At 46.1% G+C, this 71,798-nt stretch overlaps 2 protein-coding genes, 1 long non-coding RNA gene and 1 pseudogene across 4 annotated transcripts; all 4 read right to left on the bottom strand.

Annotated features, from left to right (window-relative positions):
• Nucleotides 1-16,135: 16,135 nt before the first annotated feature.
• On the bottom strand, nucleotides 16,136-40,073 carry LOC124697703 (annotated as a pseudogene).
• Nucleotides 40,074-40,771: 698 nt separating this feature from the next.
• Nucleotides 40,772-42,958, bottom strand: LOC124704557. The gene is made up of 3 exons (XR_007003595.1): nucleotides 42,594-42,958; nucleotides 42,069-42,260; nucleotides 40,772-41,174 (listed from the first exon to the last, which is right to left on the bottom strand). It is a non-coding gene; the product is annotated as an uncharacterized LOC124704557 (long non-coding RNA).
• A 5,113-nt stretch (nucleotides 42,959-48,071) lies between these two features.
• LOC124704556 (thioredoxin H2-2-like) lies at nucleotides 48,072-49,705 on the bottom strand. 2 transcript variants are annotated; one of them, XM_047236826.1, is made up of 3 exons: nucleotides 49,417-49,705; nucleotides 49,107-49,229; nucleotides 48,072-48,440 (listed from the first exon to the last, which is right to left on the bottom strand). In XM_047236826.1, exons 1-3 carry the CDS (start codon nucleotides 49,549-49,551, stop codon nucleotides 48,294-48,296), a joined length of 405 nt encoding a protein of 134 aa, XP_047092782.1. In that variant the 5' UTR covers nucleotides 49,552-49,705; the 3' UTR covers nucleotides 48,072-48,293. The 2 variants fall into 2 exon arrangements, with proteins under 2 accessions (XP_047092782.1, XP_047092783.1); XM_047236827.1 differs by lacking the exon at nucleotides 49,417-49,705 and adding an exon at nucleotides 49,300-49,408 and having other exon boundaries at nucleotides 49,107-49,260.
• A 13,438-nt stretch (nucleotides 49,706-63,143) lies between these two features.
• On the bottom strand, nucleotides 63,144-66,553 carry LOC124697702. The gene is made up of 6 exons (XM_047230247.1): nucleotides 65,232-66,553; nucleotides 64,751-64,851; nucleotides 64,513-64,647; nucleotides 64,319-64,428; nucleotides 63,932-64,016; nucleotides 63,144-63,637 (listed from the first exon to the last, which is right to left on the bottom strand). The coding sequence occupies exons 1-5, from the start codon at nucleotides 66,551-66,553 to the stop codon at nucleotides 63,942-63,944; spliced, it is 1,743 nt and encodes a 580-aa protein (XP_047086203.1). The 3' UTR covers nucleotides 63,144-63,637; nucleotides 63,932-63,941.
• Between the last annotated feature and the right edge of the window lie 5,245 nt (nucleotides 66,554-71,798).

Here is a 71,798-nt window from a genome sequence, read left to right as displayed (position 1 = left end):
AAAAATTAGAAACCCAAATAAATTAAAAAAAAATAACGAAATAGCCTTTAGTCCCAGTTGGGGACACCAACCGCGACTAAAGGTCCTTCGCCCAGGCGCACGCTAGCCGCCCACGTGGACGGGCCTTTAGTCGCGGTTCGTAAGCCACCGCGACTAAAGGGGGACCTTTAGTCGCGCTTAATTGGTCGCGGTTGCGCAACCACGACTAATGGCAGTTGCGAACCGCGACTAAAGGCCATTTTTCTACCAGTGTATCTATCCTACAAACGCCCTACAAGCGAAACTAAAGCCTATATTAGTTGGAGAGATGATAATTTGGTATTATAGAGAAAATACACATCATCAGCAGTTATTGAACTCACATAGAACCGGAAGCGCTAGCTCCTTGTTTCAAAGAGCTAGCATTGTTATAAGGCACATTTTTGTCGGAAAAGCAGCATACCAATGATTGGTGCCACGATCACCTTAATCACCATATATACTCTAGATTTTTCTACCTAAGTATATCAAATCGTAAACTAGAAACCTCCAACAAAATACTCTTAGAACATATACAATTCAGAGATCTCTATAAACATTGCTAAGTATGCACTAATGTTGCTACTCATTATCCATCTAGATCATGTGAACCTTTTAGTGTCGTGCCACCCGGTGTTGCCCTACCGAGTGCATTCAGGATCCTATTTGTAATGATATTTTGACTATGCGATCAATAAAGCACACACGTTCCTTCAAAAAAATATAAACTATATTCATGCGAGTTATGCAAATTGATCTGTAAATAATTAAAAAATTCTCACATTTCATATGATTTAAGTATCTTTGTAAAAGTTAATGCAATTAATTTAAATTTACTATAAATTATTAACTATGAAACAAATAATTAAAGTGTAAATTTTAGTATAAGTTTATATCTAATTAATGGTATTCAATTCATAAATCCATCTAACCCTTTTGGGCATGAGAGAAGCTTTGCTAGAAGCTCTGAACTAGACCAGAATGTAATTTCACAGAAATGGAAATGAATTTTTTTTACCTAGATAGGTCGGGCACCAGATCGTCGCGTTCGAGTAAACAAGTCAAATCGACTAGTTCATGGAACCTTTGTTGATCCATTTTATTTTCATTTTTCTGTAATGCCTTCAGAGTTTTTATCCATAAAACTCGTGTAACTTTGTTACAAATTTCAAAGAAACGTGTACATCTCATCATTTTTTAATAGAAACTTGCATGTCTACTCGCTAGTAGAAGCTAGGCTCAAACATCCGTGATTGGTCACCAGATCATAAGCGTATTCCATCTTATTTTGCTGATGATTTGTCCGCGATCACCTGATTTTTGTTACGCTTACATTAAATTCTATTCCGCTTGTTATTTCTTCATGAAATTCATGCATGCTAAGTTCAATGAAATATGCATACAATGATATAGTTTTGAATGACATGTAACTAATATTTGAATGACCCAATTATTAGTTAAACTTTGCCCCAAAAAACAAAATGACCTTGTGTTCTAGGACGGAGGGAGTAACGCAAAATCTGGTGAAGTTAGGGATGCAGGTTAGATAGAAAAGGAGAAATTATTTGAGCGAGTTATTTGGTAGGTCTATTATCAGCCGTAGAGCATGGATGAAAATAGAGCGGCAAGTTTCTGAATTTTTCGCGGAAATATGAAAACGAAATAAAAAATACGAAAATAGAAATTTTATTTCCCCCCTAATACTGTGGAAATTCTGTTTTTAGTGCTTGATGCGCATGAACCAATCCAGTAGGCACAGCATGTGACCTTGTGAAGCTGAACCGCCAAAGTGGCCCATCCCAAAACAGGTGAACAGGTAATCATTCCATGAGTTCGATGATGCTTCGATGGTTGTTCGGTCCGCATATACTACCAATGGTATCTGTTTTCGAGGGTTTCCATACTCGTTTCTGCTTTCACAAAACAAATACGAAAACAAACGTCGCACCACTCAAGTTCTCGTATTTCCGCCACGTTTTCTCGTCCTGATTAGCACGGAGGACTTCATTTGTAATGCAATTTTTTTTTGTTAGGATCGAGGGTAACCCAAATGCAGATGTGCGCTCTTATTTTTAGTAATAATAATCTGTAATAACTTGTGGTTATTCACGGTACTGAGTATGCAGCGTTTTTCTGCAGTTGTCCCGTTGGTTCAAGGCTTGAAGCAATACCGAGCGGAGCCAAAATGTTGTTGTATCAAATGGTGGACACAGAGCAGACGGAGTGCAGGTAAATTTGAAACTGATCGAGCCACATAGGCGCAGACGCACATGCTCCGGCGAAGTTGGTGTTGTGGTGTTGTTTCGAAAAAGAAGAAGATAGCACCGTATGCGATGGCCGGCAGGTGCAAAAAGCAAAACGGAAAAGCTGCGTCGCTGCATGCGGCGATGACGCTACGCAACGGACGTGGACGCGGCTCTCTTGCCTCTGCGCGCGGCCAGAGGTAGCGTGTGCGCGGCCGCGTGGGTGGTGGCGGAGATGGCATGGGAAACAGATCAGAATGGAGGGAAAGACAGAGACGGGTGGAGATGACCGGAGAGGAGAGACAAAAGCCGATCGGATTCAGTTTTACTTTTACCGCACCACACAAACACAAGCTTGTTGGGAAACAGCACCTGATCCCGAGCCAGGGCGCAGCGCAGAACCCATGCGGGAATCGCCTGCCAGGTGGCCCAGGTTGTGTGTTCCACTGTTCCCGTCAAACTCCAGTCCTTCCACACAACTCTACCCTGGAGGACCAGCTGCGTCGCAGTCGCAGGCAGGGCTTCTTTTTTTGTTCAAACGATCAACGCAGCACGCCTCCCGTCCGGTGGAACCAACGGAGCAAAGTAAACGGGCAGAAAGCACGTGTAAAAGCAGGGTCTGCCCTTCCATCTTTCTTCCAGCCAGCCCAAACAAAGCACGTCCATCCCAAAGCTGCTCCTTCCTTTCTACTGCTTGCCGATCGTCTCGTATAGTAGTACTCCGTACGTCGCCACAGAAGATAATAAATCACGATTCACGAGAACATCGGAGCGTGTCCCTCAAGGCTCACATGATCCCAGCCTTGCATACATGGATGGGTGTGAAATGATTTAATTTACCACTCTCTTTTTTTACACGCTTTTCTTTTGGGGTTACTCGCTGAAATGATTTTTATTCGTCTGGATGCCACTTTCTGATCAGCAGCCAAGTAGTACTGCAAAACACGGTAGTCAGACATCTCTCGCAGGGGTCAGCAAAATAGCTCAAGAAAATACAATATACTACCAGAAACTAAGTTATGTGTGTATAACATGAAGTATTTTTCTGAAGATAGGTTATAAAATTGGTGACACTAAAGTATCAACGAGTGATTTACATTCTAGCCTAACCATCGAAGTTGACATTAAAATGAACACATATGTTTGCTTGCAAGGTACCGATCCCACGTGGATAGTTTCCGGCAAACTTTTATCGGACTGTATTTACTAGGTAGTAATGCACATGCTGCTGTTAGAGTATTTCTCTTTGTATATATCCAGCCCGTCTCTAGGATTTAGGGGCCCCTGTTCGATTTATAAAATGAGGCCAATTTTCATCACCACTATTACCATCATCACGTTCATAAAATTCTACAGTATAAGCCTCGACCTCTCCCGCATTATCACCATGACCATTATCAACATTGCCAACTGGAGTTCGATTTTCAGAATTTTGTTGAGCTTTTTCACGACAAATCTATCTAGAGCACCCTTTTGAGACAAAGTTGCATCATTTAATCTCTGTTTTTTCTTCTTCTTTTCAGCACAGGATTGACACTTTGTCCTTCTCATAATTTTTCATGTTTAAAAATTAATAAATTAGCAACATAAGGCATCGTGATTACTTGTTGACTACAGTATGCATGCATGGATCTTAACAGTTAACACCGGATTTTACCTTCACGGGGGGACACGCACACGCCGGCATGGATTGAATAGTGGACTGTGGAGTACTCCCTCCGTCCGCAAATAAGTGTACATTTAGGTTTTGTGTTTAGTCAAACTATTTAAACTTTGACCAAATATATAGGGAAAAGTAGTACCATTTATGACACTAATTTAGTATCCCGAGATTCGTTTTGAAATGTAGTTTCAAATTATACCAAAATCTCATTATATATGTTGCTACTTTTTTTCCACGATTGATCAAAACTTAAAATGTTTGACTTAGTACAAAAGCTAGAAGTACACTTATTTGTGGACGGAGGGAGTACGCCTGAAAGTCGCGCCGGCAAGGATCGGATCAGCACTCAGTAGCGCTGCGGAGCAGAAGGGAGCGGTCACGGCGCCACGCCAGCGCGAGTCACGATGCAGAAGACGAGTAGAGGAGCAAACAAGGAAACAATCTCTCGATCGTGACTGGTTTCTTTCAGCCAAAGTTGTCTGTTTGTTGATTAAATACATCTATGTCTAAATAAAGTTGACTGAACTAATATAAATCGGGAGAGTACCAAAATAACATACTGAAAGAACATGTTCATTACCCCATGTGTGGTTTTGGTAATTGATGACAATCCCTATGGACTAACGGTTGCCTTGAGTATCAATCTTAGGACAAGTTCATAGCCATGTGTTGGACTCAAGGTTGCAAGATGGAGAAGACGGAGTACAATGACAAAGATGGTGTCGAAGAGAGACGAAGACGGCGTAGAAGATGGATGAAGACGGTGGCGTGCGATCGAAGAAGACGGTGGCGTATATGTTGGAGGAAGACGGTGACATGTACAAGGTTGAAGAGGATGAATACGGAGCTTGCCGACTCAAGAGGAACGCGCAAGAACAAGGTTTGTGCTCGATAGGATAGTGGGTCGCATCATCGGAGAGAGCTCAAATCTTGCATGCATTGAATCGTGTTTCTTGGTTGCTCTTGGTTCTTATCCATGAGATGAGTTAGAGCTTGTGTTCATCTCCATGACAAGCTCTAGCTCATCGGAAACGGATTCCGGATGCATCGCATGTTGCATGTGCGAGGGTGATGATTTTCCCGATATACCATATTGAGAGGTTACACCTCTATGACCATGAGAAAATCATCACTCACTCTTTTCCATATATTCACTTTTTGTAGTGATATCTCTCGTCGTCCTCTTTCCGGCAAAATTGGTTTCATGCCATTCCGAGTTTCCTAGCTCAAGTTATGGATTTTACATTGCCTGAAAAAGTCCCACAGAACATGTTACGGTACCTTTGCAGTACCTTGAGCGGTAGTACCGCTTGAGAGCGGTAGTACCGCCCCGGTACCGCTTAAGTACCGTAACATAAGTTACGGCAGTACCGCTTCGATACCGCTGCAGTACCGCTTGGGATCCAGTAAGGTTTGGAGCCCATTGCCGTACCTCAAGCGGTACCGCGAGCGGTAGTACCGCCTTGTGTCCACGTGGACAAGTTCTGTGAGGATTTCGAATCCGAGCGGTAGTACCGCTTACCAAAGCGATAGTACCGCTCGGGCGCGAATCTGACCGTTTTTCCAGCCCCCAACAGCTATATTTTGGAGCCCCTATTTATACTTCTCTTCCACCTCCGGCCAAAACAACCCTTCCCCTACATTCTCTCTCCTCCATTGTTGACCTTGGGTTCTTTCTTCCTCCTCTTGATCCCCCCACTATTTGTTGCATATTTTTGGGGGAAAGGAGAGAGGAGATCTAGATCTAGTGCTTCACCAATTGAATCCCTCTCCAAGTGAGGGGATCTTGCTAGATCTAGATCTTGGAGTTTCTTGGTGTTTCTCCATACTTTGTTCTTCCTCCCTTATTCCCCCAATAGCTTCTTCTAGCTTTGGTGGAATTTGGGAGAGAAGAACTTGGGCATCCTAGTGGTGTTCTTAGCCATTGCATTAGGTGCATCGGTTTGAGTTCTCTCTGGGGTTTCGATCTCGTAGAGTGTGTGTTCGTTCTTAGTGGTGTTCTTGCCTAAGTGGCCATCTTGCCTAAGTGGCCATCTTGCCTTTAGTGGCTGTGTTGCCTCTTGTGGCGCCGTGTCTGCTTTGTGGCCTTGTAGCCTTAGTGATCTTATCGTCTTAGTGGCGTGGTGGTCTTTGTGGCGGTGTGGCCTTTGTGGAGTGTGTTTGCCTCTTGTGGCGCATTAGCATCTTGGTGGCTTGGTGGTGTGTTGTAGCCTCTTGTGGCCGTGTACTTGAGAGCCTCCTTGTTGTGGAGACGTAGTACCTTAGTGTGTGAACTTCGGGATACATCATCGTCTCCTCGTGCACCGGTTACTTCTCAACCCGAGCTCCTTAACATATGCGCTTTAACTTGTTATATCTATCTTGCTTGATGTGCTATACCTAGCTTGTTATCACATCGTGCTCATCTTGCTTGCATAGGTTGTTGGTGCTCTTAGGCAAACCCCTAGTTGATAGGCCTTGAGCTAAACTAGTAAACACATGTGTAGTTTTATTCCGCCTAATTTAGCTCTCAAGTAGAAGTTTTTATACACCGCCTATTCCCCCCCCCCCTCTAGGCGACGTCCTAGAACATTCACATACCAAATGTATGAGTCATCGGGTGGTAACTTTGAAATCCGAAAAACAAAGAAATCGTCCAAACATATTAGCACAAGGTCTAGTTTTGAAGATCCATTCATAATGAAGCTGGCGGCAAATATGGATCATAAACCGGTTTCATGGTCCGTGAGTTAATCATTTAGAAGTTTTGAGCTTAAAAAAATATTGCCTCATAAATTTCCAGTTGCTAGTGACCTAACATTCTCATGTTATTGACCTCCAATATTTCCCGTGTTAAGTCCACGCCACAAACTAATATTGGGCACCAGCACCACATAGAAATAAATCAGTCTGATCAACATCATGGTCCAGTTCAGTTAGGTTGCTGCTATCTAAACCACGACACTAGATTTCCAACACACGTTGGTCGGCAAAATTCAGCGTTACCAACAGAATATTAGTCGACAAAGCTTTTATCAAACAGTTGGTCGGAAATACTCAATTTGGTACTAGAAATGCCCAATTTGGTACCAATTATAGAGAAAATACATAGAATTGGAAATACATATTATTGCAAAGAGCATTGTTATATGTACGGCACATTTTGTCCTAAGAGCGGCATACCAATGATTTGGTGCCACGATTCCCCTTAAACACCATATATGCTCTAGATTTTTCTATCCAAGTATATCAAATCATAAAATATAAACCTCCTATAAAATATTCCTATAACATACAATTTAGATATCTCTATAAACATAGCTAAGTATGCACTAATGTTGCTACTTAGCTATTTCCAATTTGCGAGTTAGGCAAATTTATCCGGACATACATGGAAATCATTCTTTTCTTTCTTCTCTCATTTGACATGATTTGATTCCAATATCTTTGGAAGGCACGATGTAATTATTTTATTTTTGTTATTAATTATTGTCGCACTAACCATGACCATGAATTGAGGAAAACATGAGTTATAAACAAATATACAATTTTAGTGTAAATATATCGTAAATCTAATTCAATTTGTAAACCTGAGGTACCATTTTTGTCAATTCGTGAGAGAGAAACATTGAGAGAAGAAATGACTAAGGTAAGTATTTCACATAAAATAGATGGAGCGACTATATCACAGTTAATGCACCTGACGGTATATGGACTCGTCAATGCCTACAGATTGTAGACTTAGGGTTTTATAAAAATAGAGGAAAAATAGAACTAGAAGGTGGTCAGACGAACAAAGGCGTCTAACTAGAACAAAATGGTAGCTAGGATTAAACAATGATCGATCCTTTCTTTGCCCTCAGCTTCGCCCTTATATAGGAGGCGAAACCGAGGCTTTCCGTGTCATACAAGTATACAAAACATCGGAATGCATTGGGCATTTCCATATATTGCTACAAGTTTCCCTATATTGACTCTACTTCCTCAATCCGCACGTCTCACTAGAAGAAAAAGGGGCTTCCATACCACCCCATTGGTCTGCAAACATTTTGGACCGGGACTAATCGGGTCTTTAGTCCCGGTTCGACAGGGGAACCGGGACTAAAGCTCTGGCCCCAACGGCCTCGGTCTACAGCTGGTGTACGGGCAGACGGCAGCTATATAAATCGGGGGAGTACCAAAATATCATACCAAATGTATGAATCATTGGGTGGTAACTTTGAAATCAGAAAAACAAAGGAATGGTCCAAACATATTACCACAAGGTCTAGTTTTGAAGATCCATTCATGATGAAGCTGGCGGTAAATATGGATCATAAACCGGGTTCATGGTCCGTGAGTTAATCATTTAGAAGTTTTGAGCTTAAAAAAATATTGCCTTACAAATTTCCAGTTGCTAGCGACCTAACATTCTCATGTTATTGACCTCCAATATTTCCCGTGTTAAGTCCACACCACAAACTAATATTGGGCACGACATAGCAATAAATCAGTTTGATCAACATCACGGTCCAGTTCAGTTAGGTTGCTGCTATCTATCCTCACTAAACCACAACACTAGATTCCCAACAGACGTTGATCGGCAAAATTCAGCGTTACCAACAGAATGTTGGTCGGCAAAGCTTTTGCCAAACAGTTGGTCGGAAATACTCAATTTGGTACTAGGAATGCCCAATTTGGTACCAATTATAGAGAAAGTACATAGAATTGGAAATACTCCATATTGCAAAGAGCATTGTTATATATACCGCACATTTTGTTCGAAAATCAGCATACCAATGATTTGGTGCCGCAATCCCCTTAAACACCATACATATTCTATATTTTTGTATCCAAGTATATATCAAACCATAAGCTAGAAACCTCCAACAAAATATTCTTATACCATAAAATTTAGAGATCTCTATAAACATAGCTAAGTATGCACTAATGTTGCTGCTTAGCTATATCCCGTGAACTTTTTAGTGTGGTGTTGGCCTTGAGTGTATCCGGGAGCCTATATGTAATGACATTTTGGTTATGTGATCTATAAAGCCCACACGCTCCTTCAAAAAAGAAAGATATATACTATATCCATGCGAGTTAGGAAAACTGATCCCGAAATACATGAAAATCATTCTTTTCTTTCTTCTCTTATTTGACATGATTAGATTACAATCTCTTTTGAAAGGCGCAATGTAATTAATTTATTTTTTGTTATTAATGATGGTGTAAATTTAGCATGTTGCACTAACTATGACCATGAATTGATGAAAAATGAGTTATAAACAAGTATAAAATTTTAGTGTAAATATATCGTAACTCTAATTCAATTTGTAAATCCAAGGTACCCTTTTTGTCATTTCGTGAAACAGAAACGTTGAAAGAAGAAATGAAAGAAGAAATGAACAGGATAACTTATTTCACATAGAAAAGATGAAACGACTTTACCGAGACGAGTAGACGTAACAGAAGATATTCAAATGACTAGGCCATATGAACTTTTCTGTATACCATTTTATTTCCATTTTCTGTACTACTTATGGAAATCTCGTATTTAATGGTCATAATTGTTTGGCATTCATTTTTACAGGGATTTTTACCATTCCCGCCATTATGTTCTGTTCTAATCTCAATTTTTCCATTTGAGTAATGTTAATCTCAATCTTGCCACCGCTTCGTTACAACACTCCTCGGTTTTCATTTACGATCTCTCCGTCGTTAGTCTTTGCATGGAGTAGTCAGATATGCGATTAATATTCAATGTTTGCTATTACCGTAGTACCAACAAAGAGGTGGACAAAGGGGGTGCTTGTTTAGACTTATTTTTGGCTTTTGGCATTGCCTTATAAGCCATCAAATTCATGCTTATGAAGGCTAGGTTGAACATGCGCATTTCTTTTTCTTTTTGGCGAATGTGAAAGATGAGGAATAAGTACCGTGTGTATGGTTGGTTGTAAGCCCATGCTACCCTTACCAAAATTTTGGTACCCCTGCGATACCTGGCTGCTGTTTGGTTGGCCCCAAAACATTGGCTAGGCGTGAACCAAAACGCACATTCTTTGACGAATGAACTGCAAAAAACTAAGCTAACATTTTATTGCATAGATAACGCGAGAAAATAATAAACGGTTCTTTGCAATTAAGCATCCCTCCGAGAATCGGTAACTTAACTCTTGAAACTGGCAATATAAAAATGGACTCAGTAATAACATAATAATCAAAAATGGACTCACTTAGCACACTGTACGACTGTCAGTCGGTCACTCTGCTATTTTCCGTTTTCGTGTTACAAACTGAAGGAATTCAAAAGCTTCAGTTGAACACTAGGAATAAGTAGCGAGATTCTTTGTTGAATTTCCTTTTTCGGTGCTTGATGCGCATGACCCAATCCAGCACGCAACAATATGTGACCTTGTGAAGCTGAACCGCCAAAGTGGCCCCCATCCCAAAACATGTGAACAAGTAATCATTCTGTAAGTTCGATGAAGCTTTGACGGTCATTCGGTCCGCATATACTACCGATAGTATCTGTTTTGAGGGTTTGTATATTCGTTTCCGCTTGCACAAAACAAATATGGAAACAAATGTGGCACCACCCAAGTCCACCTATTTCGGCTCGATTTTCGTCCTTATCAGCCAAAAGGACATCATTTGTAATGCAATATTTTTTGTTTGGATCAACGGTAATGTGCACTCATGTTTTTGCTACGCCCTCCGTCTATTTTTAGACGGATGTAGTAATAATATCGTAATAGCTCGTGGTAATTGACAGTAAGGAGTATACAACGTTTTTTTTTCCTGCAGTTGTCCCGTTGGTTCAAGCTATACCACCAAGCGGAGCCAAAATGTCGTGGTTTGAACAGGGTGTACACAGAGCAGATTGGAGGGCAGGTAAATTTGAAACTGAGGCTGTGAGGCACATAGGCGCAGACGCACATGCTCCTGCGAACCCGCTGTTGTGGTGTTTCGAAAAAGAAGGAAGATGCACGACAGCGCCCTGCTCTGGCTGGCTGCACCGGCAGATGAAAAAGCAAAACGGAAAAGCTGCCTCGCTGCATGCGGCGGCGACGAAAGCCCATGCGGGCTGCGGCGCGTGAGCTGCACCTGCACAGGACCATGGAATCGCCTGCCAGGTTGCGTGTGCCCCCAAACTCCAGTATTTGGCCACCACTCTACCCGACTACCCCGTGAGGACCAGCTGCGTCGCAGGGCCATTGGAATCGCCCGCCGCAGGCCGCAGCATAGGACGATCATCTCCTAGTGAGGACACGATGCATCCTCCTGCTCTGCTCTGCTCCATCCATCCATTTTACAGATCGACTCGACTTATCTTTGAAACTAGAAAAAAAGAGTTGTCGAAACATATTAGCACGAAGTCTTGTTGCGAAGATCCAGTCATCGCGAAACAGGTGGTAAATACGGATCATAAACCGGGTTCATGGTTTGAGAGTTCAATCATTTAGAAGTTTTGAGCTAAAAAAAATCTTGACGGCGCCATAAAAGTTCTTTTAATTGCATGCATGCAAATCCTAAAGAGAGAGAAAGAGAGATTATGTCGCCGTGCCTAAGGAGGGGTTAGTTGCGAGTGACCTAACGTTCTCGTGTTATTGACCTCCAATATTTCCAGTGTTAAGTGCACACGGTGCACACCACAAACTAATATTGTGCACCACATAGAAATAAATCAATTTGATCAACATCATGGTCCAGCTCAGTTAGGTCGATATACTATCTATCCTAGGAACGCCCAATTCGGTACCAATTATAGAGAAAATACATAGAATCGGAAACACTCCTTATTTCAAAGAGCATTGTTATATATACGGCACAGTTTGTCCAAAAAGGAGCATACCAACGATTTGGTGCCACGATTCCCTTAAACACCATATATACTCTAGATTTTTCTATACAAGTATATCAAATCATGAACTAGAAACCTCCAACAAAATATTATTATAACATAGTACTATTTAGACATCTCTATAAACATAGCTAAGTATGCACTAATGTTGCTGCTTAGCTATATCCCGTGAACTTTTTAGTGTGGTGTTGGCCTTGACTGTATCCAGGAGCTTATATGTAATGACATTTTGGTTATGTGATCTATAAAGCCCACATGCTCCTTCAAAAAAGAAACATATATGCTATATCCATGCGAGTTAGGAAAATTGATCCGGAAATACATGAAAATCATTCTTTTCTTCTTCTCTCATTTGACATGATTTCCAATATCTTTGAAAGACGCAATGTAATTAATTTATTTTTTGTTATTAATTATGGTGTAAACTTAGCATGTCTCACTAATAATGACCATGAATGGATGAAAAATGAGTTATAAACAAGTATAAAATTTTAGTGTAAATACATCATAAAACTAGTTCAACTTGTAAATTCTAGGTACCCTTTTTGTCATTTAGTGAGAGAGAAACGTTGAGACAATAAATGAAGAAGATAAACAATTTCACATAAGAAACATGGAATCACTTTACCGAGATAGTAGATGCACTGGAAGAAATTCGGAGACACTTGTTCATAGGAATTTTTTATGTGTTTTCCATTTTATTTCCATATTCTCTACTACTTTTAGAAATTATCGTATTGTATGGTCATAATATTTGCATTCATTTTTACAGGGTTTTAATCGTTCCCGCCACCGTGTTCTGTTCTAATCTCTGATTTGCCATTTAACTAATATAAATCTCAATTTTGCTAGTGCTGGTGCTCGTTACAACACTGCTCGGTTTTCATTTACCATCTCTCCGTTGTTAGTCTTTAATCATTTTTTTCATTTTGGTCAGAAGCGCTATTAATATTCAATGTTTGCTATTACGGTATTACCAACAAAGAGGGTGTTTGTTTAGACTTATTTTTGGTTTTTGGCTTTTTTCCTTATAAGGCACAAAAGCTTCTAAATAGGTCCTTTTATCCAGCCAAAAGCCAAAGCCAAAACACCTAGTTGGGTGCTTTTGTAGATTATAAGGGCATTTTCAGCGGCCCGACGCATTTCAGACGTTAAAATTAACCGGGTGCATCCGTTTGCATCGGGACGGGACGCAAAATTGGCCGTTAGGCCACGCTTGATCATTTGTGTCTGGGTACTTTCAGACACATTCTACTCAAACGCATCACAATTTCATGATCAAATTCCACTGAAATAGTGCAATATTGGAAACAAATTAGACATATTAACTACAAATAGAGATTCAAACTAATTTTTAAACAAATTACAGAAACAATCTACTTTTTCTTAGAGGGTCCGGCCTTGCCATCGTCACGGCGGCGCTTCTTACTTGTCACCTCTTTCGAGGAGCTTGTTGCTTCCGACGAGCTTGCCACGTCCGACGAGCTTGTGTGCCTCTCTGACGAGTCGCCCTTCAGGTCTTCCTCGTCGTCGGTGTACGCCGCCTGCACCTCCGCCTTTGCTCGGGCTTTCGCCTTCTTCTTCGCCGCCGCCTCCTCTGCCAAACAGCCTAACGGCAGCGATGAGTCGACTACCTCACCTTGTATGAAAAATTATGCCGCCATGGGCTAGCCCTGGCCGGTCCCATTTTTCTTTCTCGAAGAGAGGAGACGGTACGGAGAAGAGATGCGAGATGACGCTACAGCTCGGGGAGGAGGCCATGGGGTGTTCATGAATCATGACTATCGTTCGTGGAGGCATTTCTCTTCTCAACGCCGACGTAGCAACTTCTGCCGCGCCATCTGAACTAGACCGGGCTGCCAAGGGTTCAACGGGGATTTGGAAACCGCTGCCTCTGTCCACCGTCGCGTTGTGCTATAACTTTCATATATGCTGACCGGCCACACCTCAAATTAAGTCTGACTTAATTCACGCATACCAACAACAAGAGTGTTTTTTTTTGCGAAAATTCCGCCAATCTATTCATAATCATCAATAGCAGTACAAACAGATTTAAAAGTAATAAAAATTACAAGTAGGTTATTGGACCACCTAACTACGACTACAGACACTGACGCGAGCCGAATACATGCCGCCATCCTCGTCCCTCCATCACCGGAGTCGGACAAACCTTGTCGTAGTAGAACTTGTTGTAGTAGATAAACTAGAAGTTATCGTGCTAAGGCCCCAAAGGATCAGCGCACCAGAGCAGCAACCATCGCCAAACATGACAACCGTAGATCGGAAGACACTAACCTGAAACCACACAACCGAATACGAAAACCGACCAGATCCCAGGAGATCCGCCAGGCACACGACTTCACGCACCCTCCGCCAATGCTAGACACACCACCAGAGCGAGGATAGGGCGGGGAGGACTTTATTCTAACTTCAGGATGTAGCCATCACCTCACCATCCTGAAGAAGACACTGAAAACAATCTAACAAAGGACAAAACCCTCCCGCCGGCGAGAAGCCGTGGTCAGCCACACCTCCAAGGCTCCAAGGCCACCGGAGGTGGAGCGGACCGCCGACATTGCCGGCGAGGAGACGGAACCCTAGATGGGTTTTTCTGGCCGCCTCACAATCGCCTCCTCCTAACAACAAGAGTGTTTAGGTCAAGGGGAAAATATTTGTGAAGATGTGCTTGTGTAGAAATAATACTATCCAGCTCTTTTGTTTTTAGGGTCTGACTAGTTCTCCGTCCACTGAGAGTATAATTATGTCAAAGTATCTCAATTGCAGCCCATGTTGCAACTGACGATTCAGAGATATTTTCGTAGTTCCAACCTTATTTGTAACTGAAAAAATCACAGTTACAACCTAACTTGCAAGTTAAGTGCATGAATCACGATGCAAATCTAAGTCCATTTAGTGTTGTGATAAACAAATATTAGTCACGATGCAAAGACGAGCTTTCGTTCTCAGTCTAGCAATTTTGCTTTTTTTTATATATATTTCTTTTATTTAGCCAAAATGTTTTATAGTGAACGGGGAAAGTACTTATGAACTCGCTTCTCGCTTCATGTCCATTTAGTGTTGTCCATCAGCCCTAATTTATTTCTTAGTCCAACAATATGTTTCACACTAAGTTGTGATTTGCTCGGCGACAATTAAAATCTTCTACGTGTGAGGTCTTTGCTTTTTGCTAACAGATCCATTGACAAGCATCCATGCAGTACAAGGAACCTAAAATGTAATGAAGATTACAAATAGGTATATAGACCATCTAGCAACGACTACAAACACTGGCACGAGCCAAAAGGATACCGCCGTTCTTGTCCCTCCAGCACCGAAACCGGACAAAGCTTGTCGTACTAGAGTTTTGATAGACAAACATGTGAAATCTTTTACTCACGATTTAGTCATGACAACTAAATGACACACTTGATCGGTTCTATTTTGCTCTTGATTTGTCAGTGACCACCAGATTCTTGTTATGTTCCGCTCGTTATTTCTTCATCAAATTCATGCTCATGCAGGCTAGGTCGAACATGGGGATTTGTTTTTCTTTAGATAATGTGAAAGATGAGGAATAAAGTACCGAGTGTACATTTGGTTGTAAGCCCATGCTGGCCCTTACTAAAATTTTGGTACGCCTGCGATACCCTGGCTGCTGTTTGGTTGGCCCCAAAACATTGGCTAGGCGTGAACCAAAACGCACATTCTTTGACGAATGAACTGCAAAAAACTAAGCTAACAGTTTATTGCATTGATAATGCGAGAAAAGTTTAAACGGTTCTTTAAAATTAAGCATCCCTCCGAGGATCGGTAAATTAACTCTTGAAACTGACAATATAAAAATGGACTCAGTAATAACACAATAATCAAATTTATATGCTCACTCAGCACACTGTACGACGGTCACTATGCTATTTCCCATTTTCCCGTGTTACAAACTGAAGGAATTCAAAAGCTTCAGTTGAACACCATGAATAAGTACCGAGATTCTTTTGATGACTAACAGCTAATGACTAAGTTGACAGTTTACTTGCAACTAGCATCCCATACAAGGATAAATCTCTTCAAACTAACACTGAAAAATACACCAGGAACACTTCAACCTGGACTCGGTCATAACATCATTTTGTATTCAATGACTTTTTGAGATACCGAAGGACCCTCCACATGACAGTTCATACACAGAAAAAAGTACACCAATGACAATGGCGTACATCAAACCAAGATTGTTTGACGAATAAACTGCAAAAGACTAAGTTAACAGTTTACCGCATAGATTGTGCGAGGAAAGAAATGGTTCTTGCAACTAAACATCCCCCACGAGGATCGGTGGATTACCTCTTGAAACTGACAATACAAAAATGCGCCAGAAACAACTCAACTCAGTTGTAACACAATGATGATTCATGCACACTCAGCGCATTGTACAACTGTCACTCTGCTATTTCCCGTTTTTCCGTGTTACAAACTGAAGAAATTCAAAAGCTTCAGTTGAACATCAGGAATAAGTATCATCCCTCACAAGACTACAAGTTGACAGTTTAGTTGCAACTAACATCCCTCGGAAGGACAAAAAATGTTCCAGAAACATTTCAACCTGGACTCAATCATCATTCTGTATTCAATGACTTCTTGAGAGACCGAAGGACTCCCCACATCACAGTTGATACAAAGAAAAGAAGTACACCAGTGACTATGGCGTACTTTAACCCAAGATTCATGAGCAAATTTACCAGCAACCCTGCTAGGACGACCCCCACGAAATTCGCAGACAGACCTGACCAGAAAGGCATGCCCAGAACTGATGCAATTATAGCGCCGGTCCATGCTCCGGTGCCTGGGAATGGAACAGCAACAAACAGCATCAACCCAAGCCATTGGAATTCCTCCACAGGCGCAGCCTTCCGCCGTGCCCGCTCAAAGAGGAGATCCATAATCCGGGTCGCAGAAGCACTTCTTTGCGAGAGAAAGGTGGCGAGTTTCTTCAGGTAGAGGATGATGAATGGCACAGGCACCATGTTCCTGGAGAAACCAATAGTACAAATAAAGTTATATGTATATAGAATGAAGCATCCTGAAGAGAGATGATTAAATTGCTGACACTACAGTACAATGGGCAATTTAAATTTTAACCACATCACTGAAAAATGACTATAAACGTCATCACAAACCTATCAGTCATCAGAATGCAAAAACAACTGTTTCAAATGCTAAATAGTACATCACTTGATTTCCGAATTATCCTGATTTTTTGCACGTGGATGCAGAATCACCTTCTTCCTGCCCACCCCCTCCTCTATCGATCTCCCCCTCTCTATTCCATCTCCTGCACACTACAGAAATCCATTCCGAGTGGACTTTTTTCTGCTCTGGTGAAAAGGGAGTGCAGAGTTTTTCTGAATGTTTATAAACTGAAATTTTGTAGGAGGTTGTCAAAGACATTTCGCGTAGAGGCAACACTGACCTTTGTATTAGTGCAAGGCAGGCAGGAGGTAAGCAACATGGTTTGAGGCAAAGAAGGATGAACTTGACAAGAAGATCTACATGTTCATCCATCCTCCTAATCCTAACTAAATACTTGCACTCCAATACTAGTGACAAGTCCTGGCTTTACTTTTCAAATGGGTTCCTATGGTTTCTCCATGTTGTACAGCCAATTCCCCTATTAAAATGCTACTATCAGTTGTACATTCATGTCGTTGATGTCAATTTAAAAGAAGAAATAAGTTGCTGTTATCATTTGTAGTACATTCATGCCATACCCATAAGTCCACAACACAATGGGCCATTACAAGTGTCAAAACCAAACAGGGGAAAATATTTTCACTGACTATACTTTATGGGACTAAGAATAACCAAATATTGCATAGGGAATAAAGTGTGCATTGCAAATAGTTTACGGACAAAAAATGAAAGTTTTTCTTTAAACTATAGTCTTTAATCTGCCAGTCCCATGATCAACTCTGTTCTCTTCAGAATCAGTTACCTTACCATGTAGGAACTGCAAATCTATAGTAGTAACTAGTAAGTGATAATCAAGTGTCACGCATCTCAAATCCTCATCAAAGCACAGCTAGAGAACTACAAATAATTCTGAGAAAAAACATCCGGCCAATAATTAAGTTGCCCTGGAGACAGTCGTCAGTTATGTGGTACTCTCGGTTCCACGCACTAACTAAAATGATCCAGCATATCCTTATATTCACTTAGTTTATGTGTCGTGGTAGGTATCATTTCGCAACAAATGACTTAGCTGCCATTAAACGCGTGCCAAAGGGCAGCTATGTAAGTTAATTTACTGTGTTGCCTTTCTTTGGGGGCTGTTGTACCCTTTCAGGTTTTAATACAACATGGGGTTTATTTGAACACAAAAAAATAGGCTACACAGTCAGTCCAGTTCATAATTTTGCTACACACAATCCAATCAAAAGTACAATTAAGATAGTCGCCTAATATATCACATTGTTCATACACAATATCCTTATTTATCACTTCACCAAACTATGTAACCAACTTTAACGAACTGGTTGTGTTCCATTATGTGTGATCTTAAAGACAAGTCAAAACACATATTTTCGACTAGGCTTGTTATACACATTATTCAGAAGTGAAAAACACATTTCAACTAGGCTTGTTCTACACATTAGTTTCAGAATTCTAGGCTTGTTCTGCAAATTAGTTTCAGAAGCCATACAAACTTTTCAACTAGGCTTGTTCTACACATTAGTTTCACAAGTCTCGTGCCATGTAATATAGTATCTATTAGTTTCAGAACATTTTATAGTATCTAGCTATCTACTCGTATTATACCTTATTTGACAAGCAATGCACCACCAAAAATTCATCAAACACCTCATGGGCTAATACTAGACTTCGTCAAACAAAACATTGACACGAGAAATGCAAAGACAGATCCAATAAAGGATAGAAAATTGAGGCGGACAGACAGGTATCGCAGCATGGAGCTATCAGTGGGCTTGCTCAGGCCTGTGAAGACATGCGACTGCTGCCGGTCCTCACAGTCAAGGCCTCTAGGAACAAGTTTTTCATTGCCAGGAATTGGAGAGTGGTGTGAACGGCACAAGATTGGATTTTGGGATTGGCCTGTGATGATAGGATGAGTTGGAGTAGAGAATCAAGAGGGGAGAGGGGGAGGAAGGTGACGTAGCACTGATTGTGCAAAACCAGGGTGAGGTGCGTAGCCTCTCGGCCTAAACCATCTTCCACAGCATTAAAACAGTGTCAAAATCAGATAGGGGGAGAATGCTTCAGTGTCAAAATCAGAGTGACGCAAAGTTGTTTAGGGAAAAGAGTAAGGGTTGCAAATAGTTTAGGAGCAAAAATGTGGACCAGCTGCTGGTGCTCTCCTTCTCTGGCCTCCTTGTTTTCTGTTGCTTGTATGTGTTTCAACTCTGTATTGTTAGTAATGTATGCCACTATGCCTACGGGCACTGGCGGAGCTATGCTGAAACAAAACCGTGCCATGGTTTGCCCAGCCCCAAATCATTTTCTCCTCTATCAAACGATTATCTAGCGCTAAAACTCCATCAATTATGTCCAAACTCACTGCTCTGTGTTGTTTTCTCTTCAAAAAATATGTTTTGGCCCGCCCAATGTTTCTTGTCAAGCTCCGCCACTGCCTACGGGCGTAAATCGTAAAAAAAAATTTGAACGGTTTCTTTCAGCTATACTTGTTACTTTTTCAGTGCCTTGATCAACTGCGTTCTCTTCAGAATCAGTTATCTTGCCATGTAGGAACTGTAAATCTGTTGTAACTAGTAAGCTATAATCAAGTGTCACCAGCACTAAATCTCAGCAATGCTCAGCTAGAGAACTGCTAATTATCCGGAGAAAAAACACTGGGATAATAGCTAAGTTGTCCTGTAAGACCGCAGTGAGTTATGTGACACTCCCAGTTCTGCACACTAACAAAAATGAGCCAGAATGTCATCACATTTACCTAGTTTGCATGTCATGGTAGGTATCATTTTGCAACAAATGACTTACCACCCTTAAACATGAGCCAAAAGGCAGCTATGTAAGTTGGTTTACTGGGTGGCCCTTTCTTTGAGGCTGTTGTACCCTTTCAGGTTTTAAACTTTTAATACAACATGGGGTTAATCTGAACAAAACAAACATGGGATACAGTCAATCCACTTCATCATTAATTTCTCTATGTATAATCCAAATAAAAGTTTAACTAAGTTAGTAGGCTAATTTATCACGTTGTTCATACAGATAAATCTGATTTATCGCTTTATCAAACTGTGTGAGTGACTTCGTCGGACAGGGTGCATTTCATTAAGTCTGAGCTTGAAGAGAAGCCAAAACACACATATGTAGGCTAGATTAGTTTTAGAAGCCAAACACACATTTCAACATGGCTTGTTCTACACATTAGTTTCACAAGCCATCGCCATCGGTACTCATAATAGCATCTAGTACCATGTAATACAGTATCTACTTGTATTACAGCTTATTTTGACAAGCAGTCAATGAACCACCGGCAAATACTAGACTTCATCAAACAAACAATGACACGAGAAATGCGAAGACAAACCCAATAACAGATAGGACAGTGAGGCGGAAGGACAGGTATGGAGCTATCCTCAGGCTTGCTCAGGCCTGTGAATGACTGCTGCCGGTGGGAGATGCTCCAGCGCCTTCATCTGGAGCAAATCTGCAAACTGCTCTTCTTAAGTAGCCTCACGGTCAAGGCCGCTGGGAATGAGTTTCTCATGGTCAGGAACTGGAGAGAGGTGTGAACAGCACAGGGTTGGCCTGTGATGATAGGATGAGTTGGAGTAGAGAAACTGGAGGGGAGCGAGGGAGGAAGGTGATGTCGGACCCGCTTGTGCAAAACCAGGTTGAGGTGCGAGCCTCTCGGGTTAAACCATCATCCACAACATTAAAACAGTGTCAAAATCAGACAGGGGGGAATGCTTTAACTATACCTTGGGGTTGGGGCAGGGTTAAGAGTGACAGAAAATTGTTTAGAGAACAGAGTGAGAGTTGCAAATAGTTCAGTAGCAAAAATGAATGTTTTCTATTCCTATAGTTGTTAATTTTTCAGTCCCTTGCTGTGTTCTCTTCAGAATCAGTTACCTTTCCATGTAGGAACTGTAAATCTGTAGTAACTAGTAAGTGATAATCAAGTGTCACCATCACTAAATCTCAACAAGGCACAGCTAGAAAACTACTCCCTCCATCCAATAGTAAGTGTCTCAACTTTTGCTAGATACGGATGTATCTACACCTAAAATGTACCTAGATACATCTGTATCTAGACAGAACTAAGACACTTATTTTTGGACGGAGGTAGTACTTATCATCCTGAGAAAAAAACATTAGGATAATAGCTAAGTTGTCCTCACAGTGAGTTATGTGGCACTCTCAGTTCCGCGCACTAACTAAAATGAGCCAGCATGTCTTCATATTTACTTAAATTGCATGTCATGGTAGATATCATTTTGCAACAAATGACTTAGCTGCCCTTAAACATGAGCCAAAGGGCAGCTATGTAAGTTGATTTACTGGGGCCCTTTCTTTGGGGTTGTAGTGCCCTTTTAGATTTTAATACAACATGGGGTTAATTTGAAAAAACAAACATAGGATACACAGTCAATTGCCTTCATCATTCATTTCTCTATGTATGAATAAATAAAAGTTTAAGTAGGCTAATTTATCACATTGTTCATACAGATAATTGATTTATCAGTTTATCAAACAGTGTGACCGACTTTGTCGGACAGCATGTATTTAATTATGTCTGAGCTTAAAGAGAATCCAAAACACACATGAGTAGGCTTTTTTTTTCCCGAGAAAACGCAAAGAACTCTTTGCGTTTCATTTCATTGAAAAGATAGGGGGAAACAAGTTTACAAGCCTCCTAGGAGGTGAGTTACAGGTGATAGCCAAGAGAAAGCCTAGTGTACATCCCAGGTTGTTGGAATAACGACGCCAAGCCCGGTGGCGCCCGCCTGTGCCCAGAGCCTAGCCTCGCACTGGATGTCACGCACAAGGTCGGCGACCGAAGGCCGCCCTCGCTCGAAAACGCAGTTGTTCCTGTGCTTCCAAACCATCCAAGGCACCAGCAGCGCAGCAGACCCCAGTCCCTTATGCATCGGTTTCGGAGCTAAGCGCTTAGCAGTGTCCAGCCAGGCGAAGATAGATGCGTCCGCGTCCTCCGGAGGCCGGCATGGGATACGCAGCCAGGCTAAGGCCTTATGCCATATCTGCTTGGTGAATGAACACTCGATGAGCAGGTGGCGCATGGTCTCTGGTTCTTGGTCGCATAGCAGGCATCTAGCATGGTGTTGCAGGCCTCTGTTCGCCAAACGATCCGCTGTCCAGCAGCAGTTTTGGTAGGCAAGCCAATGAAAGAATTTGACCCGGGGAGGCGCCCAAGCTTTCCAAGTGTGCTTCCCGGCGGGGCAAGGCATGGATCCCTGGAACGTGGCGAGGTAGGCGGAGCGGGCCATATAGGTGCCGCTGGGTGTCCACTTCCAGACGAGCTGGTCTTGGGCCTCAGAGAGCACGACGGCGTTGACCATGCGCCAGAGCGTGAGGTACTGGCCGATCTCATGGAGGCCGACGACTCCGTGTATGTCGCGTGCCCAGTTATGCCCGAGCATGCCGTCTGCCACCGTCCTTCCTTTTCTTCTTCGCTTAGGGACACACGCATAGAGCTGTGGCGCGATCTCGCTAATGGAGCGGCCGCCAAGCCATCTGTCCTCCCAAAACAGGGCATTGAGCCCGTTTCCCACAGTCATGGTGGTGGAAGCGAAGAACAGGGAGCGCTCGGCTGCAGTGAACTGCAGGTCGAGGCCATGCCATGCGCGTCGGTTGTCCGTGCGACTGAGCCATAACCAGCGCAAGCTGAGCGCCAGGCTCGTGCGTTCCAGGTCATGCACGCGGGAGGCCGCCAAGGCTGAGCGGCCGCGCCACGCGTTGCCAGTTTACGTGGCAGTGTCCGCCGTTGGCCGCCGCACGTCCTGCCCATAAGAAGCCCCTCTGAATCTTCGTGATCAGCTTGATGGTTCGCCTGTCGGGCGCAATGACCAGGAGCTGGTGGATGGGGATTGCTCCAAGCACCGATTTGACCATGACGAGGCGTCCCGCCCGATCCATGAGCCCTGCTTTCCATGTTGGCAACTTGGCCGCGACCCTGTCGACGACTGGCTGCAGCTGGGCTGCGGTGGGCTTCCTTACGGTGAGCGGTATTCCCAGGTAGGTGATAGGCAAGTCGACCAGTGGGCAGCCTAAGCCGGCAGTGGCGGTGACCACCTCCTCCGGCGCACATCGGATGAGGGTGGCCGTGCTCTTTGCGTAGTTAACGCAGAGGCCGGAAGCCCTCCCAAACAGCTCGAGCATCTCTTTGACGGCCCTAACTTCCTCCGCATTGGCGTGGCAGAATAGGATGACACCGTCGGCATAGAGGGAGATCGTCGGTATCACGCGGCAGGGGTGGAGTTCCCGCAGCACCCCGAGCTGAATAGCGTGCCGGAATAGACGTCCGAGCGTGTCCACGGCGAGGATGAACAGCTGCGGCGAGAGGGGATCGCCTTGGCGCAGTCCGCGCCGGTGCCATATTGGTGGGCCTGGGTCGCCATTGATCAGCACCCGCGTGCTTGCCGTGGAGAGCAGGATGGAGAGCCAGTCGAGGAAGCGGCTCCCAAAGCCGTAGCGCCGTAGGGCTTCGAATAGGAACGGCCAGGCAATGGAATGAAACGCGCGCGCGAGGTCGAGCTTGACGAGGATGCGTGGCGCGCCCAGCTGGTGTAGCAGCCTCGCGGATTGTCGGACGAGCACGAAATTGTCGTGTAGGCTCCGTCCGCCAATGAACGCGTTCTGGGTCGGGCTGACCATGGCGTCAAGCTTCGGTGCGAGCCTCAAGGATAAAACCTTGGCGAAGAGTTTGGCCATGAGGTGGATCAGGCTGATTGGCCGGAACTCGCGTAGGCTGGTCGCCTCGGCATGCTTGGGTAGCAGCGTGAGGAACGCCGGTCGCGCAGATCATGGTCCTGCCCCATCAGGTACTCGAAATTGAGCGTGCGATCCCTGGGCACCTCCGTTCCGAGCAAGGCGTCGTAGTGGTGGAACGTGGCTTGAGCGATGTCTGCGTGCTCGGTGAGGACGCGGCCATCATCGGTGAGGCTCCTGATTCTGTTCTTTTGGCGGCGGTAGGAGCATTGGCGGTGGAAGAAGGAGGTATTGGCGTCTCCGTCTTTGAGGGATGCAATGCGTGCCCTTTGCCGCGCCATGGTTCGTTCAAGTGAGGCCAGGCCGAGGTAGGTCCGTTTGATCTCTTTGCGCAGCCAGTCCTCGTGCGTGGTCAAGAGCCTCCCTTCTTGCGCTTTATCGAAACGCAGCAGCAGCTCGCGAGAGATGGCGAGCTTGTGTCGAATGTTGCCCACCGAGAGCGCGCTCCAGCTTGTCAACTTCCGTGCCGTTGCCTGTAACTTCAGAAAGAGGCGCTGGAAGGGATCGGCCTGCTCAATGGAGTGCCAGGCTTCAGCGACCGTGTCCTGGAACCCCGGCATCCGCACCCAGAAGTCTTCGAAGTGGAAGCGTCTGTGGGCTGGGGGCAGGGGGGAGCAATCCAGCAGCAGCGGGCTATGATCAGAGACAACCGAAGCGATGCAGCGGAGGTGGCAATGGCAGTGGTGCTCTTCCCAGTCGGCAGTGCAAAGGACGCGGTCGAGGAGGACGAGGGTGGGAGGGGACTGCTCGTTGGACCACATATAGTGGCGTCCATTGAGGTAGACCTCCTTGAGCGCGAGGTCGTTGATGACTCGTCGAAAGCCTACATTCAACTAGGCTTCTTCTTTTACACATTAGTTTCAGAAGCCGAACACACATTTCAACTAGGCTTGTTCTACACATTAGTTTCATAAGTCATCGGTACTCATAATAGTATCTAGTACCATGTAATATAGTGTCTATTAGTTTCAGAACATTGTATAGTATCCACCCGTATTGCACCTTATTTAACAAGCAGTCAATGCACCACCGGCAATTCATAGAACACCTCACGGGCAAATACTAGACTTTGTCAAACAAAACAATGACACGAGAAATGCAAAGACAAACCCAATAACTGATAGGACGGTGAGACATACGGACAAGGTAGCGCAGCATGGAGCTATCAGCGGGATTGCTCAGGCCTGTGAGGACGTGGGAGATGCTCTAGTGCCTTCATCTGGAGCACATCTGCCAGCTGCTCTCAGATAGCCTCGGGATTGGATTTCAGGATTGGCCTGTGATGATAGGATGAGTTGGAGTAGAGACAGGAGAGGAGAGAGCGAGGAAGGTGACGTAGCACCCGCTTGTGCAAAACCAGGGTGAACTATCGTCCACAGCATTAAAACAGTGTCAAAATAGTTTAGGGGCAAAAAATGAACGTTTTCTATTCAAATATACAGAGTAGTTGTTAATTTTTCAGTCACTTGCTGTGTTCTCTTTAGAGTCATTTATCTTACCATGTACGAACTGTAAATCTGCAGTAACTAGTAAGTGATAATCAAGTGTCACTGTCACTAAATCTCACCAATGCACAGCTAGGAAACTATTAATTATCCTGAGAAAATAAAAACTCAGGATAATAGCTAAGTTGTCCTGTGACACAGCAGCGAGTTATATGGCACTTTCAGTTCCACACACTAATTAAAAGGTGAACCAGCATGTCTTCATATTTCCTTTTTTTTTTCAGAAAACGCAATGACATTGCGTTTCATTTCATTGCAAAGAAGAAGAGTTTTACAAGATCACATCTCACAAGGGAGGTGTGTTACAGGATTCGAGATAACGGTAGCTCAATGGACATCCCAATCTACCGGCAGCACGGCACGTAGCCCTAACGCCCCCGCCCTAGCCCAGAGGGATGCCTCAGCCCGGATCTTGTCGCATGTGCCAGAAACCGAGGGCTGCTCGCCCTCGAAGACACAGGCATTACGGTGCTTCTAGATCATCCAGGGCAGCAGCAGCATCATTGTGGCCAGGCCCTTGTGCATTGGCTTCGGCGTATTCTGCCTCGCGGTGATCCACCAGTCGTTCAAGGAAGCCTCATCGACGGGAGGACTACAGGCAAGTCGAAGCCAGGACAGGATCTCGTACCAAACTTGCCTCGAGAATGGGCAAGCTAGTAGGAGATGCTGTATAGTTTCCGGCTCTTGATCGCAAAGCAAGCAACGAGGGTGGTACTGCAGCCCACGTCGGCGAAGGCACTCCGCCGTCCAGCAGCGATCCTTGACCGCTAGCCAATGGAAGAACTTGACTCGAGGTGGCACCCAGGTTTTCCAGAGGAGCTTCCAAGAGGCGCAAGCTCTGGACCCGTGGAACATGGCCAGGTAGCAGGATTTCGCCGAGTAGGCGCCGTTCGTGGTCCAACGCCAGAGCAGCTGGTCAGGCTGGTTCGTGAGGGTGATGGACTCAACCTGTCTCCACAGCAGGAGGTACTGTCCCACCTCGCGGATGCCCGTGGATGTTGCGCGCCCAGCTGTGGGCATGTAAACCCGCTGCGATGGATGTCGTCTTCCGACGTCTCTTCGGAACGCAAGCGTACAGCTCGGGGGCAATCTGGCTTACGGCGCAGCCATAAATCCAACGGTCTTCCCAAAACTTGCCGGAGCGCCCATCGCCGACCACCATTTCCGTCGAGGCGAAGAAGAGGTTCTGCTCCTGCTGCGTGGCCTGTACGTCAAGCCCACTCCAGGCCCTCTCTTGGTCGGTCTTGCCGAACCAAAGCCAGCGCAGTCTCAGGGCCATCCCCGCCTGCTCCATATCCTGAACACCGAGGCCGCCAAGCGAGATTGGCCGGCAGACGGAGCGCCAATTGACATGACAGTGGCCTCCGCGCGCAAACCTCGCTGAATCTTCTCGAGTAGCCTTAGGATGCATTTGGGCGGCTGTAGCACCATTAGTTGGTGGATAGGGATCGCGGCCAGCACCGCCTTCACCGTCGTCAATCTGCCAGAGCGGTCCATGAGCTTGGCGTTCCACATGGGGAGCTTAGCCGCTGTTTTCTACACCAACGGTAGCATCTGAGCCCTGGTAGGGCGTCTGAGTGTTAGCGGGATCCCCAGGTAGGTAAGCGGCAGTTCCGCGACGGGGCAACCCAGCGTGCTCATGATCAAGTTAGCTGCATCGGCGTCGCAGTTGAGCACGGTCGCTGAGCTCTTAGCGTAGTTTACTTGCAGGCCAGATGCCTGCCCGAACAGCCGCAAGATCGCCTTGATGGCGTTGATGTGCCAAAGGGCAGCTATGTAAGTTGATTTACTGGGTGGCCCTTTCTTTGTGGCTGTTGTACCCTTTCAGGTTTTAGTAGAAGATTGGGTTAATTTGAACAAAACAAACATAGGATACACAGTCAATCCACTTCATCATTAATTTCTCTATGTATAATCCAAAGAAAAGTTTAAGTAAGCTAGTAGGCTAATTTATCACATTGTTCATACAGATAAATCAGATTTATCACTTTATGAAACTGTGTGACCGACTTTGTCAGACAGCTTGTCTATTTTATTACGTCTGAGCTTAAAGAGAAGCCAAAACACACATAAGTAGGCTTGTTTATAGTATATTAGTTTCAGAAGTCAAACCTACATTTCAACTAGGCTTGTTCGGTTTCAGAAGTCAAAGTAGGCCCGTCCTACACATTAGTTTCAACACACGTTTCAAGTAGGCTTGTTCTCCACATCAGTTTCAGAAGCCAAACACAAATTTTCAACTAGGCGTGCATACACATTCGTCTCAGAAGTCCCACATTTCGACTAGGCTTGTTCTACCCAATAAATCTGTGCTCGCTAGTCGTTATAATGCAATACTGTATCTATTAGTAGTTGCAGAACGATGTCACAATATCTACTCGCACTGACGCTATTTGAAATGCAGCGAATGCGCCATCGGCAATTCATCGAACACGTCGCGGGCAAATACCAGACCTCGACATACGAAGAAATGACACTGGGTGTGGGGGAAGCAAAGGCAAACCCGAGAACGGCTAGGACGGTGAGGCGGACGGGGTGGAGCCGCATCCAGTACCCGGCCGGGATGGCGCCCCGCAGCTCGAGCACGGGCAGCGTGGCGAGCGTGAAGACGACAGCGTCGTCGGGCCAGCCGAGCCTCCGCAGCGACGCGGCGACCCGCAGCCCGAACCCGGACGCCCTGATGGAGTCCTCCGCCGCCGCCGCCAGGGCCGCGCCGCAGCCGAGCAGCGCGGCGGAGCCGATGAGCGCGCCCAGCACCAGCCGCGCCGCGGGAGCGCGCCAATCGGGCGCCTGGTCCCGCTCTTCTTCCGTCGCCTCACCCCCGCCTCGCACCAGCGCCACCATGCACGCGGCGCGAGACTCTCGCGCGAGCGGCGAAGAAGCGAGAACCCTCAGGCGGAGAGCGGGCGCAGGGGCCGCGAGGAAGGGCCTCCGTCTCGGCGATGCCGACGAGAGAAGGGACGGCGCGGCAGTGAGAAGTGAGGCCGCCATGGCCATTCGGGTCGAGAGAGGCTACTCTTGTGGTCGCGGCCACGGGTTGGATGAGCTCGGCTTGGACGGCGGTTACGAGGTGGGCAGGAGTCGTCGGAGGAGAGCCCGAGGCCGGTGGCGCGCCATGGGAGTGGACTGGGGATGGTTCTGGCTCGAGTGATGGGGTCGGGAGGATATGTGAATATCCGTCGTTGCGAAGACTTTTGGTCTGTACCTATACTTCATCGCTCAGATTTTTTTTTTATTAGGGAACTTCATCGCTCAGATAGTCGTATACTGACCTACATGATGCTAATGAGCTAATCACAAGCTTATGTGCTTAAATGCTCAATAATATAAAATGTTAACCCGTAAAGATTTTTTCAGCTTTTTCCATAAATATAAATACGGTGAACGATCCATCGTCTTGTCCGTAGCACCAAAGATAACCAAGGAGCAGTCAGACTCCACAATGATATGGAGCATACTACAAGCACTCCTATCTGCTGCATTTTGTTGCCGAATCCACAATGGATCGATTACCACAGCAGTGATCCCCACCAATTTTGTTGTGAGTTGCGACACAAGAGGGAAATTCAATTATTATTGTGAAGAGTCATTTGTATTATTTTTCATGTGCTTCATTTGTAAAATTTACAGCAATGTCTCACGAGCTTCTCGGATAGAAGAACAGATATTGTATAATATTTCCTTCATTCTAAAATAAGTGTCTTCATTTTTTTTATTTTTTTTAAATACAGATGTATCTATAACTAAAATGTATTAACATGCAATCGTATCTAGACAAAACCGAGATAGTTATTTTAGGACGGAGGTAGTAGCTTCAAGTCATGTCCCATTGCCCTCCTCAAAGGGCGAGCCGCGGCCCCATAACGCTTTATGTTCGGCGCGGTCGACGCTCTCATGCCAATCTCGACACCATAGGGAGCCTCCTGGGAGCATAGGACACAAGCGGCTATCGACGCCATGTTGGATACCGACATGCGGGTATCACAACTCGAGTGGTGGATCTACTATGTCTTTGAGTTTTGCAGGTAGTCGTGAGGTTTGACTAGCTTCTGCTTCAACGTGGAGATAGTGAGTGCTGGAATTTGGGGCATTTGGCCTTTGGCCCATGGCCCATTATCAAATTCTGAAACTCACATGGCCCACTCCAATAATCAGTGGCAGCACTAGTGGGAGCTAAAGTTTAGTCCCACATTGCTAGTTGAGAGAGAGTGGGAGTGGTATATAAGGTGGGCTGTTCTAGTCCTAGTAAGTGAGTGAGAAGAGAGAGAGCCCTCGCGCACTCCTCCTCCTCCGCCGCCCGCCTCGCCTCGTCACGACACGACACGACACGACACGACGCGGGTTGCGGGAATCTCGCCGAGCCGAGCTTATCTTTTTGCTGTTTGGGAAATTAATTGTGTAATCAATTTCGAGTCATTAACGGACGCGTTACTCAGCCGTTTTGCCTTCCAGTTTTTCTGGATCGTGGCTGTGCCGACTCGGACGTGGGCTGCGTCCCACGACCTTCCCGAACCGCACTATATAAGCGCGGACTCCAACCCTAGTCTGTGCCAGACGCACATGCGACTACCTGTTTCCAGTTCATTGCGCCGCCGCCTTCGTCTTCCTCATCCCGTCCGTCGGCGTGCACCGACTGTCGGGACGATGAGGCCTCCGGAACCACTGCCTCTCGTGAACCTGTACGGGTGAGGGGCAATCAGGTTTTTGGGGAGCGCTCCGGCGCGACTACTGGCATCACGACGTCGTCCTCGGATGACGAGTTTCTCCACACCGACAACTTCTTCCCGGACCTCAGCGACTTCCTCGGCAACCTCAACATGGGCGACAACGAAGCTGCTCGCGAAGTATGTGATCTTGTCGTTTCTCTTTCAGTTTCTGTTAGAGTTTCTTCTTCTAGTTTCTATGGTAGATGCAATCGATTTGTCTTGTTTAGATGTGATCTGTTCATCTACTTTACTAGTCTGCATGATTAGTTTACTTGTTATTTTCGTAGTCATGATTTATCAATTATCTGTACGGATTATTTCATATGGATATTTGCTTATATTTCCAACAATCCAAAAACCTGATTATAGGCAAATCAATTCAAGCAGCGTTGCTGCCGCTACTCGACCTCCCTCTTTGATGGTATGCATTACAAGAGGTGGCGCACAAAGGCAGTCCTATGGTTTACAAACCTAGGCTGTTTTAGCGCCACGTATGCTAGACCCGAGGGGCCTCTCTCGCATAGGAGCAGGAAAAGTTTGAGAAGGTCGATGCCATGTTTAAGGCGGCCTTGTTCAGCATTCTTGGGGACAACATTGTTGACCCGTACATGGCTTTCGACCATGGTAAAGATGCGTGGGATGCGCTCGAGGCCAAATTTGGGGTCTCGGACGCTGGCACTGAACTGTATGTCATGGAGCAATACTATGACTATAGGATGACTGATGAGCGCTCCGTGGTTGAGCAGGCTCATGAGATTCAGTCCCTTGCCAAAGAACTCGAGCAGTTTAAGTGTAGCCTGCCGGACAAATTTGTGGCCAGTGGCATTATTGCCAAGCTTCCTCCTTCGTGGAGGAACTTTGCTACTTCTCTGAAACATAAGAGACAAGAGTTTTCCGTTTCGGATCTCATTGGCTCGCTTCATGTGGAAGAGAAGGCGAGAGCAAAGGACACACGCGCTCGTAGTTATGAGGGAGGTTCTAGTGCCAATGTGGTACAGAAGAAGAACTTCCAATCTCACAAGTCTAAGAATAAGAACAATGGAAAAGGCAAGTTTGACGTGAAGAACAAAGCCTCCAACTCAACCAACTTCAAGAGGAAGACTCCTTATAAGAAGAAAGGGAACCGCCATGTTTGTGGCGCTCCCGGACATTGGGCTCCCGATTGCCCAGAACGTCATGATCGGCGTGAGAACAGCGGCAAGTCCGCAAATGTTGTTATTGGTGTTGATACTGAGATGAAGGACGCTGGGTACGGTACTTCTCCTACTGTCCTTTCAGTATGTAATTCTCCTGATTGGTGGATAGACACCGGAGCCAATACACATGTATGTTCTGATGTCTCTATGTTTTCTTCTTATCAGGTCGCAAGGACTTCTTCCGTGCTGATGGGAAACGGCTCACGTGCTTCTGTTCGTGGTGTTGGTATGGTGGATCTGAAGTTTACTTCGGGAAAAACCATCCAGCTGAAGAATGTGCAGCACGTTCCTTCCATTAATAAGAATCTCGTTAGCGGATCACTTTTATGTCGAGATGGTTTTAAGTTGGTTTTTGAGTCCAATAAAGTTGTAATTTCCAAGTGTGGACAATTTGTTGGAAAGGGTTATGTGTGCGGAGGCTTGTTCCGCTTATCTTTGTCAGACTTATGTACTCAAATTATTAATCATGTTTGCAATGATAGTGAGTCCGATATTTGGCATTCACGACTTTGTCATATTAATTTTGGGTGCATGACGCGGCTAGCGAATATGAATATAATTCCGAAATTTGCTATTGTCAAGAAATCCAAGTGCCAAGTATGTGTGCAAGCTAAGCAACCACGTAAGTCTCACAAGACTCACGGAGGCAAGAGACTTGGCACCGCTGGAGCTTATACATTCGGATCTTTGTGAAATGAATGGTGAATTGACAAAAGGAGGAAAAAGATACTTCATGACTTTAATTGATGACTCTACTCGATATTGTTATGTGTACCTCCTGAATCTAAAGATGAAGCTCTTAATCACTTCAAAATCTTTAAAGCTGAAGCAGAAAACCAACTTGATCGAAAGATCAAACGGCTAAGGTCCGATCGTGGTGGAGAGTATTTTTCAAACGAGTTTGATTCTTTTTGTGCGGAACATGGTATTATCCATGAGAGGATGCCTCCCTACTCACCTCAGTCAAATGGGGTGGCCGAAAGAAAGAACCGTACTCTAACTGATTTGGTTAACGCCATGTTAGATACATCGGGTCTATCCAAGGCATGGTGGGGGAGGCAATATTGATCTGCATGTCATGTCCTAAACCGTGTCCCCACAAAGAACAAAACCATTACCCCTTTTGAGGAATGGGAAAGGAAAAGGTTGAAACTCTCTTACCTACGAACTTGGGGCTGTATGGCGAAAGTAAATGTGCCGATACCCAAGAAGCGCAAGCTTGGACCAAAAACCGTGGATTGTGTTTTTCTGGGATATGCTTTTCATATATAGCATTGGCTATAGATTTTTGATAGTAAAATCTGAGGTATCCGACATGCATGTTGGTACAATTATGGAGTCGAATGATGCGACTTTCTTTGAGGACATCTTTCCTATGAAAGAAACGTCTAGCTCATCAATTCAGGAGATGCCCAGTTCATCTACTCATGAATTATTTCCTGAACCTACCATGGCTATAGAACACTTTGATAATCCTGTGGAGAATGATAGTGAAGCTCCCAAAAGGAGCAAGAGACAGAGGACTGCAAAGTCCTTTGGTCACGATTTCATTGTGTACCTCGTGGATGATACTCCCACTTCTATTTCGAAGCCTATGCATCTCGGGATGCCGACTACTTGGAAGGAAGCTGTCCGTAGCGAGATGGATTCCATCTTAGCTAATGGAACTTGGGAGGTTACCGATCGTCCTTATGGGTGCAAACCTGTAGGATGCAAGTGGGTGTTCAAGAAAAAGCTTAGGCCCGATGGTACTATTGAAAAGTACAAGGCACGTCTTGTGGCCAAGGGTTATACCCAGAAAGAAGGTGAAGATTTCTTTGATACATACTCATCTGTTGCCAAATTGACCACCATTCGAGTGCTACTATCCTTGGCTGCCTAACATGGTCTTCTCGTTCATCAAATGGATGTTAAGACTGCTTTCCTAAATGGAGAGCTTGAAGAGGAAATTTATATGGAGCAACTGATGGATTTGTAGTAGATGGTCAAGAAGGAAAGGTGTGTAAATTACTGAAATCTTTATATGGGCTTAAGCAAGCGCCTAAGCAGTGGCATGAGAAGTTTGAAAGAACTTTAACTGCTGAAGGCTTTGTTGTAAATGAAGCTGACAAGTGTGTATACTATCGCCATGGTGGGGGCGAGGGAGTTATTCTTTGTCTCTATGTCGATGACATATTGATATTCGGGACCAGCCTTACTCGTGATTAAGGAGGTCAAGGAGTTCCTATCTCGTTGTTTTGAGATGAAGGACTTGGGAGTAGCCGATGTGATCTTAAACATCAAGTCTGCTCAAGGATGAGGATGGTGGGATTACATTGCTTCGAGTCCCACTATGTGGAAAAGATCCCGAGTCGCTTCGGGTATAGCGACCGCAAATCTTCTCCAACGCCTTATGATCCTAGTGTGATAATTCGTAAGAATAAAAGAATTGCTAGAGATCAATTGCGATATTCGCAAATCATTGGCTCGCTTATGTATTTAGCCAGCGCCACGAGGCCTGACATCTCCTTTGCTGTAAGTAAACTCAGCCGTTTTGTATCTAGACCTGGAGATGTTCATTGGCATGCTCTTGAGAGAGTTTTGCGCTATTTGAAAGGCAATGCGAGTTATGGTATTCACTATACTGGGTATCCAAGGGTACTTGAGGGTTATAGTGATGCAAATTGGATATCTGACGCTGATGAGACTAAGGCCACAAGTGGTTATTTGTTTACATTTGGAGGTGGCGCTGTTTCCTGAAAGTCTTGCAAGCAGACCATCATTACGAGGTCAACTATGGAAGCAGAACTCACAACATTAGACACAGCCACTGTTGAAGCAGAGTGGCTTCGTGAGCTCTTGATGGACTTACCTGTGATTGAGAAACCAATACCCGTTATTCCTATGAACTGTGATAATCAAACTGTGATCGTCAAAGTAAACAGTTCGAAGGATAATATGAAGTCATCAAGGCATGTGAAGAGGAGACTGAAAACTGTCAGGAAAATGAGAAACTCCGGAGTTATAGCGTTGGATTATATCTATACGTCTAGAAATCTGGCGGACCCCTTCACAAAGGGACTATCACGAAATGTGATAGAAAATGCATCGAGGGAGATGGGTATGAGACCCACAGTATGAGCTGCCCACGGTGGTAACCCACTCTATGTGATCGGAGATCCCGTGAATTAGAGTCGGGAGACAAGTCGTTGGTTAGCTGGGAGGAGAGTATATATCCCTATAGCAATTTTACCACTCCGTAAGATGCAATACTCCCCTAATCTGCATGGCAGGTTGATAATTATCTTAATGTGTTCTAAGTGGCTTATTTTAGCAAAGATGTTGTCCTGCAGAACATATTTTGAAGAACACACCTATATGAGTCTGATTGTTTAACGTCGCAATCTATGAGAGTTGGGTGCTCTCTAGTAAACTCATGAAAGGCCCTGGAGTATGACGTATAAGCTCCAAACCGCGAGGAAGTCTCGCGGCAGCCTAGTATCGGTCTAGGCTTTGTATGGAGCTAGTGCGCAGAAAACTTGTAGTTCAAGGCATAGTCCACTATCCAAGTTGCAATCTAGCGTAATATGAAGCTTTAAGTGGAAGTTCAACTTAACAGTCTCCACGATATACCGGTATATAAAACAATGTTCTGGAAACCTATTGGTGAGATGTGCCAATGAAAGTTTGTGGGGGATTGCTGGAATTTGGGGCATTTGGCCTTTGGCCCATGGCCCATTATCAAATTCTGAAACTCACATGGCCCACTCCAATAATCAGTGGCAGCACTAGTGGGAGCTAAAGTTTAGTCCAACATTGCTAGTTGAGAGAGAGTTGGAGTTGTATATAAGGTGGGCTGTTCTAGTCCTAGTAAGTGAGTGAGAAGAGAGAGAGCCCTCGCGCACTCCTCCTCCTCCGCCGCCCGCCTCGCCTCGCCTCGTCACGTCACGACGCGCCGCGGGTTGCGGGAATCTCGCCGAGCCGAGCTTATCTTTTTGTTGTTTGGGAAATTAATTGTGTAATCAATTTTGAGTCATTAACGGACGCGTTACTCAGCCGTTTTGCCTTCCGGTTTTCCTGGATCGTGGCCGTGCCGACTCGGACGTGGGCTGCGTCCCACGACCTTCCCGAACCGCACTATATAAGCGCGGACTCCAACCCTAGTCTCGTGCCGGACGCACATGCGACTACCTGTTTCCGGTTCATTGCGCCGCCGCCTTCGTCTTCCTCATCCCGTCCGTCGGCGTGCACCGACTCGTCGGGACAGTAGGCCTCCGGAACCCCGCCTCTCGTGAACCCGTACGGGTGAGGGGCAATCAGGTTTTGGGGAGCGCTCCGGCGCGACTACTGGCATCACGACGTCGTCCTCGGACGACGAGTTTCTCCACACCGACAACTTCTTCCCGGACCTCAGCGACTTCCTCGGCAACCTCAACATGGGCGACAACGAAGCTGCTGCGAAGTATGTGATCTTGTTGTTTCTCTTTCAGTTTCTGTTAGAGTTTCTTCTTCTAGTTTCTATGGTAGATGCAATCGATTTGTCTTGTTTAGATGTGATCTGTTCATATACTTTACTAGTCTGCATGATTAGTTTACTTGTTATTTTCGTAGTCATGATTTATCAATTATCTGTACGGATTATTTCATATGGATATTTGCTTATATTTCCAACAGTGAGGTCATGTCTCCTAGGGTCTATCTGGTCGGATGTGGGGTTGTCGCCCCGTCCTTCTTGTGGCTTTCCTCTTTGGTACGGTTATGCATGTCTCAAGTCACTAGCGTCGCTGCTTTCTAGCCCCGACCGATGACTTCCCGACTAACGCATCAACAACTCTAGGGTTGGACATAAGGTTTGCTTAGCCTTTGGGCTCTTTGATTTTAAAAGAATTCACATCTTAATGTACATGTTGGACTTCTATAATTGGTTTTGGGCGACCGTAGGGCATCGATTTTCTGATGGGTGGGCCTAAAATCGGTTGTCCTTCGTGCCATCTGTCAAATCGACATCCAACGATCATAACTAGCTTAAATTGTACTTTCGCAGTTTCTCCATAGTTTTGAAGAAATCAACCCGCAGTATCGAGGTTCTCCACTTAAAGCGAAAGTGTATATCACTTGTGCTCTGATATTTCTGATTTTTGGAGAAAATATGGCAGCGTAGTGATCAATTAACATGATAGAGACTATACCCTTAAAAAAACATGATAGAGACTATACCCTTCAAAAAAAAACATGATAGAGACTATTGCAAACTTGTGTGGGTTGAGCAAGCCTTAAAAGCCGCTAGCCAACTGAGCGACACTAGTTCCTGACAAACTATCATACATGGCTTTCCTAATAGAAGGAGTTGATGCTAGTTCCCGATGAACTCAGCAATTATGTTTACTCTAGGTTTACAATGCTATATCGTCCATTTTTCCAAAAAAAAAAAACGCTCTATCGTGCATTTTCCTTAATAGTAAGAAATTTAAGCAGCAAACACAAAATGATCCCTCTAATGGTGCCCTTCTCTTATAGAAATAAAACATACTTTAAATTCCGAAAGAACTTTTAGTTATTTTGCACAAACTCATATGCAAGATAACTACGGGTCGACAAGCGTGGTGTGTTCTTTTTATCGTTCGTGTTGTCAAACCCAATCTTAGATGGTCCTTCAAAAAAGAAACTTAGATGGAACATGGATTTGTGAGGTCAACCTCTCCATGTTCACCTCATTCTCGGTTCGGTCAACCTCTCCATGCTTTGAACATTGCATTGCACCTAAGAAAATTGACGAGTTTGAATCGTAAAAGCAGAAAATTGACGAGTTTGAACATTGCATTGCTCTATGTAATGCTTTGTGATTATATTTCCAGAAAAATAGAATGTCACGGAGTCGGTGGCAAGTGTTGCTGTAAGTGATGGTTCAGCTACAATAATATAAGTTCAAGATGATGCGAATAACCACTAGTAAAAAAATGGACCTTTTGCACCGATTGGTAAGGGCTATATGCACCGGATGCCCAACCGGTGCAAAGGATCCGGTGCAAAAGCCCCCCCCCCTTTAGCATCGGTTCAGTTGCGAACCGGTGCTAAAGGGTGCACCACGTGGCGGCTGCCGGGCGTCCGAGCGGCGAACCGGTGCTAAAGGGTCTGCCGCGGCAGAAAAACGCCCCAAAACGCTGCCGCGGTAGAACCCCGCTACCGTAAAATTTTGTTCGAATTATTTTCCACTCCCTATTTTTTCCTTTTTTCAGAATTTCTAATATTTTAGTTATTTGACAAGTTTAGTCTCTAACTACCCTTATCTCTAGTCCAATTACTTACTCGTGCTCAAACTTCCCGCTCGGTCACCCATCCTTCCACTACTCTAGCACTAGCACGCTTAACTTCCAAGTTCCTTTCCATCCCGCATCCAAGTGCTTCCGAGCGGTGCTAAAGGGTGCACCACGTGGCGGCTGTCGGGCGTCCGAGCGGCGAACCGGTGCTAAAGGGTCTGCCGCGGCAGAAAAACGCCCCAAAACGCTGCCGCGGTAGAACCCCGCTACCGTAAAAATTTGTTCGAATTATTTTCCACTCCCTCTTTTTTCCTTTTTTTTTCAGAATTTCTAATATTTTAGTTATTTGACAAGTTTAGTCTCTAACTACCCTTATCTCTAGTCCAATTACTTACTCGTGCTCAAACTTCCCGCTCGGTTACCCATCCTCCCACTACTCTAGCACTAGCACGCTTAACTTCTAAGTTCCTTTCCATCCCGCATCCAAGTGCTTCCCGCTCGGTCACCCATCCTCCCACTACTCTAACACTAGCACGCTTAACTTCCAAGTTCCTTTCCATCCCGCATCCAAGTGCTTCCGAGCGGTGCTAAAGGGTGCACCACGTGGCGGCTGTCGGGCGTCCGAGCGGCGAACCGTTGCTAAAGGGTCTGCCGCGACAGAAAAACGCCCCAAAACGCTGCCGCGGTAGAACCCCGCTACCGTAAAAATTTGTTCGAATTATTTTCCACTCCCTCTTTTTTCCTTTTTTTTTAGAATTTCTAATATTTTAGTTATTTGATAAGTTTAGTCTCTAACTACCCTTATCTCTAGTCCAATTACTTACTCGTGCTCAAACTTCCCGCTCGGTTACCCATCCTCCCACTACTCTAGCACTAGCACGCTTAACTTCCAAGTTCCTTTCCATCCCGCATCCAAGTGCTTCACGCGCATGTGTGTGATACTAGTATCATATCAATCGTATTAACATGTTGGTCGATGTCATATTTCTTTATTGTTCGAATTTCAAATAAATATTTTAATAAACAAAAGTATTGTTGTAATAATAATCTTGAATAAATAAATAAACATTAACTTTATAATTTGTATAATTTTTAATTATTTTCATATTTTTAATTTTTAATTTTTTTTGCTAAACCTAAAACCTGAAAATTTGAATATCTTATAATTTGCTAAAAGTAATAGTAATCTTTATGCAGGATGCAATTATTAATTTTAATTAAATAATAATAAAAATATATATAATCCTAAATTTCTGGAAAAAAACTAAAATCTTCCTGCTTTCATATTTTCATTTGGAATTTTGAGAATCTAAAAATTAGCTAACCGGGTAAACCAAGTATGACAATGAAAAAAACTTACGATTAATAAGTTATCCCATAGTTCCTTCTCACCCACTATCTTGGAGCTTTTCTCGCATCAACCATCGCCTCTTTGCAATGCTTACAACATACCAGAGGCCTCAGGTACTCCGAACTTGCTGGCACATCGTGATCATAGTTGGCACACATAAAAACTTCATGCCAAACTTGTATGAAAAATACTCCATCTCCTTCACCTTCGCAAGATCGCCGCACTGACAATGCTTGGCTGTGTCATCCCTGGGGCAAGATTGCACTCTTCATCTTCGATGTTCTAAATTCTTGATATGAGAAAGGCACACTCACGGCATCAAAGGTTGGTGGAAGAAAGAAGAGGGGAAGAAACACGGGTACATCAAAACAATTCGGTGGTTCCATTTATAAAGAAAGACCACGGGATGAGATGGCAGGAAACGGTGGCGGGAAGGGGTTGGCGGGAGAAAGGAGCAGGGAAAACCAGCGAGAATAATAAAAAAAGAGAACAGTCGGGTATGTCTAGCCCGAGCGGTCAAATTGTGTACGCCTAGCTCGACCACCTTCTTTGGTTTGGGCTTGCCCGACGAGGCCCAGTCGGGTCCGGTGAACCCGGCCTGCTTTGCGATACGGGGGAGCCCACACGATATCTTGTCAGGTCGGGTTACTACAGCCCATAGGCCCTAATCGGGTTAGCCTGGCCTACCACCGTATTATTTCTGATCATATTCAAATTTGAGTATTTGGTGAAAAAAAAATATTGTTAAAAAATTGTCTCTCTAAACACACTTTGAGTCGTAAGGTTTGTACAACGACATAGCTAGCGCACTTGTTTTTCAATCTGAAAACAAGACAAAGCGAAAGATGACGGCGAACAGAGCTATGCATTATAGAACAAGTAAATCCTTGGAACAAATGAAATATACTCCATATAAAATTTCAGTGCGTAAACAACTAAGGAGCACATATTTGCATATTTTTACACGTGAGGTCAAACGAAACCACCATTTGACAATATAAGATGATGGCATTCGGAACTAATTGGGGCAACCTTATGCATCTATCTGCCATTCCTCCTCTGGATTACATATCTCACATAAAATTTTCCAAAGAGGACGGCGAGCGCGGAAAAATCCGAATCCTACGAGATAGGCTTGCATCCCCAAGATCAAAGCGAGGGCCCAGAGCGGGATGCTAGAGTCGTCCTTTAGGCCGTAATAGATGCACATCAACAGTAAGACAGCGGTGATCGCTCCCAAGACGAGACTCAACACACCCAAGATCTGTTGCCGGCAGCGGCGGTTAGCCTCCTCATCTGGCTCCGCCGTGGCGACGAGGGCGTCGTGGATACCGTTCTCGATGTCGGCCATTGTTCTCGATTTTCTTAGTTGCCTGCTGCTTTGCTTGCGATCGGAGATTCTCTCTCCTACTCTTTGGCTTTTCTTTTTTCTGCTACACGACTCCACCTGGCTCCTTATATTGCCTACGATCGCGAACTTGAACAACGAACCGACTCGGAGATGTGGACGTCTACAATCCGGATCCTTTTATTATTGGATTGTGCTACCCGGCGGCACCGCAAATTTATCAATCCGTGCGGCGGTTTTGTAGTGCATGATTGCCAATTTAATTTTAGAAGGACGCGTCTAGGTAGCAATCGAGGGCCAATTAGTCCTACCTAGCCTCCACCTCTAATATGGAAAGTATCCAACCCACCGAACCGGAAAAGGAAAGGGCCTAGCACCTATTTGCCCAACGTACAAATAAGGAAAATTTTGAAGCCCACACGAGCGTAATTAATTTTCATATAGGAAAATTTCAAAAAGCCATAACTTTTAGAAAGTTTGTGAGAAGTGTGATCTGTTTTCACCGCTGACCTCCTGGCGACAAGATCTTCAAAACTATATCTCATTGTATATGTTTTAGCAAACTTTTATTTTTAAAACAACTCTAATATTGTGGCAAAACAACTTTGTACACATAGTTGCTTACACTGTTTTTCTGAATATTTTATAGTCAACTTAGTTTGATATTACTCACTTAACAACAAGAGTCAGCAACATCATAGTACCAAGAATCACAACTTTTACTACTAGTTTTTCAGGTAAACAACTTTGTAGCAACAAAAAAACAACTCCACGACAAACAATGCACAACTTAGGCCCAACGGTAAACATTCACGACAATGGCTCGCAGCTCTACAACAATGATGTTACCCGACTTAGTGCTACTAGTAGGCAACTTAGGCACGGCAATAAGCAAGTTCGCCATGATGGTGCACAACTTCGATGGATAGGAAAACTCACGTTTCATACAACAGGAAAACACCTTTTGAAGCAAACTTAGTTGCATGTCCAATAAATCCCGCATGCCACTACAGCAGCTGAAGCCGCAGCTAACTTATAACATTTTATGTTGCTTCAAGCTGACACCAACACACTGGTACTGCTTCCCCCTTTTGATGCACAAACCTGATATTTTTTGTGAATAAGCACAAATTAGAATGAGTGCAACAATTAAAATGTTCAAAAAATAGCTTACTTATGGTGAATACAATAACTTATGGAGAAAAAGGAAACTGCAAAAGCAAAATAACTCCCCCTACAATCAGTGATAAAAATCAGACTAGTCTATATATTAAACTGAATTGAATAATGCAAAAAACTTAACTATGTTGCCAGAAAAAAATTATCTATGTTGCAAAAGCAACTTCATTCAACGTAAAATGAACTTAATTGACTACGGCAAAATTAAAGTTAATAGAATGGGAAAGAAAACTTAACTATGTTGCCAGAAACAACTTATCTATGTTCCGCAAGCAACTTAAATCTACGTAAGATGAACTTAATTAACTGTTGCTAAATTAAAGTTAATAGTATGGAAGAGCAACTTAACTATGTTCTGAAAGTAACTTAAAACTACATAAAATAAATTTAATTAACTACTGCACAAGCAAAGTTAATAGTATGGGAATGCAACTTAATTATTTTTGCCATAAACAACTTATCTACGTTGCAAAAGCAATTTCAATATGTTCACCAAAAGCAACTTATGCATGTTGTTGTGCTAGAACATTTAGACATATAAGGTTAAAAAATGAGTTGTTTGCTCCTAGGTGGAGATGGCCAATGGATTTAGCTAGCTAAGTTGTGATCAAAGCAAGAAAGGGGAAGCTAGCTCCTAGCTAGTAGTGGACATAGAGGAGTTGGAGGTGGGCGTATTGGATGAGAGTGCAGGTATGCTCGTTGGAGGCGTCCCCAACGCACAACTTCCGCATCTACTTCTCACATCTCTCCACCCGCCATTCATGTCACTAGTCTCCGAGAAGAGGACTAAGGTAGAATTGGTAAGAAAGAGTACGGAACCTTAGGACTGGAGTTATCATGTCGACGCAGATGTGTTGGGTGTGTTCCTCCGCCTCTGCCAAACACCTCGGGGTTCCGACTCTGCCACCACTAGGACGCGGATACCCTCCCGTTCCATCTCTACCCTTGCTCATCCATAGGACGATGTGTGGTCGAACTCATACGCTCGGCATAGGGCGATTTTGAGACAATCTAAGTTTGCAGGAATAGGAAATGGCAGGTTCTTTGTTAAGTGGAACATGACAAAATGCAGTAACTTAAATTAGATCTATGAGTGAAACAAATAGAAAAGGATATTTGTTGGAGAAACAAACACAAAAAGCATGCACAACAACTTAGTGTGTATTGGATAGAACAAACACAAGGTGAATCATGTGACAATAAAATATTCTTAGTTAGGTTACCCCATGTGTGCTCAAGCAGAAAAACAAGTAACCCCTTTGAACAACTTAGTAATCCAATACTCAATCAAAATTGGTTTGTATCCTAGGAAATGCACGTGTAAAAATAAGAGGAAAAACAAACCTGAAACCTGGTACAACTTAGGGGTGCTATACATGTATGGAAAATCCTGAACCATTGTTATCGAAGAGAAATTTCCAGTCTCTTGCAGCAGCTAAGTTAGGCTCGGTTCGCATGTTATCTGGTGAAGCAAAGATCACCATGGGAAAAGTAGAATGAGAACTTAACAAAGATGGCTTCCCAGGTTCAACATATTTAAAAGGATGGTTTACTGATATTTGTTGGGGCAAAAGTATCACAGTTTATGCAGAAACTTCTACTGAACTTAAGTTTGCCAGAAACTTCAATCTACATATATGAACAGAAATAACTAGTGCAAAAGCAAAGCTAATAGCGTGAGAAAGCAACTTAATTATGTTGCCAGTAGCAACTTATCTATGCTGCAAAAACAACTTCAATCAAAATAAATTCAATTAACTACTGCAAAATCAAAGTTAATAGCATGGAAAAGCAACTTAACTATGTTGCCAGAAATAACTTATCAAAGGTTTACAAGCAACTTAAATCTATGCAAAGTTAATATCATGAAAAAGCAAACCTAACTATGTTAACAGATATTTGCAAAGCAACTTAATATATCTAGTAAAATGTAATTAACTACAACTAATGCTAGAGAAAAATACAGCTTGATAGAAAATCATGTACCCAAACTTGGTTGCACGGATTTTTGTTAAAAAAGCAACTAATCATACACCATCATACAACTCTTACATGATATATGCTACAACTTAGGCTAGAGTAAAACCTACTGGATAAAATCATGTACCCAAATTTGGTCACAGGGATTTCAAAAATAAAGCAACTAATAAGACAGGATCATACAAGTCAGCATGATCTCTGCTGCAACTTAGGGGAGCAATAAAAATAACTAGATAAAAAACATGTACCGAGTTGCAGGAATTTATTAAAAAGAACAACTAATCATAAATCACGATACAACTCTACATCGTCTCTACTGCAACTAAGGTTGGAGCAAAATACAACTAGATAGAAAATCATGTACCCAAACTTGGTTGCACGGATTTTTGTTAAAAAGCAACTAATCATCCGAAAACTCAAAACTGATCCATGTACAAAATATATTTCAAAAGGTCAAAAAAAATTAGGAATTTTTTATTTGCATGTAGAGGGACATGTGCTATGTGAACGCGTAAAATTTCACATAAACCCGATAATTTTGGTGCCATTCTTAAATATGTTTAAAATGCATTTTAAATACAGGGTGCATATGCACCCGGGTGCAGAAACACCCTATCCCTAATCATCCACCATCATACAACTCTTACACGATATATGCTGCAACTTCGGCTAGAGTAAAATCTACTGGATAAAATCATCTACCCAAACTTGGTCGCAAGAACTTAAAAAAAGCAACTAATGAGACAGGATCATACAACTCAACATGATCTCTGCTGCAACTTAGGGGTGCAATAAAAAAACTAGATAAAAAACATGTACCGAATTGAGTTGCCTAGCGGTGCCCGACCCACCACTGAGCCAAGCCGAATGGTGGCGGGTCGGAGCCCCACTGCATCCATGGATATGTCGAAAACCCAAAACTTACATGAGGGATCAGTATGCAACTTAGGCTAAAACACATAATCAATTTAATTAAGTGGTAGACGCAACTTTAGAATGTTAGCCGAACAACTTAATTGAGGCAAAAGAGATGATAAAACAGAACAACTCGACTGCATTCATGGATATTAAAAAAATCGACTCAAAAGAGGATCAGTATGCATGTTTAACTAATATGTCTAATCAGCTTAACTAAGTGGCCTAAGCAACTTAATTATGTTGGCAATTCAACTTAATTAAAAAGAACGATAGATTCTTCCTAATAGAGCCTTCAAATATAAGGATTTTACTCCAGACAAATAAGAATCTAGCCTATTAGTAGAGCTTTGAAAGGTATGAACGAACGTCACAACAATCACCATAGTGTAGGCAACTAACCAATAGGTGTAGGCAAGTAGGGATAGCCAATTCAGCGGTAGAAAAATTTATAGGATCATCAAAATAAGCAACTGGTGTTGTGAAATTGTGCGGCCTGACACTGAAGTTGCTTTTCAAAGATAACTGCAATATGCCAGCATATTAGCACCTTAGCAGTAATCAATGAACAACTTAAAAACGCCATATATGGAACTTTACAATTAAGTTGGACACGATTAGATGTTCCATCAGGTTTCAGCTCACTGGTTCACTAAACAGAAAAAAACGAAAGTTGTAAATAACACATGCGGAATGATGGGACAAATTAGCACATCTAGAAGCCAAGCGAGAGCCTCCTCTCCCTGAAGTGAATGAGAACAGACCTGAGCTCAAGATCACCCAGGTGGCACACGATGTGACCTTTTGGTCGTTCTTCCGAAGTAAAAGCGGCACTGCTCCTGAGCCCTGAATCCCTAATGCATACTAGTCCCTAGGGTCATTGGGTCGTTGGAACTTTGCAAGAAAAAGAATTGAGCAGCACAGACATATCAAGAAAAAAAATCTGAGGAAATGGTCAGTATATGACATCGTCAGGTGGATGGCATTGGCATGTGAGAAGCTAGATAAATTAAAGAACCTGTAGATGGTATCTCAAAGGTAGATCACATCACCAACTAATCTGAGCATAGTAACGAGCTGGTGATACAGAAAATTAATCAACTAGTACCATGAAAATCCGCTATCATAGCCCGATCCATCACGCATCTATGCCATTAAATTGCAAACGTATGCAATGCGGTTAATTTATCCACGAATTCTTGGAGACTAATCAGTGGATGAACCCAACTTGCCAATCAATTCACTGAATCGCCGCCCTAGGTTGCCGGAAAAACATAGCATTTGAGGAGCCCCTGGACTACTTACCGGCAGAAGACGACCTTGTACCTTGCATCCTCCTTGCGTACCCAAGCATGTTGTAGGCGAGTAACCGCCCATTACTGAGCTTGACCTTCGGCGCTATCACGGGCCGTCCGCCGGGCATCCCGCAGATCCGCGAGCGGGCTGACCTATGCGAGTAGGGAAAGGGCGCGAGGGTCGCGCCCCCGGTGAGAAGAAGAGAGGGTTGTGAGGGGCAGGCCGTGTAGTGCGCCCTGGCGCTGAAGGACAAGGTGTGGAGGTTGGGTACTCTAACGGCGCCTGGTGGAGGTGTGTTGTAGCCGGCGGTTCCGCGCCCCGCCGACGATGGGGAAGGAAGGCCGGTGCCGGTGTATAGCTCGAGGTAGGGTGGGGAGGACCTGCGCCGGCGACGGAAGATCTCGCGGGGAGGGACATGAGGGTTGGGAGGGGTGCCAGAGGTGCGTGCTACCGGGGAGGGTCGCCGGGGGTGTGCAGTATGCCGCCGGTGCGGGGAAGGTGGAGTGTGGGCGGCGGCTTGCGGTGGCGAGTAGTGAGTGGGTGGGGATCTAGGGATGTCAGGTGACGGGATCGGTCGACTCGATGGCTCGATCGGACGGCCACAGATTGAGGGCTCGGGACGACAAACCAGCCACCGTGCGCTTTTTAGCATTTGGGTTTTAGAAAAGGAGCTATGCATCGCTGGTCCTCCACAAAAATCGAAACTGACACACGTATGAAAATTACTCACATAATTTGGCTCACATGTATCTGTAAACGAATTGAAACCTATGTAGAAGAGAAAAAACTTGGGCGAGTAACACACGGGTTGCTGGAAATAGTAAGAGCATCTCCACCGGCGCCTCCGATAGCAATTTGGGGGGCGGGAGCCAAAATGGGCTCGCACCGGCGTGCCCCAAACGGCGCCGGCGATTTTTGGAGCCAATAGAAGCGCCGGCAACCCCGTGCCGGCCCCTTCGCCAAGGGCGCGAATCGGGCGCGCCGGCGCCTCGCGGGGCTGAAAATTTCGGGCGTGGGAGCCGTCTGTCAGCCGCACAACAACGTCGTATGCAACCATTTTTCAAACTTTTTTTGCAAAAAAAAGTGAAAATTTAAATTTGTTAATTTTCCCTAATAGTAGGTTGCATAACATACAGGAATCTCAAAAGATTTTTTTTTTTGAATTTTCTATCATTTTCTTTTCTATTTTACAGTGTTAAAAAAGGCGATCCACGGGGGGAGGGGGTGGAGATGCGTGGAGAGGCGAAAAACCTTTTGCACCGGTTCGTGTTACGAACCGGTGCAAAAGGTCCCGCACGAACCGGTGCTAATGACCCCTTTAACACCAGTTCGTGCCAAATCCGGTGCAAAAGCTCATTGGAGCAAAAAACCAAAGCCCTTTTCTACTAGTGAACATAAATCTTGTACACCTATTTCCAATCCAACAATCCATGTGTTTTCAGGTGCAGCGGGTCCATAAGTTGTCACGTTTCTCCAGTACTCGGGGGTCGATTTTCCACAAAGAACATTTCTGGAGAGCCTCCTTGCAATCCTTTTTTTGAGAAACACAGTATAAACGCAGACGCTCACATACACGCGCATACACTCACCCCTATGAACGCACACACACACTACCCCTATGAGCACCTTCGGAAGACTGAGCCGGCGGATTGGATCTTGAAATTGACGAAGTCACCACAAGCGCCTCGCTGTCGACGGGAACGTCGCCTCCCACTGAATGAATATTCCGCCTTTATGAGACACACAGATGTCAAACCTGGGGTTTGAACTCTGGTGGCGTGGGGGTACAACCACCCTCCTAACCACCCAACCTTAGAGCATCTCCACCCGCGTCCCCCAAAGCGTCCCCCAAACCGCGCCGGATTGAGCGTTTGGGGGACGTGTTTTGTTCGTGCCGCCTTTGAGGGACGTCGCTCCCCAGCCGCGTCCCACAAACGCCGCCCCCAATCAGGAATTCAAATTGTTGCATTCAAAAGAGATCGTTCCCGCCGAATCATCGCGATCAGAGTAGTGGCGATCAAAGTACTGGGTGCGCGATCATATTACAGACCATAGTGCATGCTAAATTAGAAGAAGGGGTTGGCCGACGGCGACGTATCCTGAGTCGACGCAAGCCCGTCGATCACGATGACCTCGTCGCGATCTGCCTGGTGCTGTGCATGCTCCGTCTGCTCCGCCGCCGTCGCATAGGCCGACGATGGTGTAGCAGTCGAAGACGCGTCAGCCGGCTCTTGCTCCGCGGTTGCTGCCGCTGCCGCTGTCTGCTCCGCCGCCGTCGCATAGGCCGACGATGGTGTAGCAGTCGTCCTCATCCTCCACCTCCTCCTCTTCATCGTCCTCCTCGTCCGCACCCCCACCCTCTTCCTCAGCACCCTCAGCACCGGCGCCGTCGAATTCGAGCGGCCCCCTGCGGCCAGTGAAAGGGTTTGGTCAGTTGGAGTAGACCAAACCATGCATATATTAGAGTAGACCACATTTTTATTAAGATTGGTTTGGTCAGTTGGAAGTATACAAGATTTAGTGATAGATGTATAGGATTGCGTTAAGAGATGATGTCTATGATATGAGACTGTTGCATCATTTCTGCGTCACATAGAAAAAAAATCTAATGTAATTTGTCAAGAGATAGCCTGGAGGGTTGGAAGCGGCATAATGTTATTAAGACAAGCCGAAGTAGTAGCACATTTACACACCGGTGATTCCGGTTTTCAGGATTCTTATTACAGCTTTTCGAATTTGGCAGCATTTTATTTTATAAGGGTATTTGCCACCACAACATAGGAAAAACATAGGAGCCCCCTACCAGTACGTGTGAGAAGCCAGGACTTTGCACCGGATCTGGAGCACAGGTATTCAGTGGGCGGACCGCGTAGAGTTGTGATGTTCGATCTGCTTTATAAGCTCGTTCCTGTTGGCCCCAAGCACGCGACTCACCTCCTTCCCGCCCTTCAGTAGTATGAAGGTCGGCATCGCCTCTACACGAAATGCTTTTGCAACCTCCTGCAAAATGGAATTCCCTTACATGAGCATAGGAAAACACCGCCCGCACTTTTGAATGCACAAGCCGCCCTGACACGCTTGAATCTGAAGTGTTTTCTTTTTTTCCAATATGGAGCGAATAGCGACTTTCATTCTTGGAGCAAGGACCTACAATTTACGACTGGGTGGAGAAAAAGAATTTGGTTTTTTGTGATTTACGTCAATGCCCAGACAATGACAGCCACTGGCCATTGATGGAACCTTTGATTCCAGCCACTGATTTCCTATTCTGGCCGGGATGGAATCCATCCATGTTAGTGGGGTGGCATATACTGAAGCCATTAATAGGTTCTGATGCTGAATACTCAGATGAATCTGAAGTGTTCTGACGAGTAGAATCAAACATTTGGCTTGAAATGAGCGTGCAATCAAACATATGAATTGGATTGAGCGCTACTAACGATTCCCTCCTGTATAAGATTACACAGTAAACAGGAACAATTTGGTAATCTGATGCCGAATACTCAGATGAATCTGAAGTGCTGTGAGCAGTACAATCAAACAGTACCGGATCGGGAACGGGAAGCTTGCCAGAGGAATTCGCGAACGGAGAGGAGCACGAAAAGATCGATAACTAGCAGCATCTCAACCAGAGCAGGTCGGAACAAAATAAAGAAGCGTACGTACCGAGAGCTCGTCGACGTCGACCTTGGCGAACTCGGCGTCGGTTTTGCTGCAGGACAGCTCCTTGAAGATGGGCTCGATCATCTTGCCCGGTTCGGACCACGCCGCCGAGAAAAGGACCACGACCTTGGCTCGGGCAAGCAGCGAGAGAGAATACCTCAATTGGTTTTGCCTCGTTTCAAAAAAAAGAGAATACCTCAATTGGTTAGATCCGGAGAAGAGGCCCCAGCGCATGCATGGGATTTCTAGCTACAACGATCGATCGAACGGAAAGAAGTCAGAAAGAGGAGAAGGCGGTGTGGCCTCGTCTCACCAGGATGGAGGCGTCACTCCCGACAATTTCCATGTGCTTGTCCCACCTGTCTTTGGACCGGAAGGTGACCACGCGGCTAGGGGAATCGCCGTCGGCAGCGGGGCTGCCGGTTTCCGACGAGAAGAGGGAGCCCATCTTTGCTTGATCTTGCTCCGTTCGCTGGCTGTGGCCGTGCGTCTCGTCGTCCTCGTCAGTCTCTCTAGCGCTTTGTTTGTGTATCAGGCTATATGAGCGCTGCAGGCGTCGCGCTGCGGACCCGTCCGCTTCTCCTCCACTTTGGGCCGCGTGTCATTCGCGTGGGCTCCCTCCTCCGTGTTGGTTTCTATGGGCCTGTTTGGTTCCCAGCCACACTTTGCCAAGCCTAACTTTGGCAAGTGTGGCAGCCACAAAAGTGTGGCTATGATTTTAGAAGCCACAAAGTGTGGCAAAAGTTGGCAACAAATTCACTCTATGACAAGTGGGCCATATGGATAGTGAAGTGTGACAACTCTAAAGTGTGGAAAGAACCAAACACATGCCAAATTGCCAAACTTTGGCTTGGCAAAGTGTGGCTGGGAACCAAACAGGCCCTATATGTCCTTTATGGATATGAAGGTGACTTCCACTAAAAAAAGATATGAAAGTGACTTTTCTGACATGCTTTTTTTTTTCTCAAAAGAAAAAAGAAATGTGCTGGCCACCGGATTCTCCACAAAAAACGTACCTACTGATATAGTCGAAGTGAGACTTATCGTGACAATTTCATAAATTCGTCCCTGCTAGAGATCGAATTCCGGTCGTTGAGGTACGCTATTGCGACCCCAACCACTAAGATATGCACACGTTGTCTAACAGAAAAGTAATTTTGAAAACCCATTGATCTCAAAAGTGACAACTTCAACAAACCCTAAAAAGTATTGTTTGTTAGTGCGACAATTCACCACTGCAGAAGAATGTACAATGGTTTGGAATGCAGCATTCTTTTAGCAATTTAGCTAACCTTCACGTCATCTAAAATTAACAATAAAAATAGGAAAATGATTGGAAATCCATTTTGGCTCATAGGTGTAGATGCACCTATTACCAAAAAAACATATTTTAAAATGTCTAGAAAAATTAAACAAAAATTAGGGTGCACTTCCACACATTTCATGCCTGCAAAAAAAATGTTTCAGGAAAATATTATAGGTTGTGGCATGTGAAAAAAAAAATTGGTGCTCCAAAAACGTTTATCACGGGACGTTTATTTGTCTTTTTACACCGGTCACAGAAAATGTTTTTCCATGCAAAACTTTTGCGAGCTAACATGAGATGTCCGGATACACACTGAGAAATTTTATTCGAATTTTTTTAACATTTTAAATTGGATTTAAGATTTATTTTTCCTAATAGGTGTAGATACACCTATGAGCCAAAATTTCATGTCCGGAAAATGGTACAATTCTTCCCGGGTGATGTGGGCATAACCCTTCGGGTACCCGACATTGCCATACTCGGTGCAGATTATGAAGATGGGCCAGCACAAGGACTCGACAAGTTGGACTCACAAGGAATATCAACTTGGATTACAAGAAGGAAGACTCTAATACGAATCCTACTAGGACTCTTGTAAACCCTACCTTGGCTGATATATAAAGCCAGGCAGTTTAGCCTTAGGCCTACGCGCCCCGCACGTGCTCCTCCTTCCTCGACCATCTCCTGCCGACACCGCGCTTCTCCGTTAGTTTAGCCTTAGGCCTACGGTGTTGCTACCGGTGGAGGACGGTTTTGCTACCTTAGGCCTCCGACGTTGCTACCAGCGGAGGGCGCCTTGTGCTACTAGCGGAGGCCTGCTTTGCTACCTTAGACGTCGGGAGTTGCTGCCTTGGACAAAAGGAGTTGCTGCAACCTTGGACGGTGTTGTTGCGGGCTGTAGGCGAGGCCTTTATTCATGTCTCCGAGGATTTGCAACATATGAATAATTTTTTTGCTACAACTTTTTTGCGGTTTCGCTACAATTGCACAATATGTTTGCTACGGGGGGTATCCGGCGAGGTCTTCGGTGAGTTCTCCTGCGAGTCCCCGACTATGCCTCCAACGATATCTATTTGTGCTACAATAGCACCATTTTTTGCTACGAGCTCTCTGGCAAGTTCTCCGTCGAAGTCTCCGACGATATCCACTTTTGCTACAATAGCACCATCCTTTGCGACGAGCTCTCCAGCGAGTCTCCGGTGACGTGTCTGGCGAGTTCAACCTTTTTCTTTTATTTCGTGAGTAAACTTTTTTTTTACACTGAAACAAAAGCGGGGAAATCCTAGGCTATCATGCTTTTCAGAGTTAACTAGCCTCACGGGGCTAGGAAAATCTTGCCGCACGGGGAGAGCCGATTCGGCTCGCTTCCGACGGCAAACTATCCACGGGAAAAAAACATCCCATGATCCGCACTTTCCGTTGTCGTGGCTTGCCTCCAGAGGCAACCGTAACAGTCCATCCAAATGACTGCATGATCCGCTTGCAATTGCCAGCAAAAGCAAACAGCCAAACCAAACGTCTAGCCACGGCAGACTTTGCTACGTCGACCTCGGTTAGCTAACTAGCTCAGCTATGGCTCATCTAAGCAATGGAACCAAACGCTCCCTGCCTCCCTATATCCCTCTTTGAGTCCTGTGCGTCACATGGAAAATCATCTTTGGCGATGTATCCGTTGTTAAAAAAAGTATATTTGAAAATGTCTAAAAATTTCAAAAAGAAACTCAGGTGTATATTTTGACATTTTATGTTCACACACTATGTTTCGCAAAGAAATGTTTAGTGAATGAACATAAAAAAAATGAAAAATGGCCTGTTAAAAAAGACAAGCTCTTTACGTGTCATGTTTTTATCTTTTTTAGTAGGCCACACAAAATGTTTTTTTCCACAAAATTTTGTGAATGAACATAAAAAAAATGAAAAATGAAACCGTGTCTAGAAGCGGGACTTGGCGTGACAATTCTGAAATTCGTCCCTGACAGGAATCGAACTCCGGTCGTTGGGGTGTGCCACTGCGACCCCAACCACTAGGCTAAGCCAACGTCATCATGAATGAACATAGAATGTCCAAATATACATCCAGGATTTTTCTTCATAATTTTTCAACATTTTAGACTAAACTTAAAATTCATTTTTCCTAATAGGTGTATTTAGAGTTTTAGACCTATGAGCCAAAACACCATGTCCGCGTCACATATGCTTCTTAGTTTCTAAGTTTTTTTATGTGCCACACACGTTTTCGATTAAGCTAATTCTACTTGTGAATTTCAAACAATGTAAGAAGTTTGTGATTGTATCATTGTATGCATCCCCGATGCATAGGCCTGGGCCAAGAAAATCTTTCATTTTCCAAATAAAACTCAGAGGGAAGAGGATGCGTAATCACAAGAGAGGCTGGAAGTGCACAGTTTACACATTTTCCAACAATGTTTCATTAAACTTACTAGTACAACTTTATTATAAATTTGGCTGCGTTAGCATCTCCACCGACGCTTCCAATAGCTCTATCGGGATTCTAGTGAGAGAAAGCGCTCACACCGACGCTCTCCAAAAAGTGCCGGCATGTTCTGGAGCCCCATAAAAGCGTCAGCGCGCTCGAAAGGATCTCTATGAAGGGTTTCGATCGGGGTCACCGGCGCCTCTTCAAAAACAACTTCACGTCGAATTCCTGGAGTTTGGGAATTTTTATGAGGCTCGGTGGAGGTACCGGTATGGGAACAACATCCCTAAATAGAGGATGTTGTGTTGGCGCCTCCATATGGCAGTGTCGGTGCCCCTACTGGCGCCTATTTAGGAGACCCCGGTGGAGATACTCTTAATTCTAGTAGGATATAATCGGCAATGACACAGCGAAAAAAGCAAAACCTAGCACTAAAACTGAGTACTCGTTTTTCACCTTAGTAGTATGCGGTCATGTCCTCTAAGCTCATCCTTGATAGCCCCACCTTCTTTCCTTCGCTCGCTCGCCTCCCGCGGTGACGGGCGAACCCTAACTCCCTCCCCTCCCTCGAGCCTTCCTCCCTTTCTCTCCCCTGCCGCCACCTTCGCCTCGCGCCGCCGGGTGTTGCCCGTGCGGTGTCGGTGGTGGCGGGGCTGCTTCTACCCGTGGCGCGGAGGGGGGGTGCAGGGGGATTCGTGATGGCAGCGGTGGACCTCGGCCGGTGGTGGTTACGCGTGGCGGAGTGAGACCCGCATGTCGGGTGGGAGGAGGTGTGGCGGCGCCGTCGTTGGCGGCGGAGCGGCGCAGGCGGAGGTGCTAGGGCAGAGCTCATCCGATCTCTCAAGCTCATCCTTGAAAACCCCACTTCTTTCCTTTGCTCGGTCACCTCCCGCGGTGACGGGCGAACCCTAACTCCCTCCCCTCCCTCGAGCCGTCCGCCCTTTCTCTCCCCTACCGCCGATGTCGCCTCGCGCCGCCGGGAGTTTCCCGTGTGGTGCCGATGGTGGCATCGCTGCTTCTACCCGTGGCGCGGAGGGGGTGTAGGGGACTCGTGATGGCAGTGTTAGACCTCGACCGCCGGCGGTTCGGCGTGGCGGAGTGAGACCCACACGTCGGGTGGGAGGAGGTGTGGCAGTGCCATCGTTGGCGGCGGAGCGGTGCAAGCGGAGGTGCTAGGGCAGAGCTCGTCCCGTCCAGATTGGCAGCGGAGCGGCGCAAGCGGAGGTGCTAGGGTAGAGCTCGTCCCGTCCAGATTGGCGGCGGAGCGGCGCAAGCGGAGGTGCTAGGGCAGAGCTCGTCCCGTCCAGATATGGGCCCAGATTGGGGCCCATCTGGGTGGGGTAGGACGTCTGCCTCTGGGGCGCCGGCAATGCTCCCTCGAGGTGGAGAAGGCGCGGCGGTGGATGAGTAGCGGCGGTGCCACAGCCGGCCTGCTGCAGTGTGGCAGTGGGGACTTTGCGGGCCTATGAGGGCCCGACCGGGCCAGTGTGGGCCTGGTTTGTCCTCTGCCATGTCCGCTCGGCTACCGCGAAGGCGGCGAGGGTAGTTCTCTCCTTCGCAGCTGAAGTGCTGCTACCCCTTGCCCTGCTGCCTTTCTTCTCTCCTTCCAGGCCCTGCTCTGGTAACCACAACGAGATGCCGAGGATGGCTTCAAGACCGCGGTGGCGTGTGCTGGTTGGTGGCAAATTAGGTGGATCACGTCGAATCGTCTAGGATTGTGGGTTTGGGGGGTGGGAGAAATCCTTGTCGGCATGCCCAACATCGACGCGGTGATGCCTGCGGGTGTCACCCTGCCTTCTTGAAGGGCGTCGGGTGTACCTCCTCCCCAATCCCTTTTGCGTATCGGGGGAAATCCTAGGATTAGTCCGGGCAGCAGTAGCGTCGTCATCGCTTTTCTTGTTGAAGGTGTTGCGGTGTGCTAGGAGTGTGGTGGGATTCCCCCAAGGGCGCAACAGTTACAAGTCGTTTTTGTTCTTACTATGTCGGCATATATTTTCTCTTTTCTTTCTCTTTCGTTTCCTTTAGCTAGCTTGGTTGTGCTGCGGTTCCAAATGCCTATTTCGAGGGGCTCAAGCTATATTTCTTGGCCCCAAGCAGGCGTCTTTTGCTAGCACGAATGTTGGCATCACCTCTATGCGAAATGTCAACCTGCCATCACATAAACGTAAAAAACACTTCCCCACGAAAAAAAATAATTAACAAGCACCACAAAGGATTGTATCTGAAGTTTTTTTTTTCCATGTGGTGATAGGACCTACATTTACGAAAAAAAAAATTTGATGCAGAAGAACCAGGTTTTGTATTTTACATCAATGTCCACACAATGACATGTCCTTCGTATCTTAATTCCAACCAGTTGTTTATCTCTCTTGCTCCTTCATCTCAGTGGATGTGACGGAAAGTTTTAATTGAACCCCATGCTACATCCTAATATTTTTTCCAGTATTTATTTGTGTAAAATAAAATTCTATTTTTCGAAAGTATTATAATACCTTAATATATATATTGTATTTATATTTAATGGTGGAAAATACTGATATATTTTCATGCATTCTATCTCAATTTCTTCGGTGGAATATTGTGTGATAGATAAAAAAAAGTTTAGAAGTGTCCGAGAGGAAAAATAATGTAGCTCGGATTTTCGTGCACATATGAAGCTCAAATAGAAGAATGTAGGGATGTAAACGGGTTGGATCCGATAATTTTCTCTTTATGTTTTTTAATTAATATATTATTTTGGCCGAGTCGGAGCGGAGCAGATAATGACCGGATGCGGATTATTTCGTACTACGGATTTGGATCGGACACAGAGCGGATTCGGACCAAAACAAACAAAGAGTATCAGATAAATAAGCACAACACACATATTTTCACCCCTGCAAACAATATCAAAAACAAATTATCCAAAGTGGCAAATTGTTGAAATTTTTACACCGACGAGTGCGGGAGGAAAACATCGATATCTCCGTGGACTTGTCCGTAATTTTCTTTCTATTGAAGCTGGGGTTGTGTGTAAGGGTTTGTTGACCTTAATATAGATGTATATGCTGGACTTTTTTATAATTGGTTTTTTAAACTTCAAATTTTATTTTTATTTTTTATTTTTTAATACCAAAGTATACGTCGGTGACCTTTTCGTGGATACTAGTAAGTGTGCACGTGCGACGCACGTTTTAATTCATGCTAATTATATATACACTGAAATTCTTCAGCTATGAAATAACATATGACACGTCATATTCTGTACTCACAATTTTTAGGCAACACATTATTTTCTTGGATGCTAGATAAAGCTAATTCCTTTTCTTGTTGTCCAATTTTGTGTTCTCCAATTCTTCATGATGTTGCTCATTGATACTTTTGTATTGGCATGATGCTTCTTCATAGAAGAAAGTTCCATCTCAGGGCTTTATCCTAGACCACCTCGCCTTGGCTCCTCCAGCTGCACCTAGATGGAAGCACTAACCATATGATTAGTTGCCGTCCTATTTTATTAAAACCATCTCTTGAAATTAAGATGGATCATCTAACTTTTTTAATTCAAACTTATTCTTTACTGCAATATTTAACAACTGGGTAGTACGTACACAAGAAGAAATCAAGGATTTTAGCAACTGACAAATATTAAGAAATTGGAATAGATTGGTTATAACAAAATATAACATTCCAGTGTGAATCACGTACAGTAGTTAAATACTTGGGAGAATTCCACAGTATCATTTAAATCGGACAAAATTGCTTTCAATCTTATCGTGACCAGAAATAGGCTCTGTTGGGTTGAGAAAGCAGCAACAACAGTTATGATTTATGAAACAATAATTTGATCAGGTTATTGATATGGCCAGAGTATCATACCTCTGTGGGGCTTGTCCACTACCAAAACTATCTTAGTTCTCACATATTATGAAGAAAGCGCCGTGAGTTTCATGGTGCCATCAGTGCATATATAGTATACTGCTTCACATCTTGATCCAACTTTCGGTACTGGGCAAGTTATTTTGACAAACAATATGTACAAGTGCAGTTACTCCTCTATCCTTGTAGAAAGAAACACAATCACATCGAACTATTTCAAGAAAATACAAACAATACTTCCTAAAAAAATCATGTGGAGGTAAATAATGATATTTTTCTTTCAAACATCAGATTTGAAGGAAGTAAAGAAACAAAATATGACAATATATTTTATTAGGTGATATCAGTAACATTAATGATCAGATTGTGGCATGATATTTTCCTTCCATAAAGATATTCCATTTAACCCCAGAAGGTCAAATTAACATCTCACCTTCTACAAGGTAATAGGTTATCATAGTGGAGGATGGGGGCCACGCGCCTTTCAAATGCAGAGGTAAGGAAGAGATGGAGAACACTTGAGGTAGAAGAAATCAGAGTGCAGTTGGAGCCTATGCTTGTCTACATGACACATTAGAGCATGTACAATGGGGACGCTTAGCGGGGGGCGCCAGGATCCTAATCCCAGTAGAGTGCAGTTATGGTTAAAAATCCTAGCGCCTCTGCGGCCTCGACGCAAAAAGAGGAGGCGAGCGCTTACTCTATATCCTTTCGTACGACAGGAAGTGAGGAGAGCATGCACGGCCAGCACCCAGGCAATTTTCCATCTGCCTTAGCGTCCATCTGAATAAGTGCCCCTCATTGGGCATGCCCTTAGGCTGGTGCCATTGCGGGCGGTAGCGGGGGCGTTAACGGCGGCGATGGGGCGAGAGAGGGGCGGGAGGCGGGCGAGACGAGAGGGAGGGGCGCCGGCGGGGGCGCCCGGCGCTATCGCCCGCTCCCGCCCGGCTGCCGCCGCGTTGGCGGCGAGAGCGAGGCGGGAGAGGGGCGAGAGGCGGGGGCGGCGCGATGGCGACGCGGGCGAGAGGAGGGCGAGAGGGCGGGGCGACGCGGGCGAGAGGTAGAAAGAAGACGACCTGGTTGGTTTTTTTCTTTTTCTTTTTTTCTTTCCTTCTTTTATTCTTTAAATGTCGGTTTTTATTTTATTTTCTTTCCTTCTTTTATTTTCTTTCCTTTTTTTACTCTTTCAGTTCAAAATACAAACACAAGTACACACTTGTCATATAGGCTATTTAGAAAAACAAGAAACATAATTTGTATTTTTATTAATTATTATGTAATCGGTAACATTTTTAGTTGAATAATTTTCTTGCATTATTTTGAATGTCAACAAAAATTCGGGTGAAATAACTTAATGTTAAAAAGAAATGGTGATGTGGAGGAGAGAGAAGTGAGAGATGGCACTATAGCCCGTGCATTGGCACCGTGGGGTGAGAGTGGGGTGAGAGTGAGGGAAAAAGCTGACGTGGCGGGTGAGAGTGAGGTGAGGCATTGGCACCAGCCTTATGCGTCAATTCGTGGGCTTGCCGGAGGAAAAGGAAATTGAAAACCATATTGATCGATGTTGTGCTTATAGTATGAGAGAAACAAGGACAATAATGATGAGAATATGCTGACTGTCGATGAATTTCACACAGTTCAGAGCTAGCTGCTGTGAGGCCTCGACAGGTCTAGAATCCACCGCCTGAGAACTTCACAAATGGTGAACAATCTCCTTCGTGACCAAAACGCACCAGCAGGCCACCAAAACTCAGCAGCAGCTGAACCCTTCACAGCCCAAAACGCGGCAGCAGGTTATACTCTTCAACACCGGAGCCGCATCGGACCTTGCCCCTGCTCTCTACCCAAAGCGCCTCCCTCCCCCCTCTCTCTGTTGGCCGGATCTCGAAAGAAAGCGGGCGGCAGGCGCGAGACTGCGGCCGGTTCTCGTCCCCATCCTCTTTCTCTGCCTCGGCAAACAAAATGCGTACCTTCGGGAACGGCCGGCAGGAGCGTGGTGGCGATCAGGCGGGTGTTAGGGTCTGACGCGGTCCAATCCCACTCCTGTAACCGCTCCTGTTATGGTGGCATGAGGATCGGCGTGATGGCATGTCGATCTCGGGATCTTACAAAGGGGATTGATCAATCAAGGGAAACTATTGGGTAGATCGTACGCTCGTCGTGCCTAGACGGCAATGCGCGACGCGTGAATTTGGGGCGGGGAGAACGGACGAATCTGAACCGTGTGAAGCACATGAATAGACGGCCGAGATCTTATTTTCCAACGCAAGTTCGTGCCTTTATAAGTAGTAGAGATTACAAAGGGGATTGATCAATCAAGGGAAACTATTGGGTAGATCGTACGCTCGTCGTGCCTAGACGGCAATGCGCGACGCGTGAATTTGGGGCGGGGAGAACGGACGAATCTGAACCGTGTGAAGCACATGAATAGACGGCCGAGATCTTATTTTCCAACGCAAGTTCGTGCCTTTATAAGTAGTAGAGATAAGTCTCATTTTCCCCGAATAAATCAAGTCTCTGAAACGTTACCCGTACATATTCTGTTGGGATCCCTATTCTGTTTGATCCCTCTTTTTTTCCTACCGAGTCGAGCCCGAGCTTGGCGAGTAACGCGGATCGATCGAGCACTGCGCGCGCCATGATGGTCGAAACGCGCAACTGTCGACGGAGGCGCGCTTCCTGGGGTGACCTCCCGGAGGACATGCTCGGCGACGTGCTCGGCCGGCTGCCGTCCTTCGCCGACCGATCCCGCCTCCGCGCCGTCTGCCGCGCATGGCGCGCGGCCTGGCGACGCCAGCCGCACCCGCCGTTGCCGTGGCTCGTCGTCCCGGGCCACTGCATCAGCCTCCCCGACGGCGCCATCCACCACGTCGCGCCCCTCCCCGATGACGCCCGCGCCGCGCCCTGCCGCGGTTCGCTTGGCAACTGGCTCGCCCTCGTCCCGCTCGGCGCCGCCGCCCCCTTCCTGCTGAACCCCTTCTCCGCGGAGAGGGTCCCGCTGCCGCCGTGGCCGGATCAGCACGAGCCGATCCGCAAGATCGTCATGTCGTCCGCCGCCTCGGACTCCTGCGTCGTCGCCGCCATGGTCGACTGCGGCGAGAACCGCAGGAGGATCGCCGTGTGCCGGCCGGGAGATGGACACGATCAGGGCGCTTGGTGGCCGGTGTCCCTGCCGTTCGACCTGCAGGACATAGCGTTCTACAAGGGGAGGCTCCACGCGCTCCCGTCGTGCCACGGGCTGCTGGTGTTCGACGACGGCGAGCTGGACCTCCTCCGCCGCGAGCCGTGGAGACTGCAGGAGAAGCAGCTCCCGCCGCCGCCCGCCGCCAACATTGATTACATTGATGACGAGGATATCACGTCGAGGCAGTACCTGCTGGAGTGCAACGGGCGCCTCCACACCGTCACCAGGTCCGTCCGGCGAGAGATCCACCGAACCGTCAGGATCAAGGTCCACGCGCTGGAGCCGGATGGCAGCTGGGCGCGGGTTGAGTTCATCGGCGTGCACGCACTTTTCGTCGGCGACGCCTGCTCCGGAGCCTACCCTGCCGCCGCAGTGTCGACCTCGGACGACCTGATCAGAGAGAACCAGGTCTGCTACGTCGACGACGAGATCGCGATCAGCGCCGAGCTTGACAAGCGCAGCCGATCCGCGCTCGCCCGCACCACCGTCGAAGCCTCCAGCCGGCGCTGCGACCTCTACGGGTCCGTGCTCCGCCGCCTCCGCACCGTCGAGGCCTACGTCATGAGCGCCAAGTGCAGGAATAACTACAGGGCCGGAAATTTGTCGGCGCGAACGGGACGGTGGCATCCGGCGAGGGTGCGTTCCTTTTGGTGACAGAGCCCATGGAGGGAAGGAGAAGGACCATGAGAATTCTGTGGTGATCTGAAATCCAATCGTGCGCACGTTCATCCACGTACACCTGAGCACCTGACCCTGCAATGATAATCTGCGGCACACTCTTGGCCATGCTGTCTTTAGATGAAGAAGCATTGTTCCCATTGGGAGGTGGCGTTTTGGCTCATAGGAGTAAATGCTCCCATTATACAAAATAATTAAAAATTAATTTTAAAAATGTCAAAAAAAATACACAAGTTTTTATGGAAAAACAACATTTTGTGTGGTGTGTACAAAAAAGAAAAAAAAATATGCTGTACGTAGTCATATTACAACATCAAAATTTGTCTTTTTTACAAGAGCCACATAAAAAAATTATTTTTTTGAAAATTTGTGTACCAACATAAAATGTCTAGATGTACATGTAAAAATTTAGTTTAAATTTTTTTGACACTTCGAAATGTTGATTCACACAATGGGAGCAAATGCTCCTATGAGCCAAAGTGCATTTCCCATTGTTCCTAATCTATTTTCTTCCCCTACTGTTGTTTCTGCAGAGGTGAAATTGGGGGAATTATCGAAGTGGACGGACCAGAAGTTAAGTTGGGAACAGATGGTTCTCGGAAGAGAAAAGTCTGCAACAGAACACAATCAGCTCTGCGCGCATCATCCAAGTAGAATCAGCAGTAATGTCGGCCGATCACTTGGTAGCATGGACAAAATGATTCATTTTCAGTAACAAAACTATACTAGGAAGATAAATAATACAGTATGATAATACGGCCAGAGTTACCCATGCCTAATCCAAGTTTCAGAAGCTTTATCACCACATCACTTTCGTATTTTTGCCGAAATTTAGGAGGATTCGCACTACAAAAGGGGACACTGACACTAACCCTAAACCACACAGGTATTGAGCTAGGATTAGCAGGATGAGATGAACGTCTTGACATTCTTGTGAAGTTCATCTTTCTTAGCTCCAACCGCGCGACCCACTTCCTGCTCGCCCTTAAATTATGCACTTCGGTTTCAGAAGGATTGCCGTGACGCGCAATAACTGCCATGAGAGGGTTGACCGAAGTTTGAGGCTTTTGTAATTATGTTTCTATATGGACCAATACTCATCCTTTGCATCCATGTTGTCCGAAGCTTTCGGTTAACTTCCTCCCCCCGTTCACAATTAATTTGCGTTCTGGATTTAGTCAAAGTTAAACTTTGTATGGTTTGACTAAGCATGCAGGAAAAGATATCAACATCCATAGTGTAAAAGTTATAGTAGTAGAATCGACATCAGCTTTATTTTCATACTATATGCATTGGATATTATGGTTGTTGATATTTCATCCTATGTTTTTGGCCAAGCCTTAGGCTGGTGCCAATGCATCACCCCACTATAGCCTCGCCACGTCAGCTTTTACCCTCACTCTCACCCCACTCTCACCCCACTCTCACCCCACGGTGCCAGTGCACGGGCTATAGTGCCAGCTCACACTTCTCTCTCCTCTCTACCGCCTCCCTACCGCCCCCACTAGCACCGCTATCGCCTCCCTCTCGCCCCGCTCTCGCCTCCAACGCGGGCTATAGGCGGGCGGTACCGCGCCCTACCGCCGGGCGGTGGAACCACCGCCCGCCGCTACCGTCTCGCCCGCCTATCGCCTCACTCTCGCCCCGTCGCGGGCGGTAGCGCCCCGCCTCCAACCCGCGTTGGCACCAGCCTTATAATGTTTGACTTTAAAAAACAGAACACAAATTAAATGAAAACGTAGGTATCGAAACAAAAACATATACGTTAGTCCATCTAACTATCCAAGTGGTGCCACAAGCACAATTTTCATTAATGTAAATAAACATATAATGAAACCATATTTGATGATGTATCTATTGATACTGATTTGGTATGGTAAGTGTTAATGTTGCTGTCTATAACATTAATCAAACTTTGATGAGTTGTATTTTAGCTAAATGTATACATACTGTATATTAATACGGAAGGACTATTATTTTCCTTAAACACAAGAACAGGGTGAGTTGTGCGCGTGCAAAACCGAGCGACGGTCGTCCTAATACATGGCTTTGAGCAAAGAAAGGCTAACTGCAATCCAATATACAGTACATAGACACAAAACTGAGCAGAAAAACCAAATGATCCCTAGTCTAATGAAGCCCGTTTTATATCAAAAACACATGCACCTTAGGTTTTTCATAACATAAAACTCCGAGACATGTCCATATAGATGATTAATATGAGACTGAAATATTTCATGAAGAAATATGTTAATTGACAGCTACACAAAAAAGGAAAATATGAAATCTCTAACCAATTTATTATCTATATTACAAATCCGCATTTCTTTTTGTAGTTCACAAATGAATGTATCTATATTATAGACGGATACTGACTGGGTTAACATACATCATTTGTTTTAAATGTTGCTACTGAGATATTTGTAAACATCACCAGCATTTTGCCCCAAAATCATCAGCAGAGGATTTACCTCAGGGAACCTGATCCCATCATCGATGACATCAAATATAACACAAACAAACAACTTAAGACTCCACCCATTATTCTACAATTCTTCACAAAAAGATGTGCAGGGGGAATTTATCAAGAGAGGTGAGAATTTCCTGTTAAAGAGTCAATCAAAAAGAGCAATTCATATCCGCCACATCAAATATATGGCTTAATCCGAGCAACTGTGACCGGGTCAGCAAATTTCGAACTAGCAAATCAAGACACACCCGGTACAATTGTCCGCACAATGGTCTTGCCATCACCTCTATTGCAGGAAACACATCATGGGATGGAACTAGCTACCTGATCAAGTTCCCACAGGTAATCATCAAACTACTCAAGGAGTTGAGGAGGTTTGGCAGCAAAATCCAGGAGGTGTCTGTAGCACATCTATTACGTGCCGGGACAAGTTTACCATGCCATCACGAAGACAAACACTACAAGTAGTCTAGCATCTAGAGGAAGAGTTGCCAAAGTGGTCCAGAAATCATGAGCTACATTGCTAACAAATGCATCGCTGGTGCTTGTTGTTAATCGATAAACTGACGCAGCCCCTTTCCAAGCTCCCGCTTCGTCCCAGACCCTGAAATGGCCAGAGAAAAAGGTCTGGTTATTTTCTAACATGACTGGGCCATCAATGAGGTGCAAATGGTATACCAATTATCATGCAGTGACATATATCACACATATCACTTATGCCATCTGGAAATGGTGAAATGCAACAGTTTCCTAAAACTAAACATGAATTTCTTGTGCAGCTAGATACTGCAGCACACATACGTTACAAAGCTCTAATCCATACAATACACAATACTAGCGATTCTAACATATTATGCCATTGCATTTGATCCCTACCGTAAAATTCAAACCCGCTCACCAGAGTCGATTCAGTAGTCAGATTGTGTTGGTGAGTGCATCCCTGAATCATCAAATGATCTATCCATAGCAACAGAATCCACAGCCTGCATGTAACCACCAAAAGAACTCTGTTAGTCCACACTTCCCCATCAGTACAACAAACTGAACAAGTACTTGTTCGTTGAAAAAGCTAAAAGATCTTATCTATGTTTTCAGTTTTGTGCTGCCGTTCTTGACTAGAAAAGTTGTGCGCTGCAGGTTTAATAATCTTGTACATAAACTACTTCATTGATCCTTACTACTCGCTCTAATAAACGCAAGACATGATGATAAATTCCGGGAACTACCGATCAAACTACTACCAGTAAGAAAGGTTCAGCTAGACTTTAAAAGTATGATATCTTGCCTTCTGATGTCTTTTCCGGGGTGTTTCAGGAGATGTCTCCTTGACGTGGGCTCGTTTGATGCTTTCTGTTTTTGCTTCGGTAGACTTTGTTAGCGTTGCCCCTTTCTTCTCTGCGAAAAGAGAAAAACAATTGAATTCAATTATATAGAACAGGAATCCAGGACAACGGAATAAAGAAACACAACTGAGGTTACCCCTTTGAATTAAGACTTCAGTCAGGGCATTGACGATCTCAGCAATCCCTGTAGTGCTTTCTGGATTCTTCTCCACTATCGATCTTGCAATGTCGAGCATTTCACCGGACAGGCTCAAATATCCTCCTTGGTCATCTGCCATTTTCAACGACTTCATCAGTACACGTAGTAGCAGATTCTAGCAGGCATATAATAGGTGACATAATTGTAATTCAGAATAGAGTGAGACGATCATCACCAGCAAGGTTTGTCATCTCCTGGGCTTTGTACAGTAAAGCGCATCCGTATCTGCAATACGTGCTAGCACATTCTGGAGCAAACTTTCCATAATGCCCAGTCCTGGTTGTCAGGGTACTTGTTATACAAGAACAACATGAAACCGAAAGGAATGCAACATGTGATAAAATTAAACAGCACAGGCGTAATTATCCCATCAGCATTTTCCTGATAGGACAACTGACTACATGTTAAGCACATTACAAAGCACTATTCTGAAGCAGCGTAGAAATAAATTGCAGCGGAAATATTATAACATCTGGCATTCACTAATATGCTAATACCTTAACCAGAATCTCCAAGCGTTGCTACCAAATAGGATTTTGGAGGCCATATACAATTCATAAAACACAAAAAACCTAAACACGCATAGCACCAAAGGCTTGGCTACCAGTGGCAATGAAGCACATACTACAGGACTGAAAGAATAGGTAGATTCTCACCTGATCTCAAGGCAGTCCTTGAGACACTGAACAGCGCTATTGAAGTCCCTGTACTCCACGTCATTCCAGCCCTTGATAAAAAGTTGCTCAGCCACTTGTAGAGCATCCTCCGCAACCTTGATTCCCCGCTCACATTTGTCCTCCTCATTAGGCATGGGCTGCTCATGAAGTTGTTCAACTTGAATCTGTTGGAGCCCATTGAGTGGGGCACACAAGTTAACAACAGGTAGCACAAATTTGAAATTTTTTTCCTCGGCAACCATTTTAGCCAGCCCTGAGGTCAGGTCAAATGTAAAAGTGCCTTCCGATGTAGCCACAAAGATGACAGAGGATCCTTCAACGAATCCAAGTAAGGACTGGCCATCGATTCCAATAGTTCCGTCGAGATCGTAGTGATCAAATGTCCAGGTAATAGACCAACTGACATCGCCATCGTCACTGGTATCCCTTGACCACATGCATATATAACCATCTGTTGCCTCGACGATACCAATTCCTCCATTCTGGTCATGCACAAGTATAAGACTACTCTCAGTCTCACAAAAGTCCTCACCCATGTCGGGCAATGCAATCTCAGACAGTGTATTGGCAGACATATCAAACTCAAGGAGTACAAGCCCATCTGATAGGAAATACAGAGATTTCCCTAACAGCACGCTGGGTCTCTCCCCGAAGAACTCAGAAAGGCCATAGAATGTAGCCACCGCGGCCCATGTATCTGACTGAGATGAATAGAGGAAACCTTTAATTTGTGGTTCATCTTCATCATCGTCGTCGACCGGGATATCAGAGAACACCAGCGCCACTTGAAATTCGCCCCCGTTGCATCGGTGGTGATGGTTGCAGCCAGGCGCCGCGCAGACCACGGCCGCGCCCGGCAAGCAGCTGCGGCTGGCCTGCGGGGCCACCGGCACGCGGCGCTGAAGACCTGTGACGGGATCCCAGATAAGAAGGTCTTTCCGCCCCAGCTCGCCGTCGCGCTTTGAGATGAAGAGGGCCCGGCCGTGCCTGTAATCCAGCACCCTCCAGTCGCGGCGATCGGGGACGTCCTTGGGGGAGAAGGGCGAAGCGAGCGTGCGGAAGAAGGTTGGGAGGTCCTCGTCGTGGTCGCGGTCATGGAGAAAGCCGAAGAGTAGAGGAGCCAAGTTGCGCTGGTGGAGGCGGCGGGCGAAATCCGGGTCGGAGAGGGCGCGGCGCCAGTCCTTGCAGAGGTGGCTCACCCGGAAGAAGTAGAGAGGGTCGTCTGGCTGGATGCGGGCGAAGATGTCCCGGGTGATGTCGTCGGGGAGGAGCGGCCACTCCCGGTACGCCGCCGCTGCCATGCTTCGCTTTGGATCTGGAGGTGAACGGGGGAGACGGGGTGGGGTTTCGCTTGGGGAAGACGGGTTTCGAGTTTGCCTTGGAGAGGAATGGGGATTGGGGATTGGGTTTGGCTTCCACAGGAACGAGGAAGACAGGTCCCTGTCTCACGAGGTATTAGGGCATCTCCAACCGGGCGACCCATCCCGCGCCCGCGCGTCCGGATGGGTCGAAACGGACAAAACCGCGGCCCAGCGCGCGGACCCATCCCTAAAACGGATGGCCGCGGCGTCCGGGACGACCCAAACCCGGCCCAAATATTGGACGAGTTTGCGTGGCCGCGGACGCGAAAGGCTGGTCGCTCGCGTCCTCGCTTGTCCGCCCTCGGCCCGCCCGTCCGCCTCCCAAAACGAGAAAACACTCCACTGTACTCCCAAAACCTAGAGATGGCCGACGAAGCGACCGCCGCCGCCACCGCCACCATCGGAGAGGAGGCACCCGCGGCCGTTGCCGCTCTCGCCGTGGAGGCGGCTCTCGAGCCGGCGGAGGCCGAGCTCCCCCGGCCGCCGACGAAGAAGGCGAAGGCCGACCTCACCCCGGAGCGAGAGGAATCTCGAGAGCAAGAAGAGGGCCGGCCGCCGCAGGGCGCTCGACCAACGGAAGAGGAAACCGCTGCCGAGGTGGAGCGGCGGCGGGCGGCGGAGCGGCTTCTCCAACTCAAGACGGAGGCGAAGAGCACTCTCCTTCAAGAGCGAGCATGCCATGCTATTTTACGGCCACCCGGCGCTCGGCCGGCCACATGATCATCCCCGGCACCGGCGCGGCCTCGGTGGGGAGCTCGGCCTCCTCCGTGACCCGGCCCCTTCCTCCAAGGTCAACTGCCCCACCGACCGCCCTATTTGGGCACGAAATGGGGCGCATGGGCGGCATGCGTACCGATCACGGGATGGGTCACCGGAGGTGGGCGAGTCCATGACGGGGCCGTCACCTTCGTCCATTGACCCGAACCGTGCGCCGGCGAACTCCAAAGGCCCGAAGAACACGGGAGCGAGCTGCGACGTCCGGTGCACGCAACTCTGTTCGACGATCCGTCGGCCGCGCGCGCGCAGTCACCGTCCACCGTGCGGGCCCCTCCGTCTTTCGCGCGGACAATGCCGACGACCACCGCCATATCCTTCGACACGGCGAGCTCCCCGGCCACCTCCCATTGACACACGGGAGGGCACAGCTGCCTGTCCCGGCGAGCATAAACATTGAGGAGGAGCCGTTGTTCGGTGAGGGCCTCACACAAGCCGCAGCTGCACAAGCTCGAGGTCGCCGGGTAAGCAAACGAACCGCCAACTACACGGAGAAGGAGGACAAGGTGCTCGTCGATGGATGGTTGACCATCGGGCAAGATGCGTTGACGGGTGCCGAGCGAAGGGGTCCGCATTCGGCGCCGGATCTATGAATACTTCCATGAACATCGCAAATATGGACGAGGAGCCATTTGAGAGCGACCGCAGCGAAATATCGCTCCAAAAGAGGTGGGGAGCAATTCAAACGGAATGCAACAAGTTCCACGCGGCGTATGAGCACGCGAGGCGGCTCCCCGTTAGTGGCATGGGTGTGAAGGACTTGGTATGATTCATAACCTCAACTTATTCATCCGATGTTTGCACATATGTTTATCGTTGTTGTCTCGCTTTGATCTAGGTGTGGCGAGCTTTGGAATTCTACAAAGCCAACAATGGAGAGAAGACCTTTGCCTTCCCTCATTGTTGGAAGGAACTCCACGGCACCCCCAAGTTCCAGGAGGGGTACGAGGGCTACATGGCGACCTTGATCGGCAACAATCCCGCCAAAGATGCCACGGTCATTGACCTTGATGGTGGGCAGCCTTGCGGTAGCTCCGCTTCTCGTGCAAGTCGTCCACGCGGCCACAAGTCAACCAAAGCCGACATGAAGCGTGATGCGTCGTCCATGCTATTGTATGGCACTTTGAAGGAGATGCATGCGGACGGAGAGGTGTCCACGGACAAGAGGGATGAGAGGAGGCGCCGGGAGAAAGAAGAGGACAGGGAAGAAATTCTTTGATGTCCAGCGAGAAGAAGCTCGAGATTGAAGAGGTCAAGGCCAAGACCAAAGCTAAAGAACTTGAGCTCAAGAGAGAGAACTTGAGCTCATAGCAATGGCAAGGGCCAAAGAGGTGGAGCTGAAGGCGAAGGAAGTTGAGCTCAAACGCCAAGCCGAGGACAACCTCATCATGAACGCCGACTTGACCAACATGAGCGAGGCGAAGAGAGCTTGGTTCGAGAAGAGACAGAAGGAGATCCTCGAGCGCCCAAATTGAGTTAGACAATCTCAATTGTAATTTTTATATTTTTCTCAAACTATGGCACATTTTATTTGATTTATCATGGTACATTTGATAATATTTTATGGTATTTGATAATATTTTATGTTTATTATATATTATTCTATGTTTATGAGATATTATTATATATGAAACTAAGGATCTGTGGCCAGAGGATGCATTTTTCCAAAGAAATAGGCCAAATGGCCAAATGGCCAAATGGGTGGCCGCTGCGTTGGGCGCAGCACGCGACCCAAACGGACGCGCGGACGCGGGGCTCCGTCCGCGCGTCCGCTCGGGCACGCAAAGGGCCCAAAACGGACGGCCCAACGCGTCCGTTTGGGTCGCCCGGTTGGAGATGCCCTTAGAGCATCTCCAGCCCCGCGTCCCCCAAAGCCTTCTCAAACCGCGCTGGATTGAGCCGTTTGGGGACGTGTTTTGTTCGTGCCGTCTTTGGGGACGTCGCTCCCCAGCCGCGTCCCCCAAACCCCCCCCCCCCCAAACATTTAAAATATATTTTTTGGCATTTTTGTTTCAATTTCCACAAACTAATACATAATTGGGAACGTGGTTTACAGGAAGACACAATTTGGAACATGGTTTTCCACAAACTAATACATAGTTTGAATCATGGTGGACACAAATATAAAATTTTGCAAAGAAACTAAACCTAACTAGGCCGTGCATCGAAGGTTTCCTGTGTTCGCTGCTAAGAAAAAACACTCGAGGGCACACCCAGTCACCTAAACTGGAAAATCCAGCGGGAGGATGGTGCCCTTGTTGGTTCTACCGATGAGGCGAACATCCAGAAACTTCCGTGCACGTGTTTGCTGCGAAGAAACAACACTCAGTCGTCCTCCTCGTCGGTGTTGTCGCCGTGGTAGTCCCGGCGGCAGCGCGTCTCGTCGAAGACCTTGACGCTCATGTCCTTGGCGCCGAAGTAGGAGAACAGGAGGATGAAGCCGGCTTCGAGGCTGTGGTGCCGCGCGAACTTCTCCCAGCCGATGTTGAGGTACATCTTGCCGCGAGCGTCGTAGATCACGTCGACGATCCACCGGTAGTAGCCGCACGCAGCCTCCCGTAGATGCATCGTGCGCGGGCGGTCGTCGCCGGCGACGTAGTCGGCGAAGGAGTCCGGCAGCCTCTGGATGTCGCGCGGGTCGTCCTTGAGGACGAGGACGAACTCGAACAGCACGTCCGGCTCCACGTCCATCTCCGACGATGAAGCCGACGGCGTGGGAGGCGACGGCGAGCGTTCACCTCTGCCGCGGCCACGACCACGACCACGGCCGCGAGGTCGGCCTCCGCCTCTACCAGACATAGCGTCGAGTCTTGTTGAGATGGTGGCGGCTAGGGTTTGGGAGAGAGGCGCGCGTCGTGAGGTAGGCGACGGTTAGGTTAAAATTTATTGTGCCGCTGATGAGTCGGCCCCGCCACTCCCCGCCTCGCTTTTCGGTGTGTCCGGCGTCCCCGGTGCGTCCCCTGTGGGACGGGGACGGGCTCGAGGCGCCGGACACCGTATCGGGGCGCGCCGGACAAAAATGGGCTTTGGGGGACGAGGCTGGAACGGTTTTTTGGTCCGGCAAGCCCCAAATCCCTTTGGGGGACGCTTTGGGGGACGCGGCTGGAGCATCTCCAGCCGCCTCCCCCAAACCATCCCCCAAAACGCGCCGGATTGAGCGTTTGGGGGACGTGTTTCGTTGTGCCGCGTTTGGGGGACGTCGCTCCCCAGTCGCGTCCCCAGACAAAATTTCGGAAATTTTAAACTTAACGAGATTCGATTAGATTCGTCCAAACTTACATAGATTCGAACGAAATTTGACTAAATTTAAACTAAACCTAATCTAGAACCACTTGCGGCGGCCGGAGGCGTCGTAGTACTCGCTGGAAGTTGTACATGTCGTCGGTGATCGATACGTCTCCGACGTATCGATAATTTCTTATGTTCCATGCCACATTATTGATGTTATCTACATGTTTTATGCACACTTTATGTCATATTCGTGCATTTTCCGGAACTAACCTATTAACAAGATGCCGAAGTGCCGGTTCTCGTTTTCTGCTGTTTTTGGTTTCGGAAATCCTAGTAACGAAATATTCTCGGAATTGGACGAAACGAAGACCCGAGTTCCTATTTTCACCGGAAGCATCCGGAACACCCGGGAAGGACCGGAGGGGGGCACCGGGCCCCCGGACCATAGGCCGGCGCGGCCCGGGCCCCGGCCGCGCCGCCATATGGTGTGGCCACCCCTTCGACCCTCCTGCGCCGCCTCTTCGCCTATATAAAGCCTCCGTCGCGAAAACCCCGATGCGAAGAACCACGATACGAAAAACCTTCCGCGAGCCGCCGCCATCGCGAAGCCAAGATCCGGGGACAGGAGTCTCTGTTCCGGCACCCTGCCGGAGCGGGGAAGTGCCCCGGAAGGCTTCCCCATCGACACCGCTGCCATCTCCACCGCCATCTTCATCACCGCTGCTCGCTCCCATGAGGAGGGAGTAGTTCTCCATCGAGGCTCGGGGCTGTACCGGTAGCTATGTGGTTCATCTCTCTCCTATGTACTTCAATACAATAATCTCATGAGCTGCTTTACATGATTGAGATTCATATGATGATGCTTGTAATCTAGATGTCATTATGCTAGTCAAGTGAGTTTTACTTATGTGATCTCCGGAGACTCCTTGTCCCACGTGTGTAAAGGTGACGAGTGTGTGCACCGTGTGGGTCTCTTAGGCTATATTTCACGAATACTTATTCACTGTTGAATGGCATAGTGAGGTGCTTATTTATATCTCTTTATGATTGCAATGTGTTTGTATCACAATTTATCCGTGTGCTACTCTAGCAATGTTATTAAAGTAGTTTTATTCCTCCCGCACGTGTGCAAAGGTGACAAGTGTGTGCACCGTGTTAGTACTTGGTTTATGCTATGATC

The sequence above is a fragment of the Lolium rigidum genome, chromosome 3, assembly GCF_022539505.1.
Source record: "Lolium rigidum isolate FL_2022 chromosome 3, APGP_CSIRO_Lrig_0.1, whole genome shotgun sequence".
Taxonomy (NCBI): Eukaryota; Viridiplantae; Streptophyta; class Magnoliopsida; order Poales; family Poaceae; genus Lolium; species Lolium rigidum.
This window is presented reverse-complemented; position numbering and strand designations above follow the sequence as displayed.

What these genes read in the sequence shown, in the direction of transcription:
- LOC124704556 (XM_047236826.1), bottom strand. Translation starts at nt 49,551, where the DNA reads ATGGGCTCCCTCTTCTCGTCGGAAACCGGCAGCCCCGCTGCCGACGGC. An exon ending in GGAGTGACGCCTCCATCCTG is followed by an intron (nt 49,230 to 49,416) that starts GTGAGACGAGGC and finishes GCCCGAGCCAAG; the next exon opens with GTCGTGGTCCTTTTCTCGGC. An exon ending in TCGACGTCGACGAGCTCTCG is followed by an intron (nt 48,441 to 49,106) that starts GTACGTACGCTT and finishes TCCATTTTGCAG; the next exon opens with GAGGTTGCAAAAGCATTTCG.
- LOC124697702 (XM_047230247.1), bottom strand. Translation starts at nt 66,553, where the DNA reads ATGGCAGCGGCGGCGTACCGGGAGTGGCCGCTCCTCCCCGACGACATC. An exon ending in GGAGATGACAAACCTTGCTG is followed by an intron (nt 64,648 to 64,750) that starts GTGATGATCGTC and finishes TGAAAATGGCAG; the next exon opens with ATGACCAAGGAGGATATTTG. An exon ending in CCCGGAAAAGACATCAGAAG is followed by an intron (nt 64,017 to 64,318) that starts GCAAGATATCAT and finishes GGTTACATGCAG; the next exon opens with GCTGTGGATTCTGTTGCTAT.